This window comes from Papaver somniferum, chromosome 3, assembly GCF_003573695.1.
Source record: "Papaver somniferum cultivar HN1 chromosome 3, ASM357369v1, whole genome shotgun sequence".
Classification (NCBI taxonomy): Eukaryota; Viridiplantae; Streptophyta; class Magnoliopsida; order Ranunculales; family Papaveraceae; genus Papaver; species Papaver somniferum.
Genome location: NC_039360.1, coordinates 167,940,928 through 168,012,618, shown reverse-complemented (window position 1 = coordinate 168,012,618; position 71,691 = coordinate 167,940,928). Strand labels below are relative to the sequence as shown.

General features: G+C 39.5%; 5 protein-coding genes across 7 annotated transcripts; 4 read left to right on the top strand and 1 right to left on the bottom strand.

Moving 5' to 3' along the window:
- Positions 1–1,039: 1,039 nt before the first annotated feature.
- LOC113360320 (glutamic acid-rich protein-like) lies at positions 1,040–1,575 on the bottom strand. The gene is made up of 2 exons (XM_026603840.1): positions 1,327–1,575; positions 1,040–1,210 (listed from the first exon to the last, which is right to left on the bottom strand). Exons 1-2 carry the CDS (start codon positions 1,573–1,575, stop codon positions 1,040–1,042), a joined length of 420 nt encoding a protein of 139 aa, XP_026459625.1.
- A 43,353-nt stretch (positions 1,576–44,928) lies between these two features.
- On the top strand, positions 44,929–45,264 carry LOC113360319 (histone H3.2-like). The gene has a single exon (XM_026603839.1). The coding sequence runs from the start codon at positions 44,929–44,931 to the stop codon at positions 45,262–45,264; it is 336 nt and encodes a 111-aa protein (XP_026459624.1).
- Positions 45,265–48,906: 3,642 nt separating this feature from the next.
- On the top strand, positions 48,907–51,317 carry LOC113360318. The gene is made up of 9 exons (XM_026603838.1): positions 48,907–49,049; positions 49,320–49,619; positions 49,705–49,738; positions 49,819–50,058; positions 50,151–50,240; positions 50,447–50,512; positions 50,617–50,708; positions 50,819–50,866; positions 50,952–51,317. The coding sequence occupies exons 1-9, from the start codon at positions 48,907–48,909 to the stop codon at positions 51,067–51,069; spliced, it is 1,131 nt and encodes a 376-aa protein (XP_026459623.1). The 3' UTR covers positions 51,070–51,317.
- A 4,930-nt stretch (positions 51,318–56,247) lies between these two features.
- LOC113357964 (protein rolling stone-like) lies at positions 56,248–58,314 on the top strand. The gene is made up of 8 exons (XM_026601453.1): positions 56,248–56,725; positions 56,841–56,874; positions 56,955–57,137; positions 57,250–57,339; positions 57,572–57,637; positions 57,733–57,824; positions 57,928–57,975; positions 58,061–58,314. The coding sequence occupies exons 1-8, from the start codon at positions 56,367–56,369 to the stop codon at positions 58,176–58,178; spliced, it is 990 nt and encodes a 329-aa protein (XP_026457238.1). The 5' UTR covers positions 56,248–56,366; the 3' UTR covers positions 58,179–58,314.
- A 1,667-nt stretch (positions 58,315–59,981) lies between these two features.
- Positions 59,982–63,435, top strand: LOC113357962 (tRNA:m(4)X modification enzyme TRM13-like). 3 transcript variants are annotated; one of them, XM_026601452.1, is made up of 9 exons: positions 59,982–60,202; positions 60,289–60,354; positions 60,522–60,869; positions 60,967–61,207; positions 61,907–61,964; positions 62,115–62,201; positions 62,527–62,655; positions 62,798–62,936; positions 63,031–63,144. In XM_026601452.1, the coding sequence occupies exons 1-9, from the start codon at positions 60,120–60,122 to the stop codon at positions 63,035–63,037; spliced, it is 1,158 nt and encodes a 385-aa protein (XP_026457237.1). In that variant the 5' UTR covers positions 59,982–60,119; the 3' UTR covers positions 63,038–63,144. The 3 variants fall into 3 exon arrangements, with proteins under 3 accessions (XP_026457237.1, XP_026457236.1, XP_026457235.1); XM_026601451.1 differs by having other exon boundaries at positions 59,983–60,202; positions 63,027–63,435; XM_026601450.1 differs by having other exon boundaries at positions 59,987–60,202; positions 63,020–63,435.
- The last annotated feature ends 8,256 nt before the right edge of the window (positions 63,436–71,691 follow it).

Here is a 71,691-nt window from a genome sequence, read left to right as displayed (position 1 = left end):
ATTTTGGTATAAAGAGATGCATAGAATTTTGGGACGACGAAACCGCCAACCGATTTATTTTCTGGGCAAACAGTGATCATGAGAGTATTGAATGGAAGACCAGTCGTTGGGTATTCATGAATAGAAACCCTGGGACCAGTGTCTACAGAGTACTCCGAGTTCTCAGCATGAAGGACGCCATCACTCGCAATCACAGATTTTCCATTCTTCTTCTTTGTGGCTTCAATAACAACATGAACATCAACCTGCAATGATGAAACATTCAGAAAACCCGGACAATGCTCAGTCAAGAGAAATCTTCAGTCAAAAACTTACAGACGTCCCAGTCTCAACATCATGGGCGTACCTATAACGCGCAGGAGCCCTGACAATCCGTTTAGGTCTCGAACGAGATTCATTCCCCTGATTACCCTACAATGGATCACTTTCTTTAATCAGGATTGATTTCTAATCACGTGGAAAGTGGTGGAAAAAATGCTATACTCACCGGAATGGGTGTCCCAGGCTCATACTTTTTCGAGGATCCGTTTCGAGAAGAAGCGCTACTACCAGACATGGTGATGAGAGGTATGATTATGATCAAAATTTCTTCTGATAGTGTGCAGCAGAAGAAGATGTATTGAATCAGTATCACACCCTAAGTATTAGGAGTCAAGACGAAGATACTTATCATATAATGGGAAGATAAGTAAGTTGTGGTTTCTACTAAAACCCTAATCAGATACACGTAAATATGAAATAAGCACAGCAATACCTGGGACTGACGGTTCAGCTATAGTCAACGTTGTAATTGATGACCTAGCATGTCACGTGTCACCCTAGCTAGCTTATATGGTCGTGGATCATAATTTCCCACGTGGATCTTGGGTCATTTCTCAAAGCTAAAGCATGAAGAAATTTGGGTGGAAGAAACGATAAGAGATTGTTGTTCAAAAATAATTTCTAATGCAACATCTCTACAGCCAAATCACTCAAATAATCTGAAAGTATCTACTTCAACAGAAAAGAAAAAAATAATCTCAAATTTTCATGAGCAAGATCAGTCAGATTCATCAGAGTCATCGGATTTGTCAGAATCGTCAGGCTCATCATCGTCTTCTGCTGAATCCTCTTCGCTCTCTTCATCAGAATCACTATCACGGATGTTGAGGAAGTCTGGATGAATATCCTCTTCATAGGCGTCCCAGAATTCCTCCTCTTCGCGCTCAGCCTAAGGATCAGTTCGGGCCAACTTCTCAATTTCTCTAGTGAACCGGTTTTGCTTGACTTCATGCTCCAGCGATCCCACATGGATTCATCCTCTGAAGCATCATAGTCTGAAGCTACACCATCAGCACGGGAGCGGAGCTTCTCCTCGGCCGCTGCTATCCAACGATCAATTCGGACTCTTCTTCGTAAACGATTCTCCGACTCGTCATCCTCAGCTCTTCTCTTCTTGATCTCATCATAAGTGACTCGTCGATTGTCAACGGATGCATCAAGATTCTCCTTAGCTCGAGCTTTGACTGTGGAAGGTCTGAAATCCTCTTCCGAAGAACTGGAAGAATAACCGTTGTTGCTGCTAGAGGCCACCATTTTCTGAGAAAAGGAATAAGGAGTTACAAATACGCTCGTATTAACGCCTGCAAAAATGGTATTCCTCAATTCTCACCTATTTACGATTTCACGAACTTAGTGATAACAACGTAAAACCCCCAAAACTTGCTCGTTCTTTCAAACCTGCAAAATCTAGCATAAAACATATTATTCAAGAGTCAACACTGACTTTTCGAAAAATTATTAGTAATTCACATAACTCTCTATGTGAACACTCGCTGATTTTTTACGTATATATACGCTATAAAATTGTCGAATTCACATATACACTGTGGGTTCACCAATTCATACATACACTGTGAATTTATCAAATTCATCAATTGTGTATTTTAAAAACTCAATTTTTCATAGTACGTGAATAAGTCACGCACGCAAAAAAAAATCGTGAGTTAATACTAACTCACGTAAATATAATTTTTTTTTTTTGCTCAATCGAGCATTCGTCTGTGAAACGAGGGTCTTTCCTATTTTCGTGAAGGCCAAATAAAATTTCAAGAGTTCTCAAGCAAATTTTCATCATGAACTCCAGGTCCTTTCAAAATTCCTTTAACTCTAAGGATTATTATTTATTACTTTTACGAACAAACTTACGTTCCCAAAAGTATTTGCGAAGTTCATACTTTCAAAACAAACTTGGGTTTTCATGAAACCTAATAAACAAAATTTTTACTATTGCAACTAGAGCATGTCTATTCAAAATTTTATGAGTCTCTTCCATGTTAGGGATTTTTGCTCATTCCTTCGACTAACGAACAAACGAGCATATATATACGTTTTCTAAAAATCCTTCATAAATTCTACGCATACATGCAACCATGGTATTTTTGGGTGTTGTGAACAATCATCAATCATAAAACCTACAGCAAAAAAAAAGAAAAAAATCGAACTCACATGTCGCCGGCCGGAAACTGGCCGGACGTTGATCGGCGCTGTTCCCAGCGATTTTTTTCCCTCCTGCTGAACTCGCGTGGTGATGGAGAAGAGAGGGAGTGCTGGTTGGTCTACCAAAAACAAAATAAATTTTAGGGATTCTTCCCTTTTATATCAAATTTATTTTCAAAACCTAATAACAAATGGGTTTCCTTTCTTGGGATCGGGTCTGCAAATCCTAAACCGACCATAACTAAGCTCCCAAATACCCAAATCAACAGTGCCTCGTCTCTCCGTGCTCGCGAGATGACACTCCACCTTATAATCAGGGTCCTTATCCGTACATTTGCTCGTACATGACATCGTTAGGGTAAATGGAGGATTTTGAAACTACCTTTGTAGACTGAGTTCAACCATTGACCTCGTCGACTGAAAATCACCATTTAATGCATACTGCGGAACATGACTGTTCCCCACTAAGCAGGGGACTTAATATAGATGGTGGATTTTCAACAAAGGGCAAAACCGTAAAATCATGAGGCATGTTTTTGACACGGCTTTCAGGCATGCAACGATTCATATTTTACGAAGCCATGATGAATATGTTTTCGAAAATCCTCCACCAGGTGAGCGTTCGATCCCTGACATTTTCATTGTGACCTCTATGCAGAATAACATATTTGGGCGGTTCTTCGTAGATTGAGAACTTAACACCTTCAGGACGTCGGTGATACTCACTGTTCCCTGACTGCGGGAGAGTGACCCACCTCCACATAAAAGAATAGTTGGGCGGCGGACGCCTTCAGGACATTAACAACACTAACTCCTTCAGGTCGTAAGCAACATCGTGACTCCCTGACCGTGCACCACTCAGAATAGATGTGACGCTTGAACTGGCTAATATATTTTCTGAAGAAGATTACCTCTGCCGTGACATTCATTACTAAATTCCCAGAACAATCTATAATTGCTCCTATTCCGTGGTCGAATCCACGGCCTGATCCCATGGAATGGCAATAACAATTGTTCCTATTCCATGGTCGAATCCACGGCCTGATCCCATGGAATGGCAATAAACAATTATTCTGATTCTGTGATCGAATCCACGGCTTAATCTCATAGAATAACAATGAAACACTATATTATCTCATTATTCCGTTTTCATGATCGAATTCACGGCTAATCTCATGGAATGATAATAAATAATCATATTACTTCGATTCTATGGTCGAATCTATGATCCTATAGGGTGGTAATGCTTGTTCTATTATTCTGAATTCATAGTCGAATCCACAACTGATCCTATGAATTAATAATGAACAACTATTCTTTTTATTACTCAGTTTCATGAATTATTCTCTGCCGAATTTTATAAATTGATAATAAATACTCAACAACTGGGCATCTGGACCACCACTGAGTAATTCGCACAAAATAGTGCAAGTGTACTCGACAATGATGCACGACTGAGCACCCGGATGCACGAACGAGCATCCAAAAACATGAAACAATGGGGAATCCTACACAAAACAGGAGAGAGATAAAATAATTATAAAATAATAGAGAAGCGCCCATAGGATGGGACCACCGGCCGGCCGGCCGTTCCCTAGCCGTGGCCGGTCCCATGCTTCCTCCATTATTTTTCCTTATTTTCGTTGTTTTCATAAATTCATGAAGACTTCTCCATCTTGGCAAAATTCCTAATTTGTGCCAAACTCGTGAGTTCTCCGTAACTTGGTGGATTCACCAAATAAATTATAAAATAAGGAGAAGTGTGCGGGACCGGGTATCCCAGCCGGACGGCCATACCCAAGCCATGGCCGGTCCCACACCTCACAATCCTTAGATTTTTATAATTAAACTCCTTGTTTCAACAAAAACTCATGGATTCTCCATATTTTCAAGGATTCTCCATATCTTCAAGGACTCTCCATAACTTCAAGGATTCATGAAAAAATAATAATAAAATAGGGAAAGGTGTGCGGGACCGGGCAGCTTGGCCGGCTGGCCATGCCCTAGCTGTCGCCGGTCCACACCTTGCAATCCCTAATTTCTCATAAATATTATTTTCCCAATTCATGAAACTCCTGGGTTTGAGTAAAATTCGTGAGTTCTCCATATTTTCTCAAATATTGCTCGAATCACGAAAAACCAAAAGCCAACATGGTCACACGGTCGGATAGCCTCTCACGGCAATTTTAAATATTAAAATATTTTTATTTTAATATTTTGATGAATTGAGCATACATGCTCATTCCACTAAAAAATCGAGAATTCTCAGCCAAGATGAAACTCTTCTAAAAATTCACGATATTGCTCAAACACGCATCAGAAAATACTGAAACTCTCAGTATGAAGACATGGACATCATGGCAACACGTGCGTGCCTCCATGACCGATCAGGTCATTCCTAGGTCTTGCACGAAGCCGGTCCCACACGTTTTCGCAATTCTGACCTAATTTGCTCAATTGCTCATACTGGGCCCAAACTCTCTCCAACCAACTTGAGAACTCTCCAAACGACCACTGGTCACGTGACCACAAAGAGCCGGTCCCTTTCCCTCTTGGTCGGTCCTATCTCTCATACCTAGGTTTTACACCTAATGTTGAACCCAGCAATATTTTCAGTAAATGGTGAATCCACCATTTATTCATGATTTTTCACCAACTCTCAAACTGAGAACCCTGGTGCGTGCTCATTGGAGCACTGGAAACCATATGGACATTCCTCATCCCATGTGGTCGGTCCTCATCACTCATGATCAATTTTTCAGCAATTCGCCAATTGATGGAGAATTGATCAAAAATTAGGGTTTTAAACAAACGCTCTGTGAAACCATCATTCCGAGCCATTTCAAACACTAATAAATTTATGTTGATTCACCAATCAACATCAACATTAATTATGCAATATTCGGTAATCTACTAATATTTTAATTAATATTTTACTGGGTCACGTCACCAGTAAATAATTCGCTGAATCGAGCAATACTTGCTAAATTGCCCGAATATTGACCAATATTCGACAACTCATCAATAATTTGTCTAATTGAGAAATACTTGCTCAGTTGCATGTTAGATTATCAAAAATCATTAACTTGGTGAATTGAGCAATACTATCTCAGTTGCCCATCAAGTTCTTAGTGTTCAATAATTCACAGAATTGAGAAATACTTGCTCAATCGCCCAACTAGTCAGTAATTCATCAATGAATCAACAATAGTGACATCTTTCCAAAGAAATACATGTTCGACCTACGAATCGCTGAGCATTCACCATTCATGCTCGATTCACCAAAACTTAGACTCCTTGTCTAATTAGTCGAAAATTTACTAAATCAACACACGTCTACCCTGTAGACTCCACGATTCGTGAGACATCAATCACATCACAAATTGGGGATATAACTTAGGGTTTTGGTCTGGCGGTCAACATCACGTGGATTCATCGACAATGAGAAATGTGTGTAAGTCGTGTAAACGGTTGAAGGAGTTAGAAAAGTAGTGGGTGCACGATCAGAAATCTCCACACGACATGGAACTGACTTTACCACGATCTCCCACTTTCCCACTCATTCACTCAAGAAACCGTCACACTTACAGGGATCAATGGTGTTACTCTGACAGTATAAATAAGTTCTGATTTCATGATTGAAAAACAAAAGAAAACATTCGAACACTCGAATACATGTCAAACAACGAATTACAACATCAGTAATCATCCACACAGAATTTCTCGAGTAACTACTCTCAAGAATTCATCAATCACCGAGAGCTTATTCGAACTCAACAGTTCACCAATATTGCAGAAACCTTCAACACACCCACAATCCTCGATCATCACTGATCCCACACAATTCTCAGCTTTCCTCTTACAGATCAACCCATCTCCCTCTTTGCGACCGAATTGATTCTGGAATGGCCATTGTCTTGGTTTAGGCCGGAGTCATACAGATTGATTTTCCGAATCTAAGCACCTCCTTTGCAGCGGTGCATCTGTGTGAGGATTAACATTTTGCCGGCTGAGGAGTCTCGACAGCATGCTCGACTCTCCACTTCCCAAAAAACCGGAGACCCGTTTTTCCCCATCCATAGATTGGCGACCATAGTGGAAGCTCAGTCTCTCGGTTGCGATCTTTCATTTTCACAAAGATGGTCGGTCTTAGGACTAACTCAACCACTCCAAACCCCAGCCCGAAGACCCCAAATGGTAACATTCCTCATGTTCCTTCAAACAATTCTGGTTATAATGATCTTTCATACTTCACATCTCCATTTATCTCCGTTGAATCAATTGATGGAGAAATCCCAAGTTTGGCTGAATTGGCACGGAGACAGGAAGGCTTGTCAAAAAACGTGGATCTGCTGAAAAGAGCAATTGATAATTTGTTCACTTGCCTGGTGCACATGACAAGGATTTTGGGAGCAGAAATGGCGGAACCTCTGAATCCCTCAACTGATGATCCTCCTCAGACCAACAGCTTTACTACTAATGAAAATCCGGTGGAACAAGAGATCTCACGACTGATCGAGAATCTATGTGAACTCCTACACTTCTCCAGAGATCAGCGCACAGACACTTTTGGTGCACTCAACAAAATATCATCTGGCGCGCAAATCGTCCCACCATTTCCAATGATCGAACAAGTCTCCATGATGTCTGAACTGTCGATTAATAACATCACCTTCACCGAGGAGGACCGAATGGCAGAAGAAGGACATAACCGTGCTCTGTTCGTGACTTCTTATATCAAAGATGCCGAATTCAGGAGAGTTCTCGTCGATACAGGTGCTTCTACAAATCTCATCACCATGAAGACTCTCAAGGAGGTCAAGGTTTCACAAACCAAAATCGTTCATCATCCCATACTGATGACAGGTTTTGAAGAAAGCCAGATTCATACATACAGGTATGTTTTTGTGGATCTGAAAGTAGCGTCGATTCAATCCACTATCAAGTTTCATGTGATAGAGAAAGACCCTGATTATCACATGATACTTGGAAGACCATGGATTCATGACAACAAAGTTGTTCCCTCGACGTACCACCAGTGTATGAAGGATTTATTCAACAAAAAAATCATCCGCATCCCAGCTTCAGTGTCTCCTTATGCTCCGATTCACGATACTGAGTTCCTGGAACCTCCAAAGAACATCCCTGAACCTCCAAGCAAGATTAGTAGTGCTCCACTCCCGAGTTGATAGTCTATTGAGAAAGCTGACAAACCGTCATCAACATATGCTAAATCCACCAAGTCGTCCATCACACCACTTAAGCGTCGTCAGGGTCAAGGTACGACTCATAAAAGGTCCAACTTTATTACTGATTATGATGAGGAAGGGAGAGTCATTTATCTCCGTCGTAAGGATTATCAATTAACATGGGAGGTCGATGAAAAGTCTTCTCTCCCTGAATAATCATGTCAGAGTGAGAAATCACTCGATGAAGAAATTTGAGATGTACCACGACAGCTGCAAGATGGTACAGACTCCACAACTGATGATCTTGAGACCATCAACATCGAAGCGGACGAGAATCCAAGACCGATCATAATCAGTTCTGCTCTTTCACCTGAGGAACGAGAAGGATTGATAGGTCTGTTAAAAGAGTATCAAGATATCTTCGCCTGGACGTACGAAGAAATGCCCGGTCTAGACGACAAATTGGTTACTCATCATTTACACATCACCCCCGGTTCCAAACCCGTCAAGCATCCACCCAGGCAGTTCAGACACGAAGTCGAGGAACAAATCAAGGTGGAAATTCAGAAACTTTTAAAAGCAGGGTTCATCAAACCCATTCAACATCTAACGTGGCTGGCGAAAATTATCCCAGTCAAGAAGAAAAATGGTCAGATCCGATGCTGTGTAGATTTCAGGAACTTGAACAAGTGCTGCCTGAAGGATGACTTTCCACTACCAAATATTGATATGCTCGTCGATGCCACCAGCGGTCACGACATGTTTTCATTCATGTACGGTTACAGCGGATACAACCAAATCAAGATGTATGAACACGATGCTAACAAAAACGCATTCCGAACTCCCATCGGAAATTTCCATTACACAGTAATGCCTTTCGGCCTGAAGAATGAAGGAGCCACTTATCAGCGGGCCATGACCGCAATATTTCACGACATGATGCACAAGCAAGTAGAGGATTATGTTGATTATGTGGTAGTGAAATCAAAGACACGGGCGTCCCACCTAGACATACTGAGACAAGTTTTCGAAATATGCAGAGAATACAAACTGAAGATGAATCCTCTGAAGTGTGCTTTTGGCGTTTCTTTTGGAAAGTTTCTTGGATTCCTAGTCACTGCAGAAGGAATCAAGGTCGATCCAGACAAAACAAAAGCCATCACTACCATGCCTCCTCCACGGACTCTGAAGGAACTCCAAAGTTTCATGGGCAAGGTAAACTACATTCGGCGTTTCATTCCTGGACTCGCTCAACTCATAGCTTCATTCACTCCTCTGCTGAAGAAGGGAGCAAGTTTTACATGGAAGACTGTTCAACAAGAGGCGTTCCATAAAATACAACAGATATTACTATCGCCTGCTGTCATGAAATATCCAGTGCAAGTACGGCCTCTAATACTTTACGCAGCTTCCAGTGATGTCGCTATTGGAGCACTCCTTGCCCAAGAGGATGAAGAAGGCATCGAACGTCCAATCTATTACTTCAGTCGAACAATTAGGGATGCTCAACTCCGATACCCGAAGGCTGAAAGGGCGTGTCTAGCATTGGTTCACGCAATCTAGAGGTTCAGACATTATCTACTATCAAACAAGGTCGTGCTTGTAGCCAAAGCCGATCCCATAAAGTTCATACTGTCGAAACCTGCTTTAATTGGGAGACCAGCAAAATGGCTACTTCAAATGTCAGAGTTCGACATAACATGTGTCCCTCCAAAATCAATCAAAGGACAAGCAGTCGCGGACTTACTTGCTACTTTCCCTGGAGAAGAAATCACGATTTTGCATGAAGAAGTGCCCGGTGAGTTTCCAGAGATCTCAATTATTCAGGAAGAAACGTGGCTACTATATTTTGATGGGTCTGCCACTCCGAGCAATGATACTGGTGGAGCAGGCATTGTGCTGGTATCTCCATCCGGTGAAATCTTCTCACATTCCTTCAAGCTGGATTTACATTGCACCAACAACTCGGCAGAATATGAAGCTTTTCTCCTAGGATTATCTTTGGCTAAGAAAGCAAGAGCAAAGCACTTAGAAATCATAGGATAGTCGAAGTTGCTAGTCAACCAAATGAATGGCGTGTACTCTGGTGTGACAAGCAAAGACACACAAAAGCTTGCAAGTATACAAGGCCAAGTTATGATATAGAAGGTAAGCAGGGGGTCAGTCCACAGGGAGTGGGAGCATACAAGAGAAACCTAAGCTAGCAAATGATGTAAAACAAGGCAAAGCAATATGGCAGTGAGCAAAGCAAGGTAAATAGCATGAACCAAGGGTGCAAGGTAAAGCAGCAAAGAAACAGCTAAGAAAACAGCAAGGTAAAGCAGCAAAGAACCAAGGCTTGGAAGCCAAGGGCAAGGTGAGGATTGTGCACTGACTTCAGTGCACAAAAGGCTTCAAAGTGCAAGAAAAAAAAGGCAAGAAAATAAACTGAATTGGGAAGAAAAATAGAACTGAATAGAGGTGACTGCAAAGGGATTGGTGGTTAAGCCAAGGCTTAGGATCCACCTTGTGTCCTAATCAAATGACATGTTTCTAGGTTGAGTTTGATCCTATGCATACATCTAGAAATAGAAGAATACTAAATTGCTCAATAGTTTGCCCCTAGCATTGGCTGTCTTTTGACAGCACAACCAATCACAGGCACTATGAGCATTGGTATCTCCCATTTGCTCAAGCAAAACAGGGCACAGAAGAACTATCCTAGCAACCTGTCAATTGACAGTACACAAGGCTTCAACAGAGCCTTAGCTTAGTGCTACTTAGCTCATGCTCAACATGTTACAAACACAAGCATTCATCATACAGAAATAATTCAAACATAACATAACAATCAACTGTTAATTGCATAAGAAGATGAAATTGAATTCATTAACTAAAAATTGTGGCAATTCTCTACTGGCTATCCAGAGAGATACACAGTGTCCTTCACACACACCACATAATACCAATTTATACCCCCCAATTATCAGTTTAGGGTTCACAGCCCCTTTTCCCCAAAAACAGAAAATTAGGTAAATTTGGTTTACCTAATTTTGATGAGATACTCACTCCATCTCGTCGACCCACTCTCCAATTACTTTCTCGTTCATCTCCTGCTCCAATTGTTGCTCTAACATCAACTTATATCTTCAATTTCTCACCTAGGGTTTCAGTGATGAGAGATGAGAAATTGAGGAGATTAGTGATGAAAAGAGTAAACGTGATAGTGATGATGGGTTTTTGGTTATAGGTAGAGTAGAGTGATTTGGTGGCGTAGATGGTGGAGTGATTTGGGGAGAAGATGGTGGTGATGGAGACGGACATGGTGGTACTGTTGCAGAGAGGGGGGGGGGGAAGATGGTGTCGATGGGGTTTGAGGAAGGGTGTGTTTGGCAATGGGTATAGGTATTAGGTACTAGGGTGTTGAGCAGGTGTAGAGGATTTTGGTTTCGCGAAGCTGGACGATGGATGGGAAGATGGTAGGTGGATCCAACGGCGATACGGAGGTAAGCGTGAGCGACCGTCGGATGAAGGGATGTAGCAAAACGGACGACCCAAGATGGAGATGGGCGTTGTGATGTAAAGCGGGGGCTTCGGAGTTTGATGTGCGATGATGGAGCGACCGTAGGATGCTGAAATGCTTCGATCTGACGGCTGAAATCCGAGACGGGCTTGGATATAGAAAATGGGTTTGGGTAAGGGTTTTGGGCCTTGGGTATGCCAAGCCCATATCTTCTTTAAGAACAATTCTTCCTTCTTGAGCCCATTCTAGCTTTTGGTCTTGTGCGCACCATTCTTCGCGGCTTCCTTGCGTAATTCTCCCGGCTTTTCACTACTTTTCTGCTCTTTTGTCCGCGCAATTCATCCAAACTTATTTATTACCTAAAAATGCAAAATTAAGTAAGAAAAATATTTATTCTTGAAAACAATGAAAATACAGAATATGGGATAAAATGTAGAATTAATGCAAAAGATGAGTTAAATGCCAACAAAAAGGGATAAATATATACAATATTTGGCACTCATCAAATACCCCCAAACCTGAATTTTACTTGTCCTCAAGTAAAACAAAACTAAGGAAATCCTACTATACCACTGTCGCTGGTCTCTCGAATGCATTTAGCGTATGCACTAAGCCTTTTAAACCACTAAGTGTCCCTAGTGGACGAGTTGAAGTCTCGTGAAGGTTTGCTTAGAACGTACCTACAAAGTTCTAGGTCAAAATATAAGCTCAGATTCCATCAAATGTGACATGTGCAAAACAGTTTAAGCTCACAGCAAAATGGAGATGTCAATCTAGCTATCAAAGGCACAATCCTAGCACTGATAACAAAAAAAGACATGTGATAAGAGTGTAAAGTGTATCTACACATGTGTAAAGAAAGATCTGAAGTTATGACTACTAATCACCAAGAGATAGTTTCTCAGGCTAAGAACCGAGGTCGAAATCTAGCTAGCTGTCCGGACTTTACGAGAATTGTGAATGAGTTGGAGGTATTTCACAATTACTCGCGTTGTACATCAATGGCATACACCCTCCTTGCTTATTACAAAAAAACAACAAACATGACTCTTATTTACATTGACTACTCTCTTTTATTTTTGGAACAAGAGGATGGAATTGATAAATATGATTTTTTGTATTTTTCTGATATTTTTTTTTTTTTTTTTTTTTTTTTGATATATACATCGTTTTTTTTTTTTTTTTTTTTTTTTTTTTTTTTAAAAGGAAACACTTTTGATACATATACAAAAGGAAACAAAAATTACATGACACTTTGCAAGAGGTAGCCCTTTTTGATGCACCCAGTTAAATTCGATGGTTGTCTTTCTTAATGTAACCTCCACCTTCTATCCCAACCAACCAAAGAACAAGCTAGTCAAGTTTCGTTCAGTATTCTAAAGTGATTGGCAATCGTAACTTCCTATCAAACACCTTGAAGATCGAGGCCATACATGTATTGGTAGATCGTGCGCGTGCAAATTTCTTATCACTATGTGAATTGTGCTAGAATCAGGGTGCCTAAATATCTAGACTAAGACTCCTAATAATTACATATTTGCACAAGAGTCAACATTTCAAGGTAAATGAGCTCCATTTTTATGATTTTTTAATTTTTTTTTAATTTTGATTTTTCAATTTTTTGGAATTTTTCAATTTTTTCAAAAAGAAGGAGTTCGTTTTCAATTATGGCATATTATCATGGTATCTACTCTATACCCCCAAACCTAAACTAAACATTGTCCTCAATGTTTCAAAATATGGAAAGAATTATAAAACAATATATGAAGAGGAACATGCTGAGTAGAGTAAAAGGAGAGAGAATACCCGATTGTACGGCGAAGCTCGATTAAAACTCCGTTATTCAAGGCAAAAATCCATCATATTAGGAGTCACAATGGATGAGCACAAAATATATACAAAAGGAAATTTAACTAACACATTATCTACAAGAAAATTTGGTTTTTAATGGGATTGGACTTTTTGGAAAAAATTTGGTTTTGTTGGGAAACATTTGGTTTTGATGGGAAAACGAAAAATTTTGGTTTTTAGGGAAAGATTTGGAAAACTTTTTGGTTATTTAGGGAAAGAGTGGACCAGTTTAGTCCACATAGACTGGGTCCTCCAGGTTGGTTGTTTCAATGTCGGGTGGAAATGGCTCAAGGAATGGCTTTAATCTCTGCCCGTTGACTTTGAAAACGTTCTTGTTGGAGACATCCTCCAGCTCTACAGCTCCATGAGGAAAAACTGTGCGTACTAGGTACGGACCCTTCCATCTGGAACGCAGTTTTCCTGGAAAAAGATGTAATCGGGAGTCATACAGCAAGACTTTCTGACCAGGAGTGAAGGATTTGCGCAGAATACGCTTGTCATGAACAATCACTCTTCATTGTACAACTTGGCACTGTCATAAGCCTCATTTCTCAATTCTTCCAACTCGTTGAGTTGAAGTTTCCGTTGAATTCCAGCTTCGTCCAGAGAAAAGTTCAGCTCTTTGATTGCCCAGTAGGCACGATGTTCTAATTCCACAGGTAGATGGCACGGCTTTCCATACACTAGACGATAGGGGGACATGCCAATTGGTGTCTTATAAGCTGTTCTATAGGCCCACAAAGCATCATTCAATCTCAATGACCAATCTTTCCTGGACGGGTTGACCGTCTTCTCCAGAATGTGCTTAATTTCCCTATTAGACACTTCCACTTGTCCACTAGTCTGAGGGTGGTACGGAGTAGCAACCTTGTGAGTTATGCCATACTTGCGTACTAAAGACTCAAAGTACTTGTTACGAAAATGTGAACCGCCGTCACTGATGATAGCTCTAGGGGTACCAAAACGTGAAATATGTTTCCTTTAGAAATGAAAGTACCACCTTGTGGTCATTTGTTCTGGTTGCTATGGCTTCTACCCACTTAGAAACGTAATCAACTGCGACTAGGATGTACAACTTGCTGTCAGACATGGGAAATGGACCCATGAAGTCTATCCCCCAAACATCAAAAATCTCCACAATCAAAATGGGGTTCAATGGCATCATGTTTCTCCTCGAAATGCTTCCTAGCTTTTGACAGCGTTCACAAGCAACACAATAATCATGGCAATCCTTGAACAATGATGGCCAATAGAATCCACACTGCAAGATCTTTGCAGCGGTTTTCTTGGCACTGAAATGGCCTCCACATGCTTGGTCATGACAGAAAGATATCACATCTTTCTGTTCAGTGTTGGGGAACACATCTCCTAATGATTTGGTCTGGACAGTACTTAAACAAATATGGGTCATCCCAAAGGAAATGTTTGACTTCAGCCAGGAATTTAGAGCGGTCTTGTCTCGACCAACGTGAGGGCATCCTACCTGTAGCGAGGTAGTTAACAATATCAGCAAACCAAGGAAGGTCTGAGATAGACATCAGCTGTTCATCTGGGAATGATTCTCTAATCAGCTCACATTCAATAGACTCTAAAGTTAATCTAGACAAATGATCAGCAACCACATTCTCACAACCTTTCTTATCACGGATTTCGAGATCGAATTCCTGTAATAAGAGTATCCATCGAATAAGGCGAGCTTTAGCATCCTTCTTGGAAAGAAGATACTTCAAAGCCGCATGGTCTGTGTATATGATGATCTTAGACCCTATCAGATAAGATCTAAACTTGTCTAATGCGAAAACGACGGCAAGCAATTCCTTCTCGGTAGTTGAATAATTGAGTTGGGCATCATTAAGGGTTTTGCTAGCATAGTATATCACATATGGTAGTCTATCAACTCGCTGTCCTAAAACAGCACCAACAGCATAATCAGAGGCATCACACATAAGTTCGAACGGAAGCTTCCAATCGGGTGGTCGGACTATAGGAGCGGTGGTGAGAAGGGTTTTTAATTCCTCCCATGCCTTCACACAAGCAGCATCGAAATTGAAGGCAACATCTTTGGAGAGAAGACTGCACAGAGGTCTGGAGATTTTGCTGAAATCTTTGATGAATCGCCGGTAAAAACCAGCATGACCTAGAAATGATCTGATCTCCTTCACAGAGCAAGGTTGTGGTAGATGTTGAATGAGGTCAACTTTAGCTTTATCCACTTCAATTCCTTTTCTGAGATGATGTGTCCTAGAACTATTCCTGAATTCACCATAAAATGGCATTTTTCCCAATTTAGAACAAGGTTCTTTTCTTTACATCTGGATATCACGAGGGCAAGATGCTTCAAACATTCGTCAAACGAGGAACCAAAAACAGAGAAATCATCCATAAAGATCTCGAGAAAACTATCTATCATGTCAGAAAAAATGCTCATCATGCAACGCTGAAAAGTAGCAGGTGCATTACACAACCCGAAGGGCATACGTCTATAAGCAAACGTCCCAAATGGACACGTGAATGTAGTTTTTTCCTGATCTTCTGGAGCAATGTGAATTTGGTTATAACCGGAAAAGCCATCTAGAAAACAGTAGTGACTGTGTCCAGACACACGTTCTAGCATTTGGTCAATGAAAGGGAGCGGGAAGTGATCCTTCCTTGTTACTGTGTTCAACTTCCTGTAGTCGATGCATACTCGCCATCCTGTGGTTGTACGAGTAGGGACTAATTCATTCTTGTCGTTCTGAACTACAGTAATGCCTGACTTCTTAGGCACAACTTGAATGGGACTAACCCATTTGCTATCGGGAATTGGGTATATGATACCCGCATCAAGTAGTTTCAGGATCTCTCCTTTGACTACATCTCTCATGTTAGGATTAAGTCTCCTTTGCATTTCCCTCGATGGTTTGGCATTCTCTTCAAGGTTAATGTGGTGCATGCAAATGGTGGGACTAATTCCTTTGAGATCTGAGATGGTCCATCCTAAGGCCTCTTTGTGTTCCTTAAGTACTTCTAAAAGCTTACTTTCCTGTTCCGTGTCTAAACATGATGAAATAATGACAGGTAAAGTATCAGAAGAACCTAGGAATGCGTACTTCAACGTACTAGGCAATGTTTTCAATTCAAGCTTGGGTGGCTCAACAATGGATGGAATAAGCTTGGAATCAGAGAGTAGGGGTGGTTCCACTTCATATTTCCTTTCAGTGACGTCCATTTGAGGTACAGATTCGAGCAGAGATAGGACGTCACTACAGTATGCATCATCATAGGAATCAGGGTTAAAGTTCTCCATACATGCTTGAAAGGGGTCGACGGATAGAATGTTAGTCAACGAATCTTGCATTAATCCTTCAATCATATTCTTCATGCACATCATCATCATCAAGATTCACAGGTTGTTGACTAATATCGAACACATTCAATTCTACCGTCATGTTACCAAAAGACAGTTTTAACACTCCATTCCGACAATTATGATCGCGTTGGACGTAGCCAAGAAAGGACGTCCTAAGATGACAGGAATGTGACAGTCTGGGTTTTGTACAGGTTGAGTGTCTAAGACAATGAAGTCTACGGGAAAATAGAATTTGTCAACCTTGATCAAAACATCTTCGACCACTCCACGAGGAATCTTGACAGATCGGTCTGCCAGTTGTAGAGTGATAGATGTTGGTTTCAACTCCCCAAGACCTAACTGCTCATAAACAGAATATGGCAGTAGGTTAACACTTGCACCTAGGTCTAATAACGCTTTATTGACCGTGTGTTCTCCTATAGTGCAAGAAATTGTTGGACATCCTGGATCCCTAAACTTGGGTGGAGTTTTGTTCAGAATGATGGAACTTACCTGCTCAGCTAAGAAAGCACGTTTTGCACATTGAGCTTGCGCTTTTGAGTGCACAAGTCTTTGAGGAATTTGGCATAAGCAGGGATTTGCTTGATTGCTTCAAGAAAAGGAATGTTGATGTTGACTCTCTTGAACAGATCTAACATCTCATTGTAATGGGTACTTTTCTGTTGATAGATCAATCTTTGAGGAAATGGGGCAACAGGAAGATGAGTTGGCAAAGGGACATTCACAGCAGTAGAATTGTCAGATTTTCCAACTTGCTCAGATTCTTTGGTTTTCTGGGGTTGTGGAGACAGTGGAATTTGTATCAGATTCATTAGGTTCGCCCACGTTGTTCTCGATGACTTTACCACTTCGGAGGGTGGTAATGGCATGGATTTGATCAGGTGAGGTTTCAGTGCAGGATGTTGTGCCTGTTTGAAATATCCTCTTTGGATTTTGTTGGGGTTGGCTCGGAAGTTTACCCTTTTCTCTCTCACATATTTGATCCATCTTTTGATCTAGATTTTTCTGACTTTGCATCAAACTCTGGAACATTTCCTCTAGGGTGGATAATCTCTTGTCGGTATTGTGTTGAGGATATGATTGTTGTTGAGAGTTTGATTGTTGTTGAGGGTTTCTCGGGTGTTGATAACCTTGATTGTTCTGATATCCCTGATTGTTTTGATAGCTCTGATTGGGTTGAGATGGTCCTCCTTGAGTGGGTCCTTTTGACCATGAAAAGTTAGGGTGGTTTCTCCATCCTGGATTGTAGGTCTGTGAATAAGGGTTATGCTCTGGTTTTTGAAACATGGCATGTGCCTGTTCAAGCCTAGACTCCTGGACTGCAAGCAAATCTGGACAATTTTGGAATTGATGGTTGGGGTCGTTACAAGCAGCACAAACAGACGAAGCGACATGTTCTCGGAGAGTAGTGGTGGAAGGTTTTGAATTTTTATGTAGTTCTAACTCTTCTAATCTCCTAACTATTGATGCCATGTTTGCTCTTCCCTCAAAATCCGCTTCAATCCTAAAAGCCTTTGCTTCGGATGTAGTCTTTCTGGTTTCACGGATGGATTCCCACTGTTGCGTCTTTTCAGCTACTTCAATCAAGAAGTCCCAAGACGCGTCAGCAGTTTTATCTACGAATAGACCATTACACATCGACTCAACCGTTGTTCGGGTGGACACATCTAGACCTTCATACAAAATTTGCACAAGTCTCCATTTTTCAAAACCATGATGGGGACATTGGAGCAATAATTCATTGAATCTCTCCAGGTATCTAGCTAAGGTCTCACCTTCTAATTGCACAAAGCTATTCAGACTTTGACGAATTGTCGCAGTCTTGTGGTTCGGGAAAAACTTTTTGAAAAACTCCTTTATGAGGTCATCCCATGTCATGATGGATTGAGGCTGTAAAGCATAGAGCCAGGCCTTTGCCTTATCTTTCAGGGAGAAAGGAAAAAGCCTTAACTTCAGGGTTTCGTCGGTCATTTGAGTGAAACGCAGAGTTCCACAAATTTCCTCGAATTCTCTCACGTGGTGGTACGGGTTTTCATTCTCAACACCTCTAAAAATAGGAAGCATCTGTATTGTGCTTGATTTCAGCTCATAATGGCCATTAGCCTCGGGCAGCAAATACAAGAAGGTTGACTGGCTCTAGTTGGGTACATATAATCCTTGAGGGTACGGGGTTCTCCCATTGTTTCTGGTTGATCTGGACTGTCTCCCTCAGAACTTAGAATTTCGATAGGTTCGTCTGGGTTAATTCTAACAAGTCTGTTTGTCTGGTCTCTGTAGGTCACAATCATGTCCTAGTAGGTACCTTAACTAACATGTTGGTCAGACAGAGCAATCGGAAACAATTTGGCCCACAAGGGTTATGAAGATTTGGTTTTGAATGGGTGTTGGACTAACAGGGATTTTGTTTTTGGTTTAAAATTGGGCTTTGGAAAATTTTTTGAACTAAACCTAGCATAAATTAGCACAACTCATAAAAGAAAATAAAAACAATAATAATAATTAAGACAAGCCCATAAAAGAAAAAAAAAAATAAAAGAAAAATAAAGAAAAACAAAAAAAAAAAAAAAAAATAATAATTACAGTCCCAAATATAAAAAAAGAAAAGAAAAAGAAAATAAATAAAAATTATTACAATCCCAAATAAATAATTAAATTAATTATTACAAGCCCGAATTTGAATTTAAATGAGGCCCAAGTGGGTTAACTCATGGGTTAGGCTTACTTGTTTTTTGGAGGGAAGCCCAAAAATAGGCTTTTAGTCCCCTTTTAGTTGCACAGCCCAGTTGGGCTTTATGATCGTCCTAAGCAGCTCACGCTCAAGCCCAGCAGCAATTGAAGTGACTCAGCAACACAAGCCCAGCAGAATCTGCAGCGAAGCCCAGCAGAGAATGAGGTTACTAAGCCCAGCTCAGTTGGTTCAAGCCCAGCAACAAAGGTTGGATCAGAGCCCAGCAGCAGAGGGTGCACAAGCCCAGTTGACAGCTTCAGTTGGCAGCCCAGTTGACAGCTTCACTTGGCAGCAGCAGTTGCTTTGGTTCACCAGCAGCAGCAACAGCAACAGCAGCAGCAACTTTGGCTTGGCAGCAACAGCACAGCACAGCTTGGCAGAGAAGGCACCAGCACCAGCAGCAGCAGCAGCAACAGCACAGCACAGCTTGGCTTTGCAGCAGGCTTGGCAGCAACAACAAATAATGCACAGCTCCAGCAGCAGTTAGCAAGTGAACAAGATAGCAATGAACACACACAACTATGCAAGCACAACAAGGCCACAACAGCTATGAAAACTTCAAAAATATGGCAGCCAGCTCCCCGGCAGCGGCGCCAAAAACTTGGTGTGACAAGCAAAGACACACAAAAGCTTGCAAGTATACAAGGCCAAGTTATGATATAGAAGGTAAGCAGGGGGTCAGTCCACAGGGAGTGGGAGCATACAAGAGAAACCTAAGCTAGCAAATGATGTAAAACAAGGCAAAGCAATATGGCAGTGAGCAAAGCAAGGTAAATAGCATGAACCAAGGGTGCAAGGTAAAGCAGCAAAGAAACAGCTAAGAAAACAGCAAGGTAAAGCAGCAAAGAACCAAGGCTTGGAAGCCAAGGGCAAGGTGAGGATTGTGCACTGACTTCAGTGCACAAAAGGCTTCAAAGTGCAAGAAAAAAAAGGCAAGAAAATAAACTGAATTGGGAAGCAAAATAGAACTGAATAGAGGTGACTGCAAAGGGATTGGTGGTTAAGCCAAGGCTTAGGATCCACCTTGTGTCCTAATCAAATGACATGTTTCTAGGTTGAGTTTGATCCTATGCATACATCTAGAAATAGAAGAATACTAAATTGCTCAATAGTTTGCCCCTAGCATTGGCTGTCTTTTGACAGCACAGCCAATCACAGGCACTATGAACATTGGTATCTCCCATTTGCTCAAGCAAAACAGGGCACAGAAGAACTATCCTAGCAACCTGTCAATTGACAGTACACAAGGCTTCAACAGAGCCTTAGCTTAGTGCTACTTAGCTCATGCTCAACATGTTACAAACACAAGCATTCATCATACAGAAATAATTCAAACATAACATAACAATCAACTTTTGATTGCATAAGAAGACTGAAATTGAAATTCAGTAACTAAAAATTGTCTCAATTCTCTACTGGCTAATCCAGAGAGATCCACCGTCTCCTTCACACACACCACATAATACCAATTTATACCCCCCAAATATCAGTTTAGGGTTCACAGCCCCTTTTTTCCCAAAAACAGAAAATTAGGTAAATTTGGTTTACCTAATTTTGATGAGATACTCACTCCATCTCGTCGACCCACTCTCCAATTACTTCTTCTCGTTCATCTCCTGCTCCAATTGCTGCTCTAACATCAACTTATATCTTCAATTTCTCACCTAGGGTTTCAGTGATGAGAGATGAGAAATTGAGGAGATTAGTTGATGAAAAAGAGGTAAAACGTGATAGTGATGATGGGTTTTTGGTTATAGGTAGAGTAGAGTGATTTGGTGGCGTAGATGGTGGAGTGATTTGGGGAGAAGATGGTGGTGATGGAGACGGACATGGTGGTACTGTTGCAGAGAGAGGGGGGGGGGGGGGGGGGGGGGTGGGGTGGGGTAAGTGGTAGGGTTTGGTGTGTTGGCAATGGGTATAGGTATTAGGTACTAGGGTGTTGAGCAGGTGTAGAGGATTTTGATGTTTTGCGAAGCTGGACCGATGGATGGGAAGATGGTAGGTGGATCCAATGGCGATACGGAGGTAAGCGTGGAGCGACCGTCGGATGAAGGGATGTAGCAAAACGGACGATCCAAGATGGAGATGGGCGTTGCGATGTAAAGCGGGGGCTTCGGAGTTTGATGTGCGATGATGGAGCGACCGTAGGATGCTGAAATGCTTCGATCTGACGGCTGAAATCCGAGACGGGCTTGGATATAGAAAATGGGTTTGGGTAAGGGTTTTGGGCCTTGGGTATGCCAAGCCCATATCTTCTTTAAGAACAATTCTTCCTTCTTGAGCCCATTCCTAGCTTTTTGGTCTTGTGCGCACCATTCTTCGCGGCTTCCTTGCGTAATTTCTCCCGGCTTTTCACCACTTTTCTGCTCTTTTTGCTCCGCAACTCATCCAATCTTTATTTATTACCTAAAAATGCAAAATTAAGTAAGAAAAATATTTATTCTTGAAAACAATGAAAATACAGAATATGGGATAAAATGTAGAATTAATGCATAAAAGATGAGTTAAATGCCAACAAAAAGGGATAAATATATACAATATTTGGCACTCATCAACTCTCTCAAATAAATAACACTTGCTCCATTCAGGACTGAGGCACAACGTCTATTAACTCATTTCGATGATGCAACAATTGTTTATACTGGCTGCACCAACAATAGACATGCTGATTGCCTAGCTACTTTGGCCTCCAAGCTACAATTCGAAGGGTCCGAGAAATCCATCACTATGCAAAGGCGTTAAGTATCATCCACCTGGATCACTCAAGTCGAGGATGCTCAGTTGAGCGACTGGCGAGCGCCCATCATTCATGAATTGAGAAATTCTCTTACGGAGGGAAAAATTAGCCTCAAGGAATTGAAAAAATTTTCTTGCTGCACGGAGCATTATATTATCGCAATCCTGATGGATTCCTCTCACGGTGCCTTGGAGATGAGGAGGCCGGTGAACAAATCAAGCGCGTATACGAAGAAGTGTGTGGGCAAACCCTAGTGATCATACTTTACAGAAGGCTTCAAAGACTCGGATACTATTGGCCTTCCATGGAAGCTCAGTAGAGGATACTGCAAGGATCATGTCCCAACTGTCATACGACACCTCACCATCTTGCGGTTCTAACAATCCATCACACTGGGGACTGGAGAGAGACTTACATAAAGTATCTTCGCGACAACGATCTTCCGTCAGAGAAGAAATTAGCAATCAAACTCGTTCAGAAAGCCAAGCGCTTTGCATACTTGGAAGGGATTTTATGCCGCAAAAGCTTTGGTGGAAACCTCTTGAGATGCCTGGATGAACATGAAATCCCTACAATCCTGAAAGAGATGTACGATGGTGAACACCAAGGAAAAAAGAAGTTATTTCTCCAAATTCGTGAGAAATATTATTGGCCAACCATGGAAGATGACGCATCCGCGTACGTTCAGAATGGCATCAATGTTAGGTTCACGGTAATCTCATTCACACTCCTTGTCTCCCATTAAATTCTGTGAGCATTTCATGGCCCTTCTACAGCTGGGGACTGGATATCATCGGGAAAATCAATACCACATCTTCGAAGCAACATGAATACCTCATCACGGGAACAGAGTATTTTACCAAATGGGTTGAAACTATTCCTCTCCAAAACAATACTGGAATTACAATTGCTGCCTTAAACAAGGAGCACATCATATGCAGATTTGGTATCCCTAAGTACATCATCACAGATAATGGAGGACCTTTCTCCAATAAACATGTCACAGAATTACTCGAAGCATATGGCATCAAACACTCCACGCCATACTATCCCTAGGGAAACGGGAAAGCGGAGAGCAGCAACAAAACTCTGATCCGCATTCTCAGTCGAACAGTTCAAGACATTCCATGGACGTGGCATGAAGAAATGCCCATGGCTTTATGGGCTTACCGCACCGAACCGAGGAGCTCCATTGGAACTTCACCATATTCTCTCGTCTATGGCGCTGATGCCATTCTCCCAACGGAGATCAAAATTCCCTCTGCAAGAATTGCGGCAGCAAGTGGGGTGTGGTGGGACGAAGCCGAAGCGTCCAATTCAAGGATTACTAAATTGGACATGCTTTAATCGAGAAGAGCCAAAGTAGAAAATATGTGGAAACTTACAAACAAAGGATCTCCAAGGCGTAAAATAAAATGGTAAGACCTCGAACATTTCAAATAGAAGATTTGGTTCTGAAAACAGCAAAGCATATCCAACAAGACATGTCTGCTCCCAAGTTCTCTCTTAAATGGTAATGGCCTTATGTGGTCATCAAGGCAGTGTCCAACGTATACTAAAAAATCCTGGTTGTTAATGGAGGAGTCGAAGGAAACATCATCAATGGCAAATGGCTCAAGGCGTATTATGCTTGAACAATCATCAAAGTGTTAAATTTATCAATATAATTTCTATTTCCTCCAAAACATGCAATATTCTCATTCATTCAAAATTCAAAAACATTCCATGAATTTCACAAGAAAATCTCAATCATCTACTTTATTCAGAACAAATATCAAACCTACACAAAAATATTTTTTCAAGCATCTTTTGAAAGTTCTCATTTTCACTCTCAAGTCCTGGACGGCTTTCTCAACCCTTACTGATTCCAGGGAAAGCGCCTTCTCCTCTTCAATGATGGCGAATCTAGCAGAGATCATATTTGCAATGACAGTGGCCATGTCAACCTTAATGATTTTGAGTCGAAGACGGAGCAAGCTTATGTTAAATCGCAAAACTTCGCAATTCGAGATCATATCATCCCATCTGTGCAATTCTTCATTCTTGACATCTTGCAGCCTCGTCTTGTTCATTTCATCAATCACAAGCAATAATCCGACAACTGTGGTCAGTAAGGTCTGCGGAAAACTTCTCCACACTTCGGTAGTAGCGATATGCCCATACCTTCTCCAGATTTTGGTATAAAGAGATGCATAGCATTTTGGGACGACGAAGCCGCCAACCGATTGATTTTCTGGGCAAACAGTGATCATGGGAGTATTGAATGGAAGACCAGCCGTTGGGTATTCACAAACAGAAACCCTGGGACCAGCGTCTACATAGTTCTCCGAGTTCTCAGCATGAAGGACGCCATCACTCGCAATCACGGACTTTCCATTCTTATTCTTTGTGGCTTCAACAACAACATGAACATCAACCTGCAATGATGAAACATTCAGAAAACCCGGACAATGCTCAGTCAAGAGAAATCTTCAGTCAAAAACTTACAGACGTCCCAGTCTCAACATCATGGGCGGACCTATAACACGTAAGATTCCTGACAGTCCGTTTAGGTCTCGAACGAGATTCATTCCCCTGATTACCCTACAATGGATCACTTTCTTTAATCAGGATTGATTTATAATCACGTGGAAAGTGGTGGAAAAAATTTTGTACTCACCGGAATGGGTGTCCCAGACTCATACTTTGTCGAGGATCCGTTTCGAGAAGAAGCGCTAATACCAGACATGGTGATGAGAGGTATGATTATGATCAAAATTTCTTCTGATAGTGTGCAGCAGAAGTAGATGTATTGAATCAGTATCACACCCTAAGTATTGGTAGTCAAGACGAAGATACTTATCATATAATGGGAAGATAAGTCAGTTGCGGTTTCCACTAAAATCCTAATCAGATACACGGAAATATGGGAGAAGCGCAGCAATACTGGGGACCGACTGTTCAGCTATAGTCAACGTTGCGATTGATGACACGTGTCACCCTAGCTAGCTCATATGGTCATGGATCATCATTGCCCACGTGGATCTTGGGTTATTGCTCAAAGCTAAAGCATGAAGAAATTTGGGTGGAAGAAACGATAGGAGATTATTGTTCAAAAATAATTTCTAATGCAACATCTCTACAGACAAATCACTCAAATAATCAGAAAGTATCTACTTCAACAGAAAAAAATAATCTCAAATTTTCTCGAGCAAGATTAGTCAGATTCATCAGAGTCATCGGATTTCTCATAATCGTCAGGCTCATCATCGTCTTCTGCTGAATCCTCTTCGCGCTCTTCATCAGAATCACTATCATGGTTGTTGAGGAAGTCTGGATGAATACCCTCTTCATAGGAGTCCCAGCATTCCTCCTCTTCGCGCTTAGCCTCAGGATCAGTTCTGGCCAACTTCTCAATTTCTCTAGTGAACCGGTCTGGCTTGACTTCATGCTCCAGTGATCCCACATGGATTCATCCTCTGAAGCATCATAGTCTGAAGCTACACCATCAGCACAGGAGCGGAGCTTCTCCTCGGCCGCTGCTATCCGATGATCAATTCGGGCTCTTCTTCGTAAACGATCCTCCGACTCGTCATCCTCAGCTTTTCTCTTCCTGAGCTCATCATAAGTGACTCGTCGATTGTGAACGGATGCATCACGATTCTCCTTAGCTCGAGCTTTGACTATGGAATGTCTGAAATCCTCTTCCGAAGAACTGGAAGAATAACCGTTGCTGCTGCTCGAGGTCACCATTTTCTGAGACAAGGAATAAGGAGTTACAAATACGCTCGTATTAATGCCTGCAAAAATGGTATTCCTCAATTCTCACCTATTTACGATTTCACGAACTTAGTGATAACAACGTAAAACCCCCAAAACTTGCTCGTCCTTTCAAACCTGCAAAATCAAGCATAAAACATATTATTCAAGAGTCAACACTGACTTTTCGAAAAATTATGAGTAATTCATATAACTCTCTATGTGAACACTCGCTGATTTTTTACGTGTATATACGCTATAAAATTGCCGAATTCACATATACAATGTGGGTTCACCAATTCATACATACATTGTGAATTCATCAAATTCATCAATTGTGTATTTTCAAAACTCAATTTTCATAGTACGTGAATAAGTCACGCACGCAAAAAAAAAATCGTGAGTTAATACTAACTCACGTAAATATATATTTTTTTTTTGCTCAATCGAGCATTCGTCTGTGAAACGAGGGTCTTTCCTATTTTCGTGAAGGCCAAATAAAATTTCGAGAGTTCTCAAGCAAATTTTCATCATGAACTCCAGGTCCTTTCAAAATTCCTTTAACTCTAAGGATTATTATTTATTACTTTTACGAACAAACTTACGTTCCCAAAAGTATTTGCGAAGTTCATACTTTCAAATCAAACTTGGGTTTTCATGAAACCTAATAAACAAAATTTTTACTATTGCAACTAGAGCATGTCTATTCAAAATTTTATGAGTCTCTTCCATGTTAGGGATTTTTGCTCATTCCTTCGACTAACGAACAAACGGGCATATATATACGTTTTCTAAAAATCCTTCATAAATCCTACGCAAACATGCAACCATGGGATTTTTGGGTGTTGTGAAAAATCATCAATCATAAAACCTACAGAAAAAAAAAAAATCGAACTCACCTGTCGCCGGCCGGAAACTGGACGGACGTTGATCGACGCTGTTCCCGGCGATTTTTTTTTTGCCTCCTGCTGAACTCGCATGGTGATGGAGAAAAGAGGTAGTGCTGGTCGGTCAACCAAAAACAAAATAAATTTTAGGATTCTTCCCTTTAATATCAAATTTATTTCCAAAACCTAATAACAAATGGGTTTCCTTTTTTGGGCTCGGGCCCGCAAATCCTAAACCGACCATAACTAAGCTCCCAAATACCCAAATCAGCAGTGCCTCGTCTCTCCACGCTCGCGAGATGACACTCCACCTTAATATCGGGGTCCTCATCCGTACATTTGCTCGTACATGACATCGTTAGGGTAAATCGAGGATTCTGAAACTACCTTTGTAGACTTAGTTCAACCACTGACCTCGTCGACTGAAAATCACCATTTAATGCATACTGCGGACACATGACTGTTCCCCACTAAGCAGGGGACTTAATATAGATGGCGGATTTTCAACAAAGAGAAAAACCGTAAAATCATGAGGCTTGTTTTTGACACGGATTTCAGGCATGCAACAATTCATATTTTACGAAGCCATGATGAATATGTTTTCGAAAATCCTCCACCAGCTGAGCGTTCGATCGCTGACATTTTCATTGTGACCTATATGCAGAATAACATATTTCGGTGGTACTTCGTAGATTGAGAACTTAACACCTTCAGGACGTCGGTGATACTCACTGTTCCCTGACTGTAGGAAAGTGACCCACCTCCACATAGAAGAAAGTTGGACGACGGGCGCCTTTAGGACGTTGGTGACACTTCACCGTTCCCTGATTATGTGGAGAGAGTGCATAGATTCAGGCGGTTCTCCGTAGATTGAGAACACTAATGCCTTCAGGTCGTAAACAACATCGTGACTCCCTAACTGTGCACCACTCAGAATAGATGTGACACTTTAACTGGATAATATCTTTTCTGAAGAAGATTACCTCTGCCGTGACATTCATTACTGAATTCCCAGAACAATCTATAATTGCTCCTATTCTATGGTCGAATCCACGGCCTGATCCCATGGAATGGCAATAACAATTGCTCATATTCCATGGTCGAATCCACGGCCTGATCCCATGGAATGGAAATATCAATTGCTCCTATTCCATGGTCGAATCCACGACCTGATCCCATGAGCTGGCAATAAACAATTGTTCTGATTCTGTGATCGAATCCACGTCTTGATCTCATAGAATAGCAATGAAACACTATATTATCTCATTATTCCGATTTCATGATCTAATTCACGGCTAATCTCATGGAATGAAAACAAAATAATCATATTACTTCGATTTTATGGTCGAATCTATGATCCCATAGGGTGGTAATGTTCGTTCTATTATTCTGAATTCATAGTCGAATCCACAGCTGATCCTATGAATTAGTAATGAACAACTATTCATTTTTATTACTCAGTTTCATGAATTATTCTCCACTGAATTTCATAAATTGATAATAAATACTCAACAACTGGGCATTTGGACCATCACTGAGTAAGTCCCACAAAATAGTGCAAGTATACTCAACAATGATGCACGACTGAGCACCCGGATGCACGAACGAGCATCCAAAAACATGAAACAATGGGGAATCCTACACAAAATAGGAGAAAGAAAATAATAATAAAATAATAGAGAAGCGCCCATGGGCCGGGGCCACCGGCCGGCCGGCCGTGCCCTAGACGTGGCCGGTCCCATGCTTCCTCCATTATTTTTCCTTATTTTCGTTGTTTTCATAAATTCATGAAGACTTCTCCATCTTGGAAAAATTCCTAATTTGTGCAAAACTCTTGAGTTCTGCATAACTTGGTGGATTCACCAAATAAATTATAAAATAAGGAGAAGTGTGCGGGACCGGGTATCCCAGCCGGACGGCCATACACAAGCCATGGTCGATCCCACACCTCACAATCCTTAGCTTTTCATAATTAAACTCCTTGTTTCAACAAAAACTTATGGATTCTCCATATTTTCAAGGATTCTCCATATCTTCAAGGACTCTCTATAACTTCAAGGATTCATGAAAAAATAATAATAAAATAGGGAAAGGTGTGGGACCGGGCAGCTTGGCCGGCTGGCCATGCCCTAGCCGTTGCCGGTCCCACACCTTGAAATCCCTAATTTCTCATAATTATTATTTTCCCAATTCATGAAACTCCTGGGTTTTAGTAAAATTCGTGAGTTCTCCATATTTTCTCAAATATTGCTCGAATCACGAAAAACCAAAAGCCAACATGGTCACACGGCCGGCTAGCCTCTCACGACAATTTTAAATATTAAAATATTTTTATTTTAATATTTTTATGAATTGAGAATACATGCTCATTCCACTAAAAAATCGAGAACTCTCAGCCAAGATGAAACTCTTCTAAAAATTTACGATGTTGTTGAAACGCGCATCAGAAAATACTAAAACTCTCAGTATCAAGACACGGAAATCATGGAAACACTAGCATGCCTCCATGACCGATAAGGTCGTTCCTAGGGCTTGCACGAAGCCGGTCCCACACGTTTTCGCAATTCTGACCTAATTTGCTCAATTGCTCATACCGGGCCCAAACTATCTCCAACCAACTGGAGAGCTCTCAAAACGACCAACAACTGGTCACGTGACCATCAAGAGCCGGTACCATGCCCTCTTGGTCGTTCCTATCTCTCATACCTAGGTTTTACACCTAATGCTGAACCCAGCAATATTTTCAGTAAATGGTGAATCCACCATTTATTCATGATTTTTCACCAACTCTCAAACTGAGAATCCTAGTGCGTGATCACTGGAGCACTGGGCACCACATGGACATTCCTCATCCCATGTGGTCGGTCCTCATCACTCATGATCAATATTTCAACAATTCGCCAATTGATGGAGAATTGATCAAAAATTAGGGTTTTAAACAAATGCTCTGTGAAACCACCATTCTGAGCAATTTCAAACACTAATAAATTTATGTTGATTCACAAATCAACATCAATATTAATTACGCAATATTCGGTAATCTACCAATATTTTAATTAATGTTTTACTGGGTCACGTCACCAGTAAATAATTCGCTGAATCGAGCAATACTTGCTAAATTGCCCGAATATTGACCAATATTCGACAACTCATCAATAATTTATCGAATTGAGAAATACTTGCTCAGTTGCACGTCATATTATCAAAAATAATTAACTTGATGAATTGAGCAATACTAGCTCAGTTTCCCATCAAGTTCTCAGTGTTCAATAATTCACAGAATTGAGCAATACTTGCTCAATCGCCCAACTAGTCAGTAATTCATCAATGAATCAACAACTGACATCTTTCCAAAGAAATACATGTTCGACCTATGAATCTCTGAGCATTCACCATTCATGCTCGATTCACCAAAACTTAGACTCCTTGTCTAATTAGTCGACAATTTACTAAATCAACACACGTCTACCCTGTAGACTCCATGATTCGTGAGACATCAATCACATCACAAATGGGGGATATAACTTAGGGTTTTGGTCTGGCGGTCAACGGCACGTGGATTCATACACAACGATAAATGTGCGTAAGTCGTGTAAATGGTTGAAGGAGTTAGCAAAGTAGTGGGTGCACGATCAGAAGTCTCCACACGACATGGAACTGACTTTACCACGATCTCCCACTTTCCCACTCTTTCACTCAAGAAACCGTCACACTTACAGGGATCAGTGGTGTTACTATGACAGTATAAATAAGTTCTGATTTCATGATTGAAAAACAAAAAGAAAACATTAGAACACTCGAATACACGTCAAACAACGAATTACAACATCAATAATCATCCACACAGAATTTCTCGAGTAACTACTCTCAAGAATTCATCAATCACCGAGAGCTTATTTGAACTCAACAGTTCGCCAATATTGCAGAAACCTTCAACACACCCACAATCCTCGATCATCACTGATCCCACACAATTCTCAGCTTCCCTCCTACAGATCAACCCATCTCCCTCTTTGCGACCGAATTGACTCTGGAATGGCCATTGTCTTGGTTTAGGCCGGAGTCATACAGATTTATTTCCCGAATCTAAGCACCCCCTTTGCAGCGGTGCATCTGTGTGAGGATTAACATTTTTCCCGGTTGAGGAGTCTCGACAGCACGCTCGACTCTCCACTTCCCAAAAAACCGGCGACCCGTTTTTCCCCATCCACAGAACTCACCTATCTGAATGAGAAAGTGGGCCGCTTCCTATAAGAATTGAGCTAATTCTCTAGAGCATTTTGTGAAACCGGATATGTCCAGGGCCAAAATGGACACAACGGCACGAACTTGACAGCACCTAGAGAGATATCACGTGTGGTTATTTTCGCGGATTACACCAAACGATGGCAGTTCAATACATCGTGTTCATTGTCCATCAAGTATTCCCGACAATTTCTCACTAAGCAAAGGTTCAAGACCTCATGGACACCTCTTGGCTGTAGTGGTATTTCTCGCTTTCCGATTTCTGATTTTTTATCGGTATTTCATTCATGTGGGGGATTGTTGGAGAAAATGAATATTTTAATACTCCCTCCGTTTCTAAAAAATAGACTTGTTTGGTTTTCACAAAAATTAAGAAAACTAATCATTGGAGCCACTTTTTCATGATTTTTCCTAATCTATCCTTTGGTCCCCACTCCTTTGTGGCTTTGTTATTAGAGAAAGAGGAAAGAGAAGTGGTCCCCTTTTTGTATTAGGAGAGAAAATTGAGAGAGAGAAGTGGTCCCTCTATGGGTGTAGTAGTAAAATCATAACATTTAACTTTCCACATATGGAAATAAGCCTATTTTTTGACATACCCAAAAAAGGAAACCTGCCTATTTTTTAGAAACGGATGGAGTGTGTTTTAATTTTTATGTCTTGGTTAGAATTGATCTAATGACCTAAAGGTCTAAGGATGCTTACTCATTTTCTATGAGTGAATGAAATGCAAATGTGGGTGGACATAAGACACTTTACATGCCTAGTGCATGTATGCACATGCATGAGTTAACCAAAATTGTTGAGAAATAAACCAAGATACTATGAAGAAGACAACAAAAGGGATCAACATTAGTTGTTGATACAAGAAGTGTGGATCAACTGTGAGAGTTGACAGAGTATGGTTGGTTCAACAAGTGTTGTTGACGTGCGGTACAGTTTTTAAAAGTTTACTTGGGTTGCAAGTATAACTGGTTTTAGAGTTTGTTTACGTGCGGAAGTTCTAGAAGAGTCTTTGTTAGAGTTTGATTAAGTTAGGAAAGTGTTTAACTTGAGAGTCAAGTTTGTAAACATATAAATAGGCTGTTAAGTCGTGAGTTTGAAACACATCAATTAAGAGAAGCCTGTTTGAGTTTAGTTCTGTGTTCTTTTCATTAAGTCTTTGATATCATATTTTCTACATCTGGTATCAGAGCACTGGTATCAGGTTCTAGGGCTGTGGGTATAAGTTGTTGAGTTGAAGAAGATGACGAGTTTGAGTTCTATTAAGGTACCAGTGTTTAAAGGAAAAAACTTTGAGCACTGGAGGTTGCTGATGGAGAATATTTTAACATACCAGGAGGTATGGGATATTGTGAAAGATGGTTATGCTGAACCAGCTGAGGGAGTAGTACCTGAAGGAGCTGCGCTAGTTCTGTTGAATGAAACAGAAAGAAGAATTCTAAAGCTACATATATTCTTCATCAAGGTGTTCATGAATCTCTCATGGACAAAGTTATCTATATTAAGCAAGAAAAAGCGGCTTGAGATGGTTTGGTTAGCTATTACACAGGTTCTGACAAGGTCAAGAAGGTTAGGTTGCAAACATTGAAGAGAAAGTATGAATCATTACAGATGGAAGGTACTGAAACAATATCAGATTTTTTCTCAAAGACTTTGAATCTTGTCAATGAGATGAAAGCTAATGGTGACACTGTAGAAGATTCAACAGTTGTTGAGAAGATATTAAGAAGATTGCCTGAGAAGTTTGAATCCAAAGTTACTGCCATAGAAGAATGCAACACGGCTGCAACTATGACTCTTAATGAGTTGTTGGGTTCATTGCAAGCTTATGAACAAAGACTACTTGAAAAAACAACCGCTGCAAAACAAGTTGAAGCTGCTGCAAAACAAGTAGAAGGGACATTACAGAGTCAAGTTAGCTGGAGGAGTAATCAAGGAAAATCTAATAATGGAAGCTTTCAAGGAAGATACAACAATAATGGAGGTTATAGAAAGACATTGGACAGATCAAGAATACAATGTTATAATTGTGGAGATTTTGGACACATTGCTACTGAGTGTCCAAACCCAAGAAAGACAGTTGCTAATAATTGCAAAGGAAATTTCAAGGAAAATATTGCTGAAAGTCAAGAAGCAGAAGTAGAGGAACAGAAGGATGAAAACATGCTACTTGCATGTCATACAGCAGAAGAACAACCACAACTTAAGTGGTACTTGCATACTGGTTGCAGCAATCATATGTGTGGAAGAAAAGATTTGTTTGATAAGCTTGATGAGTCTGTCAGATCAACAGTGAAGTTTGGTAATAGCTCAACAATTCCAGTTATGGGGAAAGGAAGAATTGGAATTGTTCTTAAGAATGGTTCAAAAGCATATATCATGGATGTGTTTTATGTTCCAGGTTTACATCAAAATCTGTTAAGTATGGGTCAGCTGTCTGAAAGAGGATATTCTATGAATATCTATAATAATGTGTGCTTTATCAGAGATAGAAGAAGAAGGTTGATAGACAAAGTACATATGACAAGAAATAGACTATTTCCTTTGAATATTCAGCATCAAAGGGAGAGTTGTTACAGTAGCAGCATGCAGAATGACTCCTGGTTATGGCACAAGAGAATGGGACATGTGAACTTCAACAATTTGCAAGTTTTAGCAAGTAAGGAGATGGTGTCAGGTTTTCCTTTCATTGAAATCCCAGAATCAAGATGTGAAAGTTGCATCTTTGGAAAACATCACAGAGATCCATTCCCAGTCAACAAAGCAAGAAGAGCTGATCAACAATTGGGGATTATTCATAGTGATCTGTGTGGTCCTATTGAAGTAACTTCACATGGAGGTAATAATTACTTTATAACTTTCGTTGATGATTACAGTAAAAAAGCTTGGGTATATTTTCTTAAACAGAAGAGTGATGCTTTTCATGCTTTTAGAAGTTTCAAAACTTATGTTGAGAAACAAGTTGGCAAGAGTATTAAGAGTTTGAGAACTGATAGAGGAAAAGAGTACACTGTTGTTGACAAGTTTATGGAAGAACATGGTATTCATCATCAATTAACTGCAAGATATACACCACAACAAAATGGAGTTGCAGAGAGGAAGAATAGAACCATAATGGAGCTGGACAGAACTATAAGAATAACAAAAGATTTACCAAAGAGTTTATGGGGATATATTGTTGATACAACAATTTACTTACTCAACATATGTCCTACAAATTCTTTGAATAACATGATACCAGAAGAGGCTTGGAGAGGTGCAAGACCAAGTGTGAGACATATGAAAATTTTTGGGTGCATTGCATATGCACATGTACCTAAAGAATTAAGAAAGAAGTCGGATGACAAGAGTGAAAAATGTATTCTTGTTGGTTATAGCTCAGTAACCAAAGGATATAAATTGTTTAATCCAGAAACAGGAAAGATAGTTATCAGCAGAGATGTGATCTTTGATGAAGATTCACAATGGAATTGGAATTCTGGATCAACAAGCAATGTTGATCCAAATTTGGGGTCAACAAGAGATGTTGATCCACCTGCAGTTGTCAGAACAACTCCAGTTGAGGTGGAAGAAGAAGTGCAAATTCAAGATAATGTTGAGGAGCAACATGAAGAAGCAAGAACAGAAGCAGTACAACAGCAAGAAACTACAAGACCAAGAAGAAAGTATATTATACCTGCTAGGTTAAATGATTATGTTCTAACAAGAGATGATGAAGACACTGATGAAGATGTGGTGAATTTCGCATTGTTTGGAGATTGTGATCCTGTAACTTATGAAGAAGCAGCAAAAGCAAGGATGGATTCAAGCCATGGATGAAGAATTGAAATCAATTGAGAAGAATGACACATGGGAATTAACAAAACTTCCACCAGGGAAGAATCCCATTGGTGTTAAGTGGGTTTATAAAACTAAATACAAGTCAAATGGTGAAGTGGATAGAAAGAAAGAAAGGTTAGTTGTTAAGGGGTATAGACAAAGACAAGGAATAGATTACTCAGAAGTTTTTGCACCAGTTGCAAGACTTGATACAGTAGAAATGATCATTGATTTAGCTGCACAAAATCATTGGAAGATATTTCAGATGGATGTGAAGTCAGCATTCTTAAATGGAGTTTTGGAAGAAGAAGTTTATGTAGAGCAACCAGCTGGCTACATTATGGAGGGGAAGGAGAATGAAGTATACAAGCTAAATAAAGCTTTGTATGGTATGAAACAAGCACCAAGAGCTTGGTATACAAGAATATATTCTTATTTTCTTAAGAAAGGATTTACAAGATGTCCACATGAGCATACTCTATATTTGAAAGTTGATACTCTTGGCAATCATGTTATAGTATGTTTATATGTGGATGATCTTATTTTTACTGGAAATAGTTCTGAGATGATCAATGAATTCAGGGAGGATATGGTGAGGGAGTTTGAGATGACAGATCTTGGTTTGATGTCATATTTTCTTGGTATTGAAATACAACAAACAAAAGAAGGAATTTTTATCAATCAACAAAGGTATGCTGAAGGAATTTTGAAGCGGTTTAAGATGGATAATTGCAATCCAATTTTAACACCAGTAAAAGAAAGATTGAAGTTAAAAAAAGAAGGATCAAGAGAACTAGTGAATTCAACAGACTTTAAAGGTCTTGTTGGATGTCTGAGATATTTGACTGCTACAAGACCTGACATTATGTATGCAGTTGGGTTGGTTAGCAGATTTATGGAAGAACCCAGACAATCACATCTACAAGCTGCAAAACGCATTCTGAGATATATTAGAGGAACAACTAGTATGGGAATACTCTATAATGTTTCAGAAGATCAAAAATTAGTAGGATTCACTGATAGTGATTGGGTTGGAGATACAGAAGAAAGAAGAAGCACATCAGGTTATGGATTTCAGTTGGGAACTGGTTTTTTCTCCTGGTCATCAAAGAAGCAACAAGTTGTTGCATTATCTACAACAGAAGCTGAGTATATAGATGCTAGCAATTGTGCTACACAAGCTGTGTGGTTGAGAATGATGCTGAAGTCATTGTTTCAAGAACAGAAGACACCAACAACAATTGTTTGTGATAACAAGTCTACAATTTCACTAACTAAGAATCATGTGCTTCATGGAAGGAGTAAGCACATTGATATTAAGTATCATTGCATTAGAGAACTTGTTAGTAACAAGGAGATAGTTGTGGAGTTTATTGAGAGTGAAGAGCAAGTGGCAGATATTTTCACCAAGTCTTTGAAGTCTAATACTTTCATTTACTTGCGTGGAAAGCTTGGTATGATTAGCAAGGAGTATATTGATTTAAGGGAGGATGTTGAGAAATAAACCAAGATACTATGAAGAAGACAACAAAAGGGATCAACATTAGTTGTTGATACAAGAAGTGCGTATCAACTGTGAGAGTTGACAAAGTATGGTTGGGTCAACAAGTGTTGTTGACGTGCGGTACAGTTTTTAGAAGTTTACTTGGGTTGCAAGTATAAGTGGTTTTAGAGTTTGTTTACGTGCGAAAGTTTCTAGAAGAGTCTTTGTTAGAGTTTGATTAAGTTAGGAAAGTGTTTATTACTTGAGAGTCAAGTTTGTAAACATATAAATAGGCTGTTAAGCCGTGAGTTTGAAACACATCAATTAAGAGAAGCTTGTTGAAGCTTGTATGAGTTTAGTTTTGTGTTCTTTTCATTAAGTCTTTGATATCAGATTTTCTACAAAAATTAAAGTTAAAACAAAATTTAATTCCTAAACGGATAAAACAAGCTTTTAATTTCTCAAGGTATTGTTTAAATAAGTTTTAATTCCTAAACGAAATAACTAAAACAAGATTTTAAGTTCTATTGTTTTTGTTAGAATTAAAACAAGGTTTTAATTCCTTTAATATTTTTATATTCAATGAGGGAAGTTACCGAATATAATTTATGTCAAATTCATTTTCACTCTCTATAAAAGCAAATGTATTTCTTCATTCTAAAGTGTGTTCAGAAGAAGCATTATTTTTTTCTTGTTTCTCCCTCCGTGTGGTTTTTACATTCCTGAGCTTTGCTGTTGAGTTCGTAAGTGGGAAAGTGTTGTAGTGCTAATAGCAAGTTTTATCCTGGATACGACTTCACCACAGGGTATAAGCATCACTCATTTTTGAGGCGTACTGGTGAACTATCGTGTTAAGGACAACTTGATGATTAAGTGACTCTGTCCTCAGTGTGTTGTTAAATATTTGAGTGTTGTATTTCATTTTCAGAAATTTAATTTTAACATCATTTTCCAGTATTTCATTGTTACAGTTTCAACAGAAACATTATAGAACTTTGATGACCAAGTAATTTGTTTCTGTACTGATTTTTTTCTTATAATGCTTGCATCACTGTTTGGGAACTCGTAATAACATAGTGGCCTTTTATGTGAAGAAGTCCAGTCATATTAATTAGCAGGTTGTGTAAATTTGTTTGGAACGCAGTGTTAAGATGTGTATATTTAACTTTCTTCTTTAATCCCGGACCTTGCTCTCCACTCCTAGTTTGATTTCAGGGAAGAAAATGCCACTAATATATTACTTTAATTTGGAATGGGGATAACTGTAGTAGGGTCCATCTATGAACTTCACCCAGCTCCTGATGATTAAGAACTTCATTTGTTCCTAAAAGGTTGTTGAACTGAGTTAACAGCTTACACGAGTACCGGTGCTTCTTTTTCTGTGCACATAGGACATGTTAATTTAGTAGGCTGGACTCAAGAAATGGTTCGAGGGTTGTCAATTATCTGATCCGTACTCTCTTTTGTTATACATTTTCACTGAAATGTATGGATGTAACCTGCAATTACTTTTTTTTCCCACGCTGCGTAGTGTATAAAACCCAACATGGGGTGTTCTTAATCTTCCTTTATAATGTCTTTCTTTATTATTATGAACACACAAATCACGAAGGCATCCGAATGCTCACAATCAATCATCGTCATCTAAAGAGATTTGTGATGATGATATCCTAGTGTTGATTACTTGGCTCAAAACCTTCGGGTTTATCATAGCCTCATCTAACAACTCCATGCGAGGCGTTTAAGCACGGGATATAAGTACAAACAAAGAAAGCAAAACGTATAAGTAAAGATCCATGGGGTTAAATAAATATAAAGTGCTGAAATGTAAACAAGACCAAGGTTTACGTGGTTCAGCACTAAGGCCTACGTCCACGGGGTTTGTTGTTTTACTATATTCTTCACGGTTACACGAATAGTCGAATGACTTTTGGGTTTACATGTTTTTCTCTTCTAAAGGATTAACTTACACTTGCAATCTATCTCTCTCTCCTTCCCTTCCTGATTTTTCCGATCCCCTTTCCTCTTGGTGGAGACGGGGTATTTATAAGGTTAGAATGTGGGACCCATCTATGAAGGCCGTTGGAACCTTATCTTCTTGTGTTCTTGCGTCTATCACGCAGAGGTCTGCGTTTGCCCCTTGATCCCGCAGATGCATCCTCGCCCGTTCCACAGGTTGATCGACATGTACACTGCTCAGGGTGTTTAATGTGGGTAGTTGAGAGGTCTGCTCGTGTCAGACAAGTGTCTTCTGCCCCTGTCACGTCCGTGTCAGCTAACTTTCTCTCCACCGTTGATCTTAGCTTCTCTTTTGGGGATGAGATAAAGTAACTCCTCGGGGTTTATTTGGTGTTTCGCAGCGCATCATGTTTTGATGTTTTGGCCTGCATGCTTTCCACGTATCTTTTTATATACACGTGTCTGATAGTGAGATATATGTGTACACAATTTGCCCCTTTTCTTCGGGCTTGAATGTCTAATGGGTGCCTTGAAGAAAAACATCGTCGCATATTCTTCTCACTCCTAATAACTTCTCCTAGATACTTGGGCACGTCTTTTATTCGTGCATTAACTGCTTATGTAACGGGCACGTTTCCCATTCCTCCATTAATTTCCTTCTCTTTCTTTCGGGTATATTAAGGAGAGAAAGAAAATTAATTTCATTCTTCCTAAACATTCTCTCAGTTTTCATTCTTTGTTTTTCAGCCCTTAAATTCTCTGTCAGTCTTCATTGAACCTGTGACCTTAAATTCTCTGTCAGTCTTCATTGAACCTGTGATCTTAAATTCTTCCACCTTAGCATTAATCACGCCCGCTTCCACTGTTTGTTTCTTCTGCTGCTGTTTTTGCCGGTAAGTTTTTCTTTTCTTTGTTTCCACTGTTTTACGCTGTGTTGATTTGTAAATTCTCTGCTACTGTTGTTCCTTGTTTGTGATGAAGAACTTCTTTTGATGCTTGCATACTAGTTTGCCCCTGTTCTTCATCTTAAATCAAGGAGCCACTGTTTTGCTTGTATTTGAGTTTTTGAGGGTGTGAATTTTATGGAATTTTGAGCATGTATACTAATTTTAGGGTTTCTGCGTTATCGTGTGTGTATTGCTATTGATGTGGTTTTTTGATCTTTGGTAATGTTTTTGAATGTGTGTAACTTGTTCTTGATTTTAATCTTTTCGCAGCCATGTCTGACCGTCCGCGGCTTATTATCAGACTCCTGGTTCTGGCCTATCGAGATCTCCTCCGCGTAGAGAGTCTCAAGATGATGTTCGTCGGAGTCGAGTTTCTTCTGGAGCGAAGGCCTCGTCTTCTAGGGAAGAGATTCCTCCGACAAATCCTTCTGGTCCCGAAGAGTCTTCGATCGCGCAGCGTCTCGTCCTCGTGATGATATTAGGAGTACGCAGGCTCCGCCTCGTGCTGTTGCTTTTGATGTTCCTCCTCTACGTTCGTTAGTGCCCGAGCATCATCTGCGGTCCCCTCCAACTTTTAAAGGGAAGAATACGAAGGGTGTAGTTCCGAGGGCTGAATCTTCAAAGAATCCTCCTGTGAAGAGAAAAGCTTCCGAAGCGTTCATTAGTTCATCCGGCCCCGCCGAGGAGGATGAGGCTCCCCTTGATACGCAGTGTCTCGGTTAGTAAGAAAAAAGTAACCTTCAAGCATATTGATCTCGAAATATTCAAGGAAAAGCATGAGCTTCAAGCCTTCGGGGTTCGTTTCTATGCCCCTGAGGATGATATTACTTATGAGCTTATCTCAAAGTATGAGTTCGATGAATTTCATTTGTTAACGACGGTTGGAGCGTTCGAAGCTGGTCTTATGCTGCCGTTGTACAAATCAGGTGATTCCTTCTACTATGACGTGCTCGCTAGTCGTGAAGGCTCTTCCACCAATACTCACAGCCGTTCCGTATCCCAACTATCGGGGAATTATCTCCGCGCCCTGAAGGAGTGCTATCTGCGGAGTAAGGGGGAGACGTCGATGACTTGCTACGTCCCCAATCCCGCGGAGAAGGAATGGTATACTCCTGAGAATTTCAATAACTCCTTCGGTGATTACGTCAATAGTAGGAACCGCAAGCCGTGGAGTGTCAGCCTTCGGAATCTCGCTGCTCCTCGGGGCGAGATTCGTCTGTTAAATGAGGTCAGCGATGCCAAGCTGAAGTATGTTCCTGGCACGGAGGGGTCTAGTCATCGGAAACTTTCCCAGCGCGCGAGAGGATCAAGCGCGATCATGACTACGAGTGGCACGCCACCGTTATCGAAATAGTTGGTCCATGGGCTTACGGTTGGATTCCTGGTCCCCGCGGTTGGCGGCCTACCGAGAGTAGCAAGCCACGCGAGTCTCCTCCTGCTCGTTATGGGATTTCTGTCCCTGGCGTTTGAACTTTGCGGGTATGAATTTTCCTTATGCCCTTGACGTCGTAGAGGGAGACGAGGAGGAAGGTTCTGGTGCTATACTTCCACCGAAGAATACCTCAACTGCTCAGGTACGCGGATTCTGCGCTTCTCCTCTTTTAGAAATTCACTGTCGGGAAAAATAATTTTTTGTGGTGTTGGTTTTCAGGTGTTGAAGAAGAAAAAGATTAAGCCGAAGCAGTCTTCTACATTGTGATGGGCGAGGCTGAGGCCCAAGAAGAAGTTACTAGTCCAGTGAACGAAGAGTTTGCTGAGGATGAGGAGATTACAGATGGGGAGGAACGTACTGGTACTTCCCCTATCAATGTCGAAGAAGAGGTCTTCGTGGTCTGGTGATGAAGGAAGAACAAAGCCGTGGTGGCTGATGACGTTGTTATTGGGACATTTCTGTCCCTGCTGGTGATGTCGCGGATACCCTTCCCGCCTCTCAAGAATTTTCTTTTGATCGGATGTACTCCACGGGGGAGTTCTTTGACGATGCCCTCGATTTTCCCGAGGACTTCTCTTTACTTTCCCCCAATGATAATTGGGATGTTCTTGGTGGTGATGGTAATGGAGACGCTACTGTTGAAGATGGTGGCGCGGAGGAGCATGCTGCGCATGTAGGCGCGAGGAGCATGCCGACATTTGTGCTGAGGGGCCGTGTCAGAGAAGGGGAAATCGGTCATTGATGCGCCTGCTGTAATCTTCCACAGTCGCCGACGTCTGAGGGTGAGGACGCCAATGGATTGGTTCAAGGAAAAGAATCTTCTATTTGTCCCTCATCCCGCCCCTGTTGTTGCTGGGGAAAAGGAATCTACTGCGTATACTCGTCACATGATGGAGATGTCTTCCAAGGCGCGGGTGTCTGAAGCCTGGGGAAAAAATTTGAGTGTTTCCGAAGCTACCCTTGTGACGGAGCCTCCTGCTTCCGTTGCAGATATGATGGCCATCGCCGATGGGTATCAATATGGCTTTCCGCAGCAGCGTGTCTTGGAGGTAAATTTTCGTACATACTTCTTCGTGACGATCGAATGCTTCGATGAAATAATGTTTGTCGTCTTGATGTGTAGATGATGAGGAGTGAGCATTGTAACCACGTGTTGTATCAGTTCTTCAAAGCGAAATCTATGAAGATCGAGGCTAAGCTTCGTCACAGAGAAAAGGAATTATCTGCGACTGAGGTGGAAATAGAAGAGCTGAAGAAAAGCCTCAAGGATAAAGAGAAGCTGGGTGAAGCAGAGGCCGGTCTTCGTTCCGAGCTTGTTGCTGTTCGCGCTGAGTTAGAGCAAACTCGCGGCCAAATTTCAGCTTTCACAGGTTTGGTTTTTTTCCCTCGCAGTATGTCGTCATTCCTCTATTTCTTAGTTGTTCTGTCTGAGTCTCCCCACCCTATCTCCAGTGGGTGGCGTCCCCGACCTGATATGGCTTCGAAACGAAAGAGCTCGGCAAAAATCTCGTATTAAATATCTTGTTGAGAAAATTAAGAATGAAGCCAAGAAATAGGATGCTCGGGCTGAGGTATGGCGCGCGAGGCATGTTCAGATGGTCGACATGCAAAATCTGTACAACCATGATCGTGCTTTATTTAATGGCACACTGCTGTGGACACGTGATAGTCTGCGGGAAGCCCGTGAGCGTACTTCCTTGCTGGAGTCTAGGATTCAGCTACTGGAAGAAGAATTACAGAAGGCTCGATCCATTCCTATTCCAAGAGTTAAGGATAGTATGCTCTGTCTTGTCAGAGAAAGAGATGATGCCCGTGCCGAAGTCTGCGCTCTCAGCAATGCTCTTGCCGCGTCCCGTGCCGACGTAGCTCGTCAGGCTGAGTCTGAGAGGAATCTTGAAGTGTGTATGTACAGACTTAGCAAAGGGGTCTCAGAGATAAATAAAGAGGTCGATCACCTTCGTCACATGGATTCGATGAAGCAAGTAGAATTAGATGCCTGTCAATTTACTCTCACCAACCTTCAAATAGACTATAAGAAATTATCCGCGGAATATGACCATCTTGATGAAGCGCGAGATGCGGTTGTTAATGAGTATGAAGAGGCTTCGGCTTGTGTCGAAGGTATAATCCTATTTCATCGAGTGTGACCGTGTTTTTTTCTGCGCTAACTCCGTGGTGTTGTCTTTTTCAGAGCTCGAGGGACACCTTCGCGTCACAAATGAAAAACTTGAAAAGGCTGAATCTTCCTTAGCGCAGCAGGAAGAACAGACCAATCATTTCAAGAATTTAGCGACAACCCGCGAGGAGGCTGTTGGTGCTGCTTCTAGAGAAGTGAATCGGCTATCTTCGTTATTATCCAAAGCCCAACAGCGGACAACAGTTATTAAGCACCAGGCTCGTTGTCAATTGGCTGAGGAAACGAACAAGATGCTGGAGAGGATAGAACTTGGCCTAAAGAACGAGCATGGTATCGTGAAGAACTATCCTCGTCGTCCAGTTCCTTCTGCCTTGCCTGGCTCCTCGGGACCCTCTTCTGGTGGGAGCGTCCCTTCAAGTCTTCGGAACAATCCTGCCGATGGGGCGGCAATCTAGGTAGAGACCGCAGCGTTTAGTAGAGACCGCAGCGTTTAGTAGAGACCGCGGCATCATTATCCTTCCCTTTTTGTAATCATGTAACAAGAATATTTTTTGCCAATATCCTGTAAAAGGAATATTTTTTGATGTGTATACTTGAATTGGCCTTTCACTTTTTGTAATCATCCTTTATGAAATGGATCCTTTTCTTGATATACCTGCAATGTTGGTTTGTTTTTATTTTAAGCATTTGTGAAAAAACAAAACAAAGTTTTGTAAGTGTTTGGGTGCGATACTGAAGGAAGGTACCTTCGTGATCATCTAACAACTCCATGCGAGGCGTTTGCGCACGGGATATAAGTACAAACAAAGAAAGCAAAACGTATAAGTAAAGATCCATGGGGTTAAATAAATATAAAGTGCTGAAATGTAAACAAGACCAAGGTTTACGTGGTTCAGCACTAAGGCCTACGTCCACGGGGTTTGTTGTTTTACTATATTCTTCACGGTTACACGAATAGTCGAATGACTTTTGGGTTTACATGTTTCTCTCTTCTAAAGGATTAACTTACACTTGCAATCTATCTCTCCTTCCCTTCCTGATTTTTCCGATCCCCTTTCCTCTTGGTGGAGACGGGGTATTTATAAGGTTAGAATGTGGGACCCATCTCTGAAGGCCGTTGGAACCTTATCTTCTTGTGTTCTTGCGTCTATCACGCAGAGGTCTGCGTTTTCCCCTTGATCCCGCAGATGCATCCTCGCTCGTTCCACAGGTTGATCGACACGTACACTGCTCAAGGTGTTTAATGTGGGTAGTTGAGAGGTCTGCTCGTGTCAGACAAGTGTCTTCTGCCCCTGTCACGTCCGTGTCAGCTAACTTTCTCTCCACCGTTGATCTTAGCTTCTCTTTTGGGATGAGATAAAGTAACTCCTCGGGGTTTATTTGGTGTTTCGCAGCGCATCATGTTTTGATGTTTTGACCTGCATGCTTTCCACGTATCTTTTTATATACACGTGTCTGATAGTGAGATATATGTGTACACAATTATGGGTATATTCTACTCGAAATTTGCTGTATCTCTATTTGTGAACGTTAATCATTTGTTTTCTGCCTACTCCTTGACGAAAAATTCATTTCATAACTTCTTTTTTTTTCTCACACTTCGATTGTAATCTGATTCTGTAATCTTAAGTTTGTTTTGTGAATCTGGTAATACTATATGTGTCAGTTGCAATATGTTTAGAGTTCCAATTTCCAAATTTTTCCATATTTACAATTTGCATTTGTTCTTCTATTTCCTCTACTATGAATATGATGTTCCAACGACAGGGTAGTCCACTTTGCAACTTCTTTAATGACACAGCGGGTATGAAATACAAATGCATTTTTTTTTTTTACTTTTTGACTTGGCCACTGTGAACTACAGCAGCACCAAAGACCAAACTAGTTCTTACGCTCAACTGGAAGAGAGCCTTGTATGTTTTCAAAACATGGTTTGGGGAGGGATCAATTTTTGATCAGTTTTCTAGTCAAATGTCAAAAGAGCAATTTGGAAACTGGTCATACTGTGTTAAGAAACGATTCTAGGCAAACCCCGTCTCATTCCCTTTCCTGCAAAACGATTCTAGGCAAACTGATCAATTTTTTTACTGTTTCTGAGCACCCCAACAACTAAATTCAAATTTTTGGTTAAAATGTCCCGCCACTGCCAAATTCTGTTCAAAAATTTTCATTTTGAAATTTTGAACTCCGCCAAAAAATTTCAACCATATTCAGAATCTTTCTTATAAACCAGTATCAGCCGTCGATTACAACAAAACCCAATCTCTCCTATCTGTACGACACTTTTAGACCAATAGAAAAACAGCAAAGAACTAAAACCACATTATCAACCGTTGATAAAATTCACAATACAATCTCCTCCAAATACAATCTCCTCACAAATCAATATTACAATTCTCTCAGAAACCTCAATTTATCAGATCTCTGCAATTTTCATTTCTAGAGAAATGGCTCGTACTAAGCAAACCGCTCGGAAATCCACCGGAGGAAAGGCCCCAAGGAAGCAATTAGCAACAAAAGCAGCTCGTAAATCAGCACCAGCGACCGAAGAAGTGAAGAAACCACACAGATTCAGGCCAGGAACTGTTGCTCTTCGTGAAATCAGAAAGTATCAGAAGAGCACTGAACTGTTGATCCGTAAACTCCCATTTCAGCGATTAGTTCGTGAAATCGCCCAAGATTTCAAAACTGATTTGAGGTTTCAGAGTTCAGCAGTTGCAGCTCTACAAGAAGCAGCTGAAGACATTCAACTTGCCAGAAGAATTAGAGGTGAACGAGCTTGATAATCTCTAGTTTCTGAGTAAATGTGTTGGAGGATTATGGATCTAGGATCTGTCTTTTTATTTTGGAATGTTGGAGGATTTGATTGATCCTCAGTATTGCAGTCTTATTTCACCCTTTTCGTGAATCCCCCAATTTGGATTGAATTAACTCCCCATTTTCAATTGGATTGAAGCCCTGAATCATAAATACTATGTAGTGTCTTTTGAAACCGATCTTCATTGCTTGTACATTATTACACCACGACCTGCCCATTTCTGCTTGATGTTGCTGCAATCTCTTGGCAGTTCAAACCCTCTCCTCACTTCTCGTTGCTCATGTAAAGCTCGTGCGAATGTAATGTGCAGGACAAAAGCTCATTCCTGGAGTGGATGTGCTGCTTTTCACATCTCAATCCCGATTTACAGCATTATAGGTAATCCAATACTATTACCATACCTTTTGCCTTTTTTGGGTTACTAGACCTTTTATCTGAATCATTCATTTGACTAGAAATTGGTTTGCAAGCATAATGTGTTTCATCTCTCATATTCATTGGTTTGGCAGATTGTGAGCAATGGTGTTTATGGCAGTATCAAGCAGCATCAGTGAGGAGAGGGTTTGATGGACCACCAACAATAACGGGTCATCATCACCAGTCTTATTCGCAAAGGTCCTACATTTCAGATGTCTCATCGATGGAGTGAGCATCTAACGCATGCCCGCATCTGGAGTGCATACCGTGTCTCCTGCAGAGTGGTCAAATACTACCTCTTTGCTTCTCTTACAATCTGAGCAATAAGCCAAGGTATGTGCAGGTACAGCAACAGTAGTCGCATCTTTCAGTATAATTTTGATATAACCTGGACGAGGTTTTACATGGTTCTTGGTATCTTCAGACACCTGCATAAGCCATGTTCTTCTCATAAGCCTGCTTTTAAAGTCTGATTTAGAAGCTGCAACCGTAATGTAGCATATGAGGCTATAAGGAGTGTTATCAGGACTCCAGTTATGTGTAAAAAAAGGGGATGAAAAGAGCCATAACAAAGACACAAGCCTGGGGCGAGGCAAGGCGTGCCCCATATCTTAAACCCCAAGTGCCTTTTGACATATTCAAATCTCACGTGACAGAAGTGCTGCAAGTAAACCGTCTTCCCCTTCCACAAATTCCCTCCCTATAAAAACATGAGAGTAGTATATCAATTTATCAAATCACTCTCTCTCAATCAGAGATCCAAAACCTTCAACCAAGAACTCTAATCAAAACCCAGTAAGTTGGTATCAAAAATCTACTTTGAAATTAACCAGAATCCTCAAAGAAAATCGTCCTAAACTAAACCAAAGAAGCAGCTTTTGATAGAGTTTCAAGAAATTTGTGATAATGGAAGAAGATGAGAGAGGAAAAGATGTTGTTGTTGGTGATGGTGGAAAAAGTGATGAACAAGGAACAGGTAGTAGGACAACACTAGCCGATTTATTTGCTCAACCCCATGATCAAGAAGATCCAGTAGATAAGAAAGAAGATGATAAAGAAGATGAAAATCAAGAAGTGCCTACTACAACAACACTAGCTGAATTATTTGCTCGAGATCAAGAAGAACCAGCACATAAGAAAGAAGGTGAAAATGAAGATGTGGGTACTACAACACTAGCTGAATTATTTGCTCGAGATCAAGAAGAACCAGCACATAAGAAAGAAGATGATGGCAGTAGCAGCAGTAGAAACACAAGAACCTGTTACTATTACTGGAAAGGGGAGTAATTCACATTCAAATATGTCTCAACCGATTAACAGAAATAAGTTCTGTGAACTCGTCCGAAATCCTGGCGGAGAGCACAAAGACTGTATGATTGAGATTGCATATAATGGAGGGATTTTAATTGTGTGGGATGCCATACCCAAGTCAGATCTACACGTGCTTGTGATTCCAACTAAACGAAGCTTGAAGCTACTCTGCAATCTCGGAAGGTGTGACATCGATTTGCTGAGAAGAATGAAGTTTGAGAGAATAAGCGTGGAACAATTGTATCTGAAAGAAAAACCTCATCAAGCAGTACGCTTAGGTTTCATGGTAGACAGAGTATGACGCAGATACATATGCATGTTATTTCTCAGGACTTTGTTTCAACACCCAATGCATGGTATATAATAAAAACACCACTTCTTTCTTCAAAGACATTGATACTGCTATCAATGAATTGGTTGAGCATGGAAAGGTTTTCGTACCAACTCAATAACAGAAATACTTACTACTCAAATCCCGGCCGAAATGCAACAGGTGTGGCTTGACATTTTCTACCTTAGAATTGGTTCTAGCACACCAGAAAAATTGTCCATTTCTGAAGTATATGCTGAACGGTAGCCGGTGCAGTTGTGGTTGGTGAGGAAACTGGGGCTGGGAGAAGAAGGGTTGGAGGGCAAGGGGCTGCTGGTCCGACACGAGGAAAAAGGAGGTATCGTTCTGTGTTTAGTGAGGGCATAAACAAAGACAGCATCTCCAAGACCAAGAAGCAGTAAGAGAAGATGTTGACGGGAAGTACTAGTTGGAGTGCTGCAAGAGATGATTGGGTAGAAGAATTGACGACTGGACATTAAGTTATCGATAATCAAAAGGAAGTGGTAGTACTAGTACTGGTACCAACTGCAACACAAGTAGTTCAGTGTAAAAAGCTTAAGTTTTGTCAGATAAATTTAGGGCATTGTAATAGTTTCTTTGGGGTTTTTCATCTTTGATTGTGGCTTTTAGACTGCTGTTCATTAATGTTCTTATTTCTAGTTACTCATGTTTTTGTTCTGAAAAGTTGGATTTCACATGATACATCCTGCTTGGTGAGTCTTTGATGGTCCAATAATAATCCAATGGATACTTTGAATTTTCTCATCTGACATTGCACGAGCAGCGTGATTAATCATCAATGCTGCACCGGATACATTTGTAGCCATTATCTTAATCTTTCAAACTCAAGAATACTCGAAAGAGATCCTCCGACACCTGCACTGCAAGCAAATCTGCTCATGCGTCACTGACTTTCACCAAGTTGTTGCTGCTGACAGTATGCCGTAGTTACTTACCGAACGGCGACAGTTCTGAAGATAGCATTTAGGAACACGCTATAAAACATTTCAAGAGTTAGATGCAGAACATGAGGAGCAACACGTATAATGCAATGCACCATGAACTTTTTACCATACTAATCACAAAAGCCTTGGTCTCTAGGTTCGTTTGCTGAAATTGTTCTGACTTCCTCAGACTATACATCCAAATATGCATTTGGCTACTGGTAACCCTTTTCAGCCGGAAAACTTTTTCTAAATCCCTCTACTGAAGTATAAACTGGTTAATTAGCATCTGACAGAATGGTTCATCTTCTATTCTGCCATTCTTAACAGAATGGTTATCCCTTACTGACACTACTAAACCATTCTGAAATTTAGACTCATATTTATAATTGGACTCTCCAAGGTTTCTCCATCTGCAGCCACTGCCTCCTTCAAGAGTGTATACCCCCACCTGTACAATATTTGGTTCCGGGTCATACTGACACCACTGCCACAGCTTTGGATTGGTTAAACGAACGTAACTGCAGTCGACCAGGGACATATACCAAAACCTACCACCCATATAGACAGATCAAACAGACGAACGAGATTTATGGGGGTAAAGATGAAAGAAATTGAAAAACATAGTGCAGTTGTGGTTTTTTACTTCGAAGTTTGTATTGCCAATTTTTATTTTCCTTTATATCGCTCTAATTCTACTAGAGGAGGATTCGATCCTCTGATCTCCTGTACTTTTACTGAAAATAGGTACCTTCTTAGCCTTTTAATGTCATTAGGATGTACTTCTAGAGAAATACAAGTACAACTAATAGTCCAACCATACCAACTAACTCAAATAAGCTTTTCTTTGTTCATCACTCACTCTAGTCAACAGCTTAAACACTAACCTTCATTATTGTGTGAAGGATCCCGTTCTGTCTAATCTCTAAATTTTTAAAGTTAGTTTCAAGATACAATCGTATCCATGACGGTACTAATTCCCTGGAATGACATTCTATGCTTCCTCGTTGTTGTCAGCTCTATTTTTGCTTCCATTTGGATGCTCCTGTGCCATGAAGAGAATGATGGTACAAGAAGATGTTCGACGAGATATGAGAGTTTATTGGTACCTCAACCTGACAAAGACAATGGAAACGTCAGTTCAGGGTGGACTCAATCGAATCATGTAGGATCCAATCAGTTGTGGACAAGTTGTTGGCGAAATCTGAACCCTGTATGGCTTCTGGTGACACGGTTTTTATCCTTCGTTATTATGGCTCGTGTTCTGGCTTGGGACATCCAGGTGCACGGCAAAACAGTGTTTCTGTACTATACTAAGTATGTTTTCCTTTTGCTTCTCCTTCATATGATATTTTGTGACACTACTTGTGCTCTAATTATGCTTTTGGTGAGTGATACATAGGTGGACCTTTGCATTAGTCGTCTTCTATTTTGCGGTACGTGTGTGGTCTAACATTTTCTGTACTTCAGAAGTAAAGTGCAACTTCCCAAACCTAACATTCATTTCTACATATAGCTTGGCACAATAGCATCGGTACAAGGATGTTGGGAGAACTCGAGGAAACCTGTCAACGAAAACAATGGAAAAAATATTTCGGTAAAAACAAAGATGGCAGGAACTAGTAAGTCCAAAAGAACCATAATTTTATCGCCAAACAAAGCCGGAGCTATGGTCAAAGTGCAGAGTTATCATGAGCAGGACGGCGTCAAGGAAATAGCTGGCGTCTGGGGATATCTGATGCAAACAGTCTATCAGGTTAGCCTTCGAGGAGATACTTCTTTCCGTAGCAAGGCAAGTAGGTGGCATTGCTTGAAATATGCAATTAACGCCAACATTTCTCTTGCCAGACTTGTGCAGGAGCTGTGATCCTTACAGATACCATCTTTTGGTTTCTTATAGTCCCATCTCTTGCTGTTGCAGGAGTCGAATTGAACCTGGTGAGACTACTGAATCCCTACCTGCTGAGAAGTATAAGATTCAAAACCTCGTTATCTAGGATGTATGTAGTATTTAACGGAGCTACATTTTGCATAGACTTTATGTTCTCTTTTAAGTCTTATGAGGTCTACATCATGCAAGAGCTAATGCAGTAATCCCACGATTCAAAACTCATATTTCATGTGTAATGACCTCTGTTTGGCAGTTAATGGGATGTATGCATTCTCTTAACGCTGTGTTTCTTCTCATTGACACCGCTCTCAACAGCCTTGTAAGTATATGTAACAGTCAAATCTGGAGAAGCTTTAGTCCAATTCTAGTTTTCTATATCTAGTAAAATTGTGATTATGACTTACTTGACTTACTTGTTTGTAGCCCTTTCCATGGTTTCGATTTGCATATTTCTTACTGTTCAATTGCACATACGGCATTTTCCTGTGGGTTCTTCACGCATGTGGTGTTTCATGGTAAGCTAATTAACAAAACACCGTAGCGAGTTTTCATGTTAACAGGAGACAAACAAAGCAAAAGTTTCTAATCTTGTCGCTGAATAGGTGGTTTCATTTCTTTTTTCCAGGTGGCCTTACCCATTCCTAGATTTATCAACACCATGGGCACCTGTATGGTAAAATGCTAAGTCCTTGATGAACTTAAGCTCTTTTATATATTCCGCTTTTACGCTCCTACACTCACGAGAATTTAATCTTCAGGTACTTCTGCCTGGCCCTAATTTACTTCCCTTGCTATGGATTGTATGCTGTGATCGTAAAACTAAAGATTGGAGCATTCTCAAAGTGGTTCCCTCTTGCGTTTGTGAGCATACAATAGTGACTTCCTTGCTGTTCATGGCTTGATCAACTATTGTGCATTGATTGGGATTAATCACTTTTGTATATTCTTGTCATAATTCTTTCAATGGTACGAAGGTGTTCTTGTGAGGGAATGCTAAAACCTGATGCATTTGCTCCTCCAAATCCATAAGCCTATTTGGGGTTGAATAAGCTTTTGGATCATAAATATTGAGATAGTTGTAACTGTCACTTTTGGTAAATGCTAATGGTACTATTGTCGTGAAATTTAAACTCATAACTCCACTAGTGAGTACACAATGGAGCCAAATCAAAGACAATAATCATTCCTGTAGTAACACTGAATGATGAACAGATTTTCTCCTTGTTTTGGATGCCAATTTGAGTTCTAGAATCACTGATCCACATCCACCAAAACCCTTTGTAGTTGTTGGGCAAACAAACAGGAATTCTGGGGGTGAAGCTGAAAGAAACTGGAAAAACAAAGTGAAGTTCTTGTTTTGTTTTTTCACTTGCAGTTTGTATTTTGTATTGCCAAATTATTTTTCCTTTGGGTACAGTTGATAGTTAGGTGGTGGGTTAGGAGAAGATCTAATTTATTTATTTTTTTACTACAACTCTTCCAAGAAGGGCTCACAGTTGAATCCAACTTGTACTGAAAACATGGACCCTCTTGCCCTTTTAGTGTCATGGGGATGGACCAACAAAGTAATAGCTCCAAAAACGTGATGGAAACACCAAACCTAATAGTCCATACCAACTAGCTCAACTAAGCGTTTCTTTATTCATCACTCACTAGTCAACAGTTTAAACACTAACCTTCACCATTGTGTGAGAAGAGAGATTATGATCACATTTCTGATCTCTAAATTTTAGTTTCATATCCTCCAGAGTTGTATCCATGAGAGTACTAATTCACTGGTACGACTTTCTGTGCTTCATCGTTGTTGTCGGCTCTATTTTTGCTGCCATATGGATGCTCCTGCGCCATGAAGAGAATGATGATGGTACAAGAAAATGTACAACGGAATATGAGAGCTTATTGTTGGTTTCTCAGCCTGACGAAGACAACGGAAACGTCAGTGCAGAGTGGACACAGTGATGTATTTTATGAATAGTGGTAAAAGTGGTTTGATTCTCAGACTTCCGAAGGATAAAATATAGACTTAAATTCTAAAAATAAAATATAAAACTCACTAATAATGATAGCAAACACGGACAAAGTTGATATCAATATTAAAAGACAACTGAGGTTAAGATTCCACTATTTTCCAAGTTCAAAGTGATTTAATCCAATCTTTATATTTATGCAATTTTCTCGTTCAATTTGATTCTAGAATATTGCAACAAGTAGATTTTCAAAAGCAATAATTGTAAATATCAAGTATGAAGCATCAAAAGTCTATAAACTAAGCATACTTCATCAAAATAGATCACAATCACTCAAGTAAAAATCATATTCAATTATAGCTCAAGGAAAATAATCATAATAATAATTGCAATAAATAGATGAAATAGAATATAGCACTTCTTGTTGGAAAAATAGCTTCCTCTATCGCCTCAGCAATGGGGTTTAGCTCCTCATGTTATTCACGTGCTCAAAATAGGTGTTCATAGCTAAAAAGGGTGAAAAACAAGAGAACTAATAAAGCAGCGGGTTTGTCACTGATATAATTGTTACAACTCACTGTTACAGAGAATACTGTTACAGAAAAAAGCGTAACATAAGTAATTGTTGGAAAATAGTTACAGTTTTGAAAGAAAAGGTGACGGTTTTGTCTTCTTCTTCCTCGACTGTGCTTTCTGCAACTCGCCTGCACTTCTCTACTCCGATTCTATGGCTTCTTCCTTCACCCCAAGCTTTCCCCAAAGTGTACGTAACCCCTCTCCGAATTGCAACCAACCTATATATAGGCAACAGCTCTCAAGTAAACCTTAAACAACTCAAGTTTATCTCGATTATTCTTTCACAGCAAGTCCCGAGAATAATTCCCTCTAGCTTTCTATGCATGCGTCTTCCAAGTTTAATCCAACGTATCAGAAACTCCCAATGATGGTATCCTCAATCATATCCGTCAGTATACTGTTTACTTCACGTAACTTCCAATTATAGTTGAAGAAAATCCCGAAACTTCCTTAACCTATGTTTAGCTTGAACTCGACGAAATCTCACGACTTTATCGAACATGACGGACTTACCAGTCCTGTTTTATAGAAACAGGCTTAACTGACTTCAAAGTGACAACCAAATCCGATTGTATCTCAGACAAAACCAAATCCAGGAGTTCGCTACAAGCCGTGAACTTCCTAAACCTATGTTTCCTTCTCCCGGCTTATTCATCCCAATTTATTCGATCCAAACACACGTAACAACCCTGTAATGTTCTAGGAAGTCCAGCCCAACGAAAATCAGACCTTGAATCTCTCTAAAACTCTGTTGAATTCCGAACCCTAATCTGCAGGTGTGTGGGTTCATTTTCCCGCCAAAAAAAATCTGTTTGAAATGTGAAGAAGAAGGGTGCCCCTATCCAGAGTAGGGGTGCCGATAGCAGGTGCCAGGGTGCCCCTTAGTAATTCGGGTACCCCTTATCCATAGTGAGAGTCCGAATAGCAAGTGTCCTCCGGGTGCGCTTTTCGAGCCGATTTTTCCAAAAATGTTTATTGGACAAAAATACCTACACACACATAAAACACCATAATAAGTACAAAAATGAGCACTATCAATATATAGAATCGAGACAAATTGGACACAAAAATGTGTCCATCACACAGCCTAATCATGTAGGATCCTGTTAGTTGTGGACAAGCTGTTGGCGAAATCTTAACCCTGTGTGGCTTCTGGTTACACGACTCTTATCTTTTGTTATTATGGCTCGTTTTCTGGCTTGGGACATCCAGGTGCACGGCAAAATTATGTTTCTCTACTACACTGAGTATGTTTTCCTTCTCCTGCATATAGTATTTTGTGCAACAATGTATATTCACTGCTATAAACACTACTAGTGATCTAATTATGCTTTGGTGATTGATAAATAGGTGGACCTATATATTAGTCATCATCTATTTCACGGTATGCATGGTCTAAACATTTTCTGTACTTCTGGATAATGTGCAAGTTCTGAATCCTAACGTTTTTTTGTGCATATAGCTTGGCACAATCACATCTGCGCAAGGATGTTGGGAGAACTCGAGGAAACCTGTCAACGAAAACAATGGAAGAAATAGTTCGGTAGGAACCAATATTGCAGAGACTAGTAAATCCAAAACAACTATTAGTTTTTGGGCTAGCAAAGTCAGAGCTACCGTCAAAGTGCAGAGTTACCACGAGCAGGACGGCGTCAAGGAAGTAGCTGGATTTTGGGGATATCTGATGCAAACAGTCTATCAGGTTAGCCTGCCTAAACGTTTTTTCGAGGAAATAGGTACTTCAACTCTAGCAATAAAAAGATTGACAAAATACATTGCTTGTATTCATTAACATAAGGCAATCAGGTTGAACTACTACATTGTTGGATAACAAAAATGTAACCTACAGCATGTCCTGAGATACAATATGTGATTCAGCATGTCATGTAGCTTAATCTCTGGTCATGACGCAGATCACTCGGGGCTGCGCCCCTCGTGAGAAGTATATTCATGGCAATCAGTGGAAAAAGATGAAAATACACATCAAAAACTAAATTGTTGTATCCGTAACAGGTTCAACAACTACATTGTTGTATCAGAAAACCAAAACCACCAATAATAAATATGAAAAACTAACAATATGACCTAATATCAGTTTCTGAATGGTTTTGATATTCACTAACAATAATCAGTTTCATTGTGTTTCAAAATGATAATCATAAATTGAAAAACAACTTATTCAAAAGGTACAAATAATTTTATATATAATCATAAATTTTACCTGTTAACGAGATTGAACTTAAATAATGAGAAGAAATCAATTTTTTCTTTTACTGAAGTAGATATCTGCAATCGATGATTCAATCAATCTTAAATAATAAAAGAAGTTTACTGAAGTAGATCTTCAAACTCAAATAATCGATGATGCAATCAAAATCTGAAATAGATCTTTAGATTCAATGATTCGAATATGCAAAACAACTCTGATTTCAGTTGAATTGAAGAACAATTATCAGAAACTTCTTCTTCAATGGAGAATAAACTGAAGTTGCTTCACCGATTTCGATTCAAGATGGATTCAGTTTAAATCTTACTCTAATCTGAGATTGAGTTCAAGATTAATTCAATGGAGATTCAAGATGGATTCAATTCTCAGCTCGAGCTCTCTCTGCAAATTCTCTTCTCTCCGAATTTTTTTAATTTTCGAGAAAACTGATGAACAAAATCTATTTAATGTTCCGACATAATAAATATTTTGGAGGTTAAAACCGGGCTTTAGACATTGAAAGATATTCAGCCCGTTGTAAAGATGCCCCTGAAGCGTATTTGTGCTAAGCCCATGGATAATAGGGGCATAAATAACATTCCCACAAAAAACTTTCTCCATCCACTGTCACTGCGGCTGCCACCTTCAAGAGTGAAGGTAACCACAGTCGACCAAGGGACATTATGAACAAAAGTTATGTAGTCACGAGCCGAAATTTACCAGCTGGAGGAGAATAATGGTGAGCAAGACGATGCAAGTGTATTTGAGCTAACACTGAATGATGAACAGATTTTCTCCTTGTTTTGGATGCCAATTTGAGTTCTAGAATCACTGATCCACATCCACCAAAACCCTTTGTAGTTGTTGGGCAAACAAACAGGAATTCTGGGGGTAAAGTTGAAAGAAACTGGAAAAATTTACTAGGATTTGAAATTGAAACTGAAAAACAAAGTGAAGTTCTGGTTTTGTTTTTTCACTTCCAGTTTGTATTGCCAAATCATTTTTCCTTTGGGTAAAGCTCAGCCAAGTTTAGTCTCCCTACCAGCTGGGCTAATACAAATAGGTTAGGAACCCTTTGTCTCCTACAGTTGACAGTTAGGTGGTGGGTTAGGAGAAGATCTAATTTATTTAGCAACTCCTTTTCTCTTCCAAGAAGGGCTCACAGTTGAATCCAACTTGTACTGAAAACATGGACCCTCTTGCCCTTTTAGTGTCATGGGGATGGACCAACAAAGTATTAGCTCCAAAAACGTGATGCAAACACCAAACCTAATAGTCCATACCAACTGGCTCAACTAAGCTTTTCTTTGTTCATCACTCACTAGTCAACAGTTTAAACACTAACCTTCACCATTGTGTGAGAATAGATTATGATCACATTCTGATCTCTAAATTTTAGCTTCATATCCTCTAGAGTTGTATCCATGACAGTGCTAATTCACTGGTACGATTTTCTGTGCTTCATCATTGTTGTCGGTTCTATTTTTGCTGCCATATGGATGCTCCTGCGCCATGAAGAGAATGATGATGGTACAAGAAAATGTACAACGAAATATGAGAGCTTATTGATTTCTCAACCTGACGAAGACAACGGAAACGTCAGTGCAGAGTGGAGGACACAGCCTAATCATGTAGGATCCTATCAGTTGTGGACAAGTTGTTGGCGAAATCTTAACCCTGTATGGCTTCTGGTTACACGGCTCTTATCTTTTGTTATTATGGCTCGTTTTCTGGCTTGGGACATCCAGGTGCACGGCAAAATAATGTTTCTCTACTACACCGAGTATGTTTTCCTTTTCCTTCTCCTTCTCCTTCATATAATATTTTCAATGCATTTTATATTCACTGCAATAAACACTACTGGTGATCTAATCATGCTTTTTGTGAGTGATATGTAGGTGGACCTTTACATTAGTCATCATCTATTTCGCGGTATGTGTGTCCGTCTAACATTTTCTGTACTTCTGGATAATGTGCAAGTTCTCAATCCTAACATGGATTTCTGCATACAGCTTGGCACAATAACATCGGCAAAAGGATGTTGGGAGAACTCGAGGAAACCTGTCAACGAAAACAACGGAAGTTTTTTGGCTAACAAAGTCAGGGCTGCGGTCAAAGTGCAGAGTTATCACGAGCAGGACGCAGTCAAGGAAATTGCTGGCTTTTGGGGATATCTGATGCAAACAGTCTATCAGGTGAGCCTGCCTAAACGTTTTTTTTCGAGGAAATAGGTACTTCTTTCCGTAGCGAGCTAACTAGGTGGTTTTGCTTGAAATATGTAACTGATGCCAATCTTTCTCTTGTCAGACTTGTGCAGGAGCTGTGGTCCTTACAGATATTGTCTTCTGGTTTCTTATAGTCCCATTTCTCTCAATTGAAAGGGTCAAATTGAACTTGGTGAGATTACTCAATCCTTGTTGAGAATTGTAAGATTAAGATATCAAAATGCTGCACACCCTAAACCTCGTTATCTAGGAAGTATGTAGTATTTGCCAGAGCTGCATTTTGCATAGATTTGACTCTAATCAATCACCTCAGAGTTCTGCATCATGCAAGAGCTAATGCAGTAATCCTACAATTCAAACCTCATAAATCACTAATTTCGTGTGTATTGACCACTGTTTGGCAGTTAATGGGATGCATGCATTCTCTTAACGCCGTGTTTCTTCTCATTGACGCCGCTCTCAACAGCCTTGTAAGTACAACAGTCAGACCTGGAGAAGAGTTTACTCCGATTCTAGTTTTCTGTATCCAATAAATTTGTGATTCTGACATGCTTCTTGTTTGTAGCCCTTTCCGTGGTTTCGACTTGCATATTTCATACTATTCAGTTCTACATATGTCATTTTCCAATGGGTTATTCACGCATGTGGTGTTTCATGGTAAGCTAAACGAAACGCCGTAGCGAGTTTTCATATTAACAGGAGACAAACAAAGCAAAAGTTCATCTTCTCATTGAATTGCTGGTTTCTTTTCTTCTTCCAGGTGGCCTTACCCATTCCTAGATCTATCAATTCCATGGGCACCTCTATGGTAAAACACTAAATCCATATTGAACTTAAGCTCTTCTATGTATTCTGCTTTCGCCTACCAACACTAACTAGAATGTTATTTACAGGTATTTCTTATTGGCCCTAATTCACATCCCTTGCTACGGATTGTATTCTCTGATCGTAAAACTAAAGAACGGAGCATTCTCGAAGTGGTTCCCTCATGCATTTGTGAGCATAAAATAGTGACTTCCTTGCAGTACATGGCTTGATCAACTATTGCATGTACATAGAACGAGGGTTCTTAGTATTACTACACTTCACCAATCTATGAGATGATATCAGATGCTAATACACAAGCAATCATTTATTTTTCTTATAACCACTTTAGCAATCATGTAAATAAATTCCCTTATAACCACTTTAGAATCTGTTTTTTTTTTTTGACTTCTAGAAGTATAAAAATCAGAAAGAAGCATAAAAGTCAGAAGTCAGTTAGTTAACTTTTTGTGAAGCAAAAACATTTTATTTCTGACTTCTACTTCTGGAGAAGCAAAAACACAACGACACAACCTATTTGGATAGCTTATAAAAAGTTACTTTTTATCTTTTAAAAGTAAAAGGTTGAAAAGCCAGAAATGAATTTGGATATCGAGCTTCAAAACCACTTCTAAAAATCGAAAAGTTAACTCCTTGTGAAGCAAAAAACATTTTGTTTCTGGCTTCTGCATGTTTGGATAGCTTATGAAAAGTTAATTTTTGACTTTTAAAAGTTGAAAGTTGGAATAAATTTTGGTATCGAATTTCAAAATGACTTTTAAAAATCGAATAGTTATTTTTTTGTGAAGCAAAAAAAATCTGATTTTAAATTCTACTTTTAGAAAGTGCGTCTGGGTATAAAATTCTAAAAATGGGTCACATAATTCAAAATGTAGTTAACGGACCGAAACCTGTCATTAGATGGGAGCAGCAGCCGTAGATCTGCCTAGTGTCCCCATATTTCCCTGTCCGGTGAGCCAAAACTTACAGGGGGTTAGTCCTCGAGTAATTTCTGGGGAGTTGAGTGTATTTTAAATCTCAGGAATTTTGAGAGAGTTTGAGAGAGTGTAGGGAGTTTGAGAGAGTTTGGTGTTTTTGAGTTCAGGGAGTTTGGAGGAGTGTAGGGAGTTTGAGAGAGTTTTTTAGAGGGAGTTTGGGGGAGTTTGAGAGAGTTCACTCCTAACTCATTCTCTTTTAAGAAACAATAAACCCTCATTTGCAAATAACTTTGATCTTTAATCAAAAGAAAAAAAATAAATGAAAATGATCATATCTCTGTATCAATAGTATGTTATTTTTTGCAACGAGATAATTTTTTTCCCCTTCAATTTAACGGTCTCCATACAATTCTAACTCCCTTTATTTATTTCTGAAATTAGGGTTCTTATTTGGGGTGGTTAAGGGAGTAGTGGTTGGTTATAGGTGGTGATGGTAGTGGTGAGAAAATAGTTTTGACGGTGGTTGCAGAAGTGGTAATGTAATTCAACTCAGGGAAGCGCTAATTGTGAAAACTTCTACATTTTTTTTTGCTGGTGCATCTTACGGGATATGTAGATCTAAACAAATCTATATATCCACACGTTTTCATGGACTCTAGATCACTATCCTAATATTTTCATAGAAATGTCTCACCGTATCATAATGGCCATCATCTGATAATCATTTCATCATGTTGGGAACAACATTTTTGTTGCTGAGATTTGAGAAATCCGTATGATTTGAAAAGAAAGATTTTGAACCAAATTTGGTTGTGAGACCAAAATACACTAAAATCTCTACTTTTTTGAGAGATTTGTTGTGAGACCAAAATACACTAAAAACTCCTTCAAACTCCCCAAAGAAACCAACTCCCTAATATTGTAGGGTTTTATGACTAACAGGGAGCTTTTTTTAAACTCCCCAGCAACTAACAGGTGTTTTCTAGGGAGTTTATGAGACTCCTCTAAACTCCCCCACGACTATAACGGGGATTTGGAGAGACTCCCTCAAACTCCCTCATGACTAACAGGAGAAAACCCAAATACATTAAAATCTCTCGAACTCTCCCACGACTAACCCCCTGTTACATTCGTTTAACTAGGTCACGTTCCGATTCCAATAAACCAGCTAGGAAAATAGGGTTTTGGTTTTGATCGTTCAGATTACACTATGGAAAAATCAGCTTCAAGTTGTACGTTCTGGCTACCCAGGAAGAACCGATTCTGTGCAAACTTCCGTAGCCATGATTCTCAGTAAGACTCGAACCTCTCTTTCAATCTCACTCCCTCCACTTCCGTCATTGGGTATTCGTCTTAACCTCTAATCTCCCTCTGTGTAGATTTTGTGGAAATCACAACCCCAAGTTCGAAGCTCAAAGAATCCCTTGCCCACTTGACCCATCTCAGTAAGAACTCTACTTTCTCTCATCTCAGTAGATCAAGTGTTTGATAAATTGTCTTAATGAATATTTTGACTTTATGTATTATCTGTTTCTGAAAATTTGTTCTTGATGCAAAACCCAATACTGATTCTTACTTTGTTGTTAATTGTCTGTTCTTGTTGTGCGGAAAGCTTGATACTAGGTGAAAATGTTGAAGCACATATCAAAGTATGCCCATTTTTTAAGCAAGCACAATCTTTGATGCTTCAACCTTTTTACAAAAAAGGTATTAATAGTGGTAGAGAAGAGGATTCTGTGTTGGGAAATGTGGAAGAGGTGGGTACATTAGTTAATGGGTCTGAGGATATTATCACATCAGTGATGAAAAGGAATGCTGTGTATAAAATGACCGTGTTTGAGTTTTATGAGCTGATTAGAAAGATTGAGGCGGTTTATGTATTGACATATTCTGATATAAGAGAGTCATTTAAGGAACCGGAAGCTTGTGGGATATGGATGAACAGAGAAGAAGTAGACAGGTATAGTGTTTATATCTTTGTGTACTTTGAATGCATATGATGTCTATGTAATTATAATCTAATTTGGTGTTACTAACATCGGTGAAGAACATTTCAGGAATGTACCCTTTCAAGAGAAACATGTTCTGCAACAAGTCTCAATTCTTGGAAACTTGGAAGAATTTGGGGTGTTGGAAAATCCTACAATGTTGGATGGTGTCGTGTCATCTGAATATGCTAACAAGAGACCTGCCGTAGTTGAATTTGGAGCTGGTAGAGGATATCTGACCCAAACACTTGCGGATTGTTACGGAATAAAGAAAATACTTTTAGTCGAAAGGAATTCCTACAGGCTTAAGGTTAGTCATGTTCGTCAAGATTGACCTTCTCTCCTTTTACTTTTTCCATTGTTTATTTGTTGCACCCTAGTAGCATAGTATCATCCTGTAAACAAAGAGAGGAACCAAAACCTCAGAAGAATTCCGGCAAACTAAGCAAGAGGCCTCTCGAGGCACAATACAGCTGACTTGGAGTCTTGGACTCACAAGTCCCATCCTGGGATCCAACTTCGCTTCCCTCTGCTTTCTTAGAATTTCCTTCATGTGATGTGATATCAGTTTCATTATTTATTAGAAGCTGAAATCCATCCCCGACCATATTTATCTTTCAATTTTGCCTATACTTACAGATCATAATACTTATTTTAATGCTACACCGCTGCACCTGACATCCTTCTGCAATTTTAAAAATCAAAATTAATGATCAATGAAGAACAATATCACCATTTTTATTCATAATTTGCCAAATGATCACCGATACTAGAAATATCAACAGGAAATGAGGAACGAATTTAAAAAATCATTTTCACGCATCCACCTACTTAGTTGGAAATATTACGCTGTGCCATAAGTAATCGAGTAGTGTCATGCATTTCTTAAATGAAACAGTAAGGATTCTGAGGAGATTCAGAGAGCGTAACTGTTTCTTTTAGCTTTTTGTTAGTGCTCTGGTAGGATCTGTAATTTATTCCTAGCTTTTAATTTCTTAAACAAATGTAGGCAGATCGAAGTTTGCGTCAAAAAGAAAGCCTGATATTAGAGCGTTTGAGGATTGACAGTAAGTAAGCTTTTCAGAAACCCGTCGTTTCCAGTAGCTTTGTCGTGAACTTCTTAGTCCATCCAAATCAGATATCTACTATACCAAGCTTTCTCAGTCCATTGTTCATTGTTCTTATATCGTGTTTCACACCCAAAATATACTCTGCAGTAGAAGATTTGGACTTGAATGCTGTTGAGTCTTTGAAGGGGATTCCTTACCTTGCTATTGGGAAACATCTTTGTGGGCCTGCAACAGGTGAGTAGTTCTTTTTATGAAAATATGTCCCTAAAGGTCTAAAGATTCTCAGTTATACTGCTTGAAGTTTGTTTTGGTCTTGTTCAGTTGCCTATCTTTTCCTACTCTTTGCATTTAGTTTATGTTTCCCACTGTATTGTTATCTGAATCCTTAATATCAATGTAAATATATGGTGACTAGTTAATACATCCTCAGTATATGATATTGTGATTCAGGAGTTAGGACTGAGAAAAACTACCCCATCATAACCTTTCTCATCGTTATATTCGTCAATAAGTAAGTCAGTATCCTATATTTATCTTACATTGTAATTCATTGCTACAGATTTGACTCTTAGATGCTGCCTCCCTAGGCAAACCATTGGAGATGTACATTCTAGTGATCCTTGCAACCTGAGAGGTCTTGCAATTGCAACATGCTGCCATCATCTTTGCCAATATAAACAATACATAAGTAATAATCAATCCTGCCACCTTGCACTTGCAGTATATTTTTGGAGTTTCTTTTCTTTTGGGTTTGGTGGTATAAATTTCCTAGTGTGTGGATTCACTCCAATATGAATGAAACTAGCTTGTAATGATATTTTGTTCTGCAGATAAAAGCTATTTATCAGATTTGGGAATCAAAAAAGATGATTTCCATGCGATTACATGGCTTACCAGCTGGGCAATAGATGCGGATCACGGCTCAGATCTTTCTGATTTGGTGGATCAAGGATTACACTTGAGTTCCATGTAAGCAAACTTGTTTCTTTGTTTTTTTTTTGTTTCCGCTTATTAAAATTGCTGATTAAACTGTTTGGCTTTTGGTTTAACAGTGAGAAGAAAGCATGTGATGGGGTTGTCAGTGGTGTTGAAGAAATCGTAAAGAGTATGACAGCGATAGAGAGGGCAATACTAGGTTTGAAGTGCAAAGCTATTATCGATATGGGTAGGCTGAAGTGGGTTAAGCAGCTCAGTGGTTTCACATCAGACCTTGTTAAGTATGTCCCATCTAGCATCTCTCCTGAAAACCATTTACTGGTAGCCAAGTACAGATAACGTTGCAAGTCATGTACTCCACGAGTTCTCAGTTTTCGTGGAAGTTCATTTTGTCTGTAACGTCATCCTTAATTCCTTATTATTACGGATTTAAAGATGTTCTTGTGTGTAATCTCTACGGTGTGCATCCTTCGTTTGTTTGTTATTCAAATATTTAAAACTATATCAATAAGAAGACTCGTATTTAAGATCAGGAGATAAAATTGAAATTCTATACCTTCATTTACTCATGTGCTTGAAGAAAATGTTAAGGCACTATTATTCTATTTTATTTTGAAATGAGAAGGTTGGAATGGATTATTACTGTATATCCAAGGCATGGGGATCAAAACCTTGGACCTCGTTGAATGGTGTGTAGATTAGAGGTGTATCATAATACACTACTAGGGTTCCCACACGAGCCAATATACCGTGGACAATTTTTATTTTTTTTTTCTTTTCGTAAGTAAGATATTTCACTGAAAAAAAAAACTAAGGCTCAGAAGGAACCTGGGAAACGGAGGAAGTACAGTTATCTAATATCCATTTGAATGATATTAGATCTATCTACTGAGAGTTGTTGTTGGATACAAAAGGGGGAGATTCTCCCATTCAACAGTTGTTGTCAAGGTTCGAGCAAATTTTGCTAGAATCTGCCGCCTTGTTTCCTAATCTAGGAACAAAATAAAAACCTAAAAAAATGTTACATAAGTTAACCAATCTATTGGCTTCCATGAAGATATTTGAACAAGCTTTCATAGTCCCCTTCTATGCCGAAGTTCTCTAAATTCTTCTCTTTCGCCCAAATAGCCGCTTGTAGTAATCCTAGAGCTTATGCCTCTTGTGGGTCTGCTGATGTTGCTTGTCCTGCTTTCCCTCCTCTTGTGTTTCCTGCATCATCTCTCAAAATTATTGCATAAGTAGAAGGTAAAGTGTTAGATATCCAAGCAGCATCCACATTGATTTTCAGAGTATCCTTTAAGGGTGCCAGCCAAGTTTGTGAAGGGATTCTTCTATTTTGCTTCTTAGGCTTGTCCCGTGACTTCTTCTTTGATGACCAGAAGGAAATATATCCCTGAATTTCTAGAGCTAAGACATTATAAGAAGTTATTTTGTTTTCATAGACTCGGTTACACCTTTCCTTCCAGATAAACCACATTTTAGTGAGCATTGTTTCCAAAGAGATTTGTTTCTTAGGGTTAGTAATCCATTCTTTACAAATATCTAGTAAGGACCAGGAATGATCTATATTTAGAGAGATAGGGTTTGGAGCTGAGTTCCAAACCTCCTTAGCATAAGGACAATGCAATAAGAGGTGTTATGTGGTTTCTATTTCAGTTCTACACATAGTACAGTAAGGTTCAACTTCCTTGACTTTTTCATAGAGCTTAGAGTTAGTAGAAAGAGCATTTTGAAGACATTTCCATATAAATAGTTTGATTCTTTGGGAGGTATTTAACTTCCATAAGGCAGTCCAGAAAGTCTCAGGTAAGCCTAGCTAAGCTAGCTATATCAACATTGGTTTCACTCAGTTTATCATACAAGGATTTGACTGTGTAGTCTCCTGACTTGGTAAGTGTCCATCTAAGTTGATCTTTCTTTAGTACATGGTTTTTATCTTTGAAGAGGTAGATTTTCTCGATTTTGGAGGCTATACTAATAGGAAAGTTTGAGTAAATGATGTATAGGTTCCAAGAGTTAGTTTCCTTGTTAATCAAGTCAGAAACTAATACAAGATGTTGATTCTGTGTGTTTCTAATATGTTCAAGGGTTTCATATAGCTCCGGTATCCATTTATCCTTCCAAATACTAGTATCATTTCCATTACCTACTTCTCAAATACTTTATTTGTAAACTAGTTCAAGTCCTTGACTGATACAGTTCCAGGTCCAGGAACCATTTGATTTTTCTTTAGCTCTCAAAGGATGCTTGTTTCTGAAGTATCTATAGCCCATAGTTTTGACCCATAGAGCATCTTGTTCTTTAACTAGTCTCTATTCCAATTTAGTATGCATTGCTAGGTTAAATTTACGGGCTTCTTTAAAACCTAATACTCCTTTTTGGATTGGTTTACAAATATTTGGCCAAGCCTTAGCATAGAAACCTTTTTTCCTTGTTTCTTTTCCCCACCAAAAATCCCTCTAAATGGCATTAATTTTGTTGGTTATTTTTTTGGATAAGATAAAACATCCCATCTGGTAAGAGGGGATACTGGATAAAACTGCTCTATTTAAGACTGATCTGTTAGGTTGTGAGAGCACTAAACCTTCTCATCCTTTGGATTTGGATTCCATTCTTTCCAGTTTTGGGGCAAAAGTCTTTATTTTGGATCTATCCATAAATAAAATGGCTCTTAGATATGGATCCTTAAGACTTATATGCTTGATTTTCAGCAATTTAGACATCATTCTCTGATGTTTAGGGGACACTTTTTTCCCAAAGAAAGCTCTTGACTTTTCAAAATTAATTAACTGATCAGAGGCTTTACTAAAGTGTTCTATAGTATCAAGTATATTTCTACATTCTACAAGGTCAACTTTAACAAATAGAAGGCAAAATAGATGAGAGGTTGGTTCACTTTTGGGTGTAATTTTAAATCCATGTAGAATCTTTTTACTTTCCTGCTGAAGGAGTCTAGAGAATATTTCCATACTTATTATGAATAGGTAAGGGGATAATGAATCCCCTTGTCTCAGCCCTCTAGAAGGTTTGAAAGCTTCTCTAGGGGTTCCATTCAAAAGTATAGAAATTGTTGTTGTTGAGATACATTGTTGAATTAGCAAACACACATCCTCGCTAAATCCAAAAGATTTCAGAGTAGACATGAAAAACTTCCAATTGACTCTATCAAAGGCCTTGGACATGTCTATTTTAATGCCTAACCCACCAGTTCTGGCTTTCTTGTTTTTGAAGGAATGGATAATTTCATGAGTTACTATAATGTTATCAGAGATTTGTCTAGAAGAAAGAAAAGCTGACTGGAATGGAGATATTATCTTCTCCAAGAAAGGTTTAATCTTATTGGCTATAACTTTGTAAATTTTATTACATAATCCTATTGGCCTAAATTGGATAGGATTCGTGGGTTGTTTAACTTTAGGAATTAAGAACAAGTGTGTCTTGTTCAGAACAACGTTCATGATTTTATCTATATAAAAAAAATGTAGAGTTAAAGAGACCTGAGAACCTACTGTGTCCCAATTATGCAAGAAAAAACTGACTGGGAATCCATCAGGTCCTAGAGATTTATTAGGTTTCATATTCTTCATTACTAGATATATTTCTTCCTTATATGGTGGGGGATAGTATACGGTTATTGTCTTGCATGGACAGAACATGTGTTATGTCCTTAAATAAGAGGGTATCATATGTCTGATTAGACTGAGGTTCCTTGAATTTTTTTTTTTGAAATAATCAGTAAGGATTGAACTAATTTCCTGTCTATTTCTAGTAGCTACATTTTGAGTATTTAACATACTTTCTATATTGTTCCATTTTCTTCTTCTCAAAGTAATAATATGGAAGTATTTAGTATTTCTTTCTCCTAACTTAATAATGTTATCTCTAGATTGTTGTTTTGCTATGGCTTCTTGAGTGTCATAAAGCATTTCTAGTTCTGTCAACTTTTCCTTTGATTTTTTCTGTTGGCACTCAGTAGTTTTGCTTGCCTTTAGTCTCTCAATTTCTCTGAGTAGGTTTTTGATTTTCTTAGATGGCAAACCAAAAATATTTCTCTTCCAATCCAACAAATTGATTCCTAATGTGGACAAGGTTCTTGACTAGGGTTTGAGATGCTTCCTCAGTAGTATTATCTTTTTAGGTTTCTCTAATCACCTGAATACAAGATTGTTCCTTTAGCCATGTATCATAGAATTTAAATATCTATTTTGTTCCGGTCTCAATGTTGTCAGTATGAAGCATATAATGGGGAAGTGATCTGATCTTATGGACACTAGGTGTCTGAGAGAGGCATTTGTGAACGGAGAATGCCAATCAACATTTATAACTTCTCTATCTAGCCTTTCCTAGATGTTTTGTATACCTTCTCTATGATTGTTCCAAGTAAATTCATTACCAGAATATCCTAAATCATAGAGGCCAGCTTGATTAAAGATCATATTAAAGTCCCCTAAGACTATCCAAGGCATATGTCTACTGATTATTTGTGCACTGATTTCCTCCAAAAAAATCCCAAGATATATTTCTATTTGAGGGATAAGGGATACTATAAAAGCATGTTAAGGCCCAGGATTAGTGTAAAAAGCAGAGTTTACTATAATGTTAATCATGTTGATATTCCATTGAACTATTTCAAAGTGAAAACCATTTATCCAAGCTATGGCTTACCCACTGGATCCACTATATGATAATTAGGAAATTTGGAAACTAGAGATTTGACATATTTCCTTTGTTTCTTAGTTTCAGAAAGGAAAATGACTTCAGGTTTTTCTGTGTTTATAAGATTATTCAGGTGATTTTGGGTCAAAGGATTCCTACAACCTTGAACATTCAAGGCTAGAATTTTCATTATAATGTAAAGATTATTTAAAGAAACATACTATAATGTAAGATAGTCTTACACTTTTTTAAAAAAATACAGGGTCTCATGTATAGGTCTTAAGCATGAATTGGAAAGCGTAATTGTAAAATAAGCTACACAGAATTAAAATTAAGCTTAAGTTAAAGAATTTAAAATTAGAGTTAAAGTTAATGAAGAATACCCGTTTATCCTCATGTTGCTTTTAAGGGGTTAGGTCAGGGAAGGGAATTGGTTGATAGGCACTTGATTCTGCTTTATTATCCAAAATTTTGTACCCGTATTGATCAAAAGGCAAAGCTTCCTCACCAATTGAGGGAGCCGAACCGAGGTTTTCAGAAAAGGGGGACGATAAGCTTGAAAGCATATTTAGGCTGAGTTAAGGGAGTTTGAAAATTTGATGCAATGCGTAAAAGTTCCTCATGATTTGCTGATGATCCATTATCAAAGTTTTTGGGCGATGCAGGCAATTGAGAAATTGGGGATTCAAAGGAATCCATAGAATTTTCAAATTAGAAAAAGAAAGTCTTCTTCTCACAGGAGAAGGAGAGTTAATTTTAGACTGCTGAGCCGGATTAGAAATATCTTGTAAGAGTCCAGACCCGTTTTGAAGAACCGATTCAGACGATCTTGACTCAGGGATGACACGGAACGTTTCCGTGTTAGCATAACAGAATGACTCATCCTCTTATTCAGGTAGAGGTATATAGTTCTCCGGCAAGTTAAAGGGAAAAGTGTGCTTTCCTAGCACAGTAGAAGATATTTGTGGCATATCCTCCTCAATAACAAAGGGTTGTATCACATCATATGATTGCTAAGGATAACTAAGAGCCGGATCTTCATCGACATAGCTTCTAAATATGTCCGTGAAGGTTTCACGTACCCCTGGTTGAGAGAGGTAAGTCTCAACATGTACTGTCTCTCCATGACAATTGAAGTTATCTTTTGGGTTCCATATTTGGATCAACTCATCATTTAGCCAGTTCATATCATCGCTTGGATAGGGAGAGTTGACTGAGATATCATATATATCTCCTAGAGGTCTACCCTTAATAACATCACAATTTTCTACTTTATGTCCTAGACGCAAACAATGAGTGCAAAACTTAGAAGGCAGATTAAGGTAGTTGAAAAAAAATGGAGGTAATAGGGAATTTTCCTACTTTTACTAGGAGATGATTGATGAGAGGTTTTTCTATGTTGATCCATACTAAAACTCGCGGTTGGCAATCCGTTGTTTCACAACCTTTTAAAACTCTTGAGACTTTACCAATCTTACTGGCTATTAATCCTATTATTTCATGGTTTCTCATGTGTTCGTATTTGGTATGTGACAGGGTTTCCAAAATCGGGATTTTCTTGACCTCATCAGTTGAGAAACGCATTCCTTGGTACGTTTTTGTAGCCGCAAGTACATTGCCAAATGGATACCATGTTCCATTGGATGAGATCCAGTTGAAGTTATCCGCAGTTCTAAAGGTAAGATCTACTTACCTTATCTGAAAACCTAAATGGATTCCCCAAAAACTGTTTAAAGCACCTCTTACTTCCCATTGTGTAAGAATTGAGGTTGAAAAGACTCTAACTAGAATGCTGAAGGGTTTAATACCAGAGTTACTATGGTTTGCAAGACGCTGAGCTAAAGATAAGCCACTGAGATGCTTGTAGAGATGAATATGATCTTTCATTACAAAGGCAACGACAAGTTAGAAAAAAGAGATAGAATAACTATAAAAATAACAAGAGGGGATAAGGAAGAGGATATGGGATTTAAGGAGATAAGCGGCAAGCTAAGGAAGACTAGTGAAAAGGAGAGTATCGTGAAATAGAGTATCATAATTTTTATCTAATGAAATGCTGACAACCAAATTCGAAAAGGAGAAAGTGAGTTACAAGGTTGAACCTAGAGTCAAGAAAGATAGTCATTGACTGAAAAGATAGCCAAACCTTGTCCAATGAAAAAAGCCATAGGTACGAGGTTATAGATACAACCTAATGCATGTCTACAAAGTACGAAACAAGCTCGTACAGATAAAGTTATCAAAACTTTATAGGGATGAAACATGATTAGAATAAAGCATTTGCGCCGAGTTAAAACATTCTCAAATTCAATAAATTTGAAAGCGCAAATGGAACAAGTGCATCTCAAAAGTTATCTAGAGACAGGTCAAAGCTATGATGAAAGAGGACCTCTTACGGATTAAAGATCCCTCAAAAGCAAGGGCAAAGGGCCAAGGAAATTCAGAAATAGGGATATTTGAGTCCAAATCCTACTCAATCTTAGTTTTTTCGAAAAGCAGATTGTAGTTTCTCTATTATTTTGTTAACTATATCAGGTAGAGGTAGTGAAGTATTATTAAAATAGTGAATTAATTATCAAAAACTGATAAAGAAGATTACATATGCTTCTTTGTCCAAACCACATTATAATATGAAAACACAAGGTGTAACTCAGTCACTTCAATCTAGAGGGCTATTGAGGCCTAAACTTCTGTTCTAACGTTTTCACTCTCTAGGTTAATAATGAACTATTATCTCTTGGAATCACTTTACTAAACAACATCAAAGCTTATGGGGAATCGGACGAGCCTAGTTAAGTGTTAAACTAGACTTAAGGTTAACATGGAGCATGACGGGACAGAGAAAGTTGCTAGATATCATTCATACGTAGCACAAGAAAAGAGGTCTGGCAAAATCTCAAGGAGAAGAACAAATCTCTAAGTAAGTGATCCATTTTCTTTCTCCCTCTTTCTTTGATATAACGATGACCGAGTGGTGTTAAATTGAGTGAATTTCATATACATACTCCAAGTTGTTATTTTTTGGGTTGGATTCGGAAATAGAAATAAATGTCAGAAGTTAATTTTATTCAAGATTACAACAACTAATTTGTTTATGAAATTAAGTGATAACAGCTTCATTCATGTGATGTTTCTGATAATACTTTTTTCTGCTTCCACTTCCCATCTTCTTGATCATGATTAGCACCATTCATAGTTTCCCAATAGTGTAAAGTTTTTTCTGCAGTTTGTATCCAGAAAGGAAGTTTATCATGTGAAATATTAATAACACTGCAATTCGGCTCCATATTAGGCTTAGTTTTTGTGCAGAATCTTTAGTAGCACGGATGCTCTGTGATGTTCGTTGTTGGCCTATAATATATACCGTTCTGAAATTGTTGATGATTGTTTTTCCTGATGTTTTTCCTGTTAGAAAAAAACGCTTTAAAAAATACCAATTTTTTACATGGACTATGTTTTGATCCCTAGACCTATTGCCCATTAATTGTTTTTTCATTTGAATAGATAAAACAATAGTCCCACATTGACTAAAATCTAAAGAGTTTTAGACTTAAATACCATAGAATTGGCTATAAGGGCATGGCCCTTGGGTCATTAGACTTTTGTGCTTTGAGGGAAGGCCTAGAGTGTGGGTGTGGGTTCATTAGATCCTATCTTTTTGCTGAAATTTTTGGTACGTGTTTTCCACACAAGTAGAAGAATCTCTTCTTTGTCTGCACGTGTTTTGTCCTGACTTCTTTGTCTGAACGTGCTTGTCTTGGCTTCTTTGTCTGTACGTGTTTTGTCCTGGCTCCCTTGTCTGTACGTATTTGGCTTGACATCAACACACTGCTCCATGCACTATCTTTAACCCAACATTACCAGTATTTCTGTCATACCAGGGTTTCTTTGACTGTCATACGCATGGGTTTTCTTTCTTGTTTGTAACTACACAAACACTATATAAGAGAGTAGTTGTAAGCTCAGAAAACACACCACAGAGAAACATCTCTTCTACTCTCCTCTGTTTTTCTGTAAACATCTCTTCTACTGTTTTAAGTTCTGCCAAGCTCTAAGGGTACCCTCATTGTATGCTACATTGAGGGGTACTAACTGTAGTTGTATCCTGGAGGTGACTCGCCAACTGCTGTAG

Bases quoted from the DNA above. Each gene is read 5' to 3' on its own strand.
- LOC113360320 (XM_026603840.1), bottom strand. From the start codon at position 1,575: ATGGTGGCCTCTAGCAGCAACAACGGTTATTCTTCCAGTTCTTCGGAA. The intron at 1,211-1,326 runs GTAGCTTCAGAC...ACTGATCCTTAG, and splicing joins TCCGCTCCCGTGCTGATGGT to GCTGAGCGCGAAGAGGAGGA.
- LOC113360319 (XM_026603839.1), top strand. From the start codon at position 44,929: ATGGCTCGTACTAAGCAAACCGCTCGGAAATCCACCGGAGGAAAGGCC.
- LOC113360318 (XM_026603838.1), top strand. From the start codon at position 48,907: ATGAAAGAAATTGAAAAACATAGTGCAGTTGTGGTTTTTTACTTCGAA. The intron at 49,050-49,319 runs GTACCTTCTTAG...CGTTGTTGTCAG, and splicing joins TGTACTTTTACTGAAAATAG to CTCTATTTTTGCTTCCATTT. The intron at 50,241-50,446 runs GTGAGACTACTG...TCTGTTTGGCAG, and splicing joins CAGGAGTCGAATTGAACCTG to TTAATGGGATGTATGCATTC.
- LOC113357964 (XM_026601453.1), top strand. From the start codon at position 56,367: ATGACAGTGCTAATTCACTGGTACGATTTTCTGTGCTTCATCATTGTT. The intron at 57,638-57,732 runs GTAAGTACAACA...TCTTGTTTGTAG, and splicing joins ACGCCGCTCTCAACAGCCTT to CCCTTTCCGTGGTTTCGACT. The intron at 57,976-58,060 runs GTAAAACACTAA...TGTTATTTACAG, and splicing joins ATTCCATGGGCACCTCTATG to GTATTTCTTATTGGCCCTAA.
- LOC113357962 (XM_026601450.1), top strand. From the start codon at position 60,120: ATGGAAAAATCAGCTTCAAGTTGTACGTTCTGGCTACCCAGGAAGAAC. The intron at 61,965-62,114 runs GTAAGTAAGCTT...TATACTCTGCAG, and splicing joins AGAGCGTTTGAGGATTGACA to TAGAAGATTTGGACTTGAAT. The intron at 62,202-62,526 runs GTGAGTAGTTCT...TCATTGCTACAG, and splicing joins TCTTTGTGGGCCTGCAACAG to ATTTGACTCTTAGATGCTGC.